Here is a 72,089-nt window from a genome sequence, read left to right as displayed (position 1 = left end):
AGGAAGTACATTGACACCAACCTAGCCAGAGGGTTCATCGAGGCTGTGAAATCCAGGGTGGCCGCCCCTGTATTGTTTAAAGAAAAGAAAGATGGGGGGCTGAGATTGTGTGTCGACTTTAGGGGGTAAACTGAATTTGCATACAAAATTCCTACCCCCTACCACTAATGAAAGACTTGCTGAACCACTTGTCAAAAGGCAAGATTTTCACCAAGTTAGATCTAAGGGAAGCCTACTACCGGGTTGGCATAAAGGAGGGAGACAAATGGAAGACTGCTTTTAACTGCCCCCTGGGCAGCTTCCAATTCCGGGTCATGCCTTTTGGACTCCAAGGGGCCCCCGCAGTCTTCATGCAACTGATCAATGAAGTTCTGCATGAGCACCTGTATAAGGGGGTACTTGTTTACCTGGTGACATTCTTATATTCAGCAAAAATATGGAACAACATGTCAAATTAGTTAGGCAAGTGCTGAAAAAACTCCTAGCGGCCAAACTTTATGCAAAGCTGTCAAAATGTGAGTTCCATAAGGAGTCCTTGGACTACCTGGGATACAGGGTGTCTAATCAAGGAATCGAAATGGACTCGGGGAAGGTGAAGGCGGTGCTGGACTGGCAACCCCTACAAACCCGTAAGCAACTTCAAAGCTTCCTGCAGTTTGCAAATTTTTACAGACAATTCATCCCTTCCTTTGCTGAGGTTTCTCTCCCCTTGACAGAATTACTAAAAAACAGTCCGTCTCCCACCAAGACAAAACCTAGCCAACCCCTAGCTTGGACAATGGACTGTCAAAAATCCTTTGAACAATTAAAACACCTATTCACAGTGGAGCCGATCCTCCAGCACCCTGACCCAAATAAACCATTTGTGGTCTAGGCTGATGCGAGTGATGTGGCGGTGGCTGCTATTCTACTGCAAAGTAACACCCAAAACGAACTAATGCCGTGTGCTTACGTATCGAGAAAGTTAACGGACACTGAGCGCAGATGGGTGGTATGGTAGAAAGAGGCTTTTGTGGTGTGATGGACTCTCCTATCCTGGAGACACTTCCTTGAGGGGGTTAAGGAGCCTTTTGAAGTGTGGACTGACCACAAAAACCTCGAGACGCTGAAGACCCTGCAGAAGCTTTCCCCCAAGCAGGTTCACTGGGCTTAGTATTTCAAACGCTTTGACTTCAACCTTAAATACATTTGGGGGGGGGACCTATTAGCTGATGGTCTCTCCTGTAAACCCCAGTTTGACAGCTGATGAGAAGAGATAGTTCATGCCATGATCTCTGAAACTCAGCCAGCAGCCCAAGCCCACACTAGAGCGCAAACACGCCATGGTTCCAACCTCCCTGAAGACAAGTTGACAGCAGAGCAAAAGCGGCGCTCTCAACCGATTCCTGGTTCAAGGAAAACAAGACGGACCTAACCCTAAGAGAGGGATAGCCTTGGAAGGGGAGTAAGATTTATGTGCCCAGCAGCATGCGACTCCTGGTGCTAAGGAGGGGTCATGATTCTCGACTAGGGGGCCACTTTGGATTTTTAAAAACCCTCCATTTGACTAGGAGACAATTCTGGTGGCCAAGAATGAAAGCTGATGTAGAAAACTATGTGAAAAGCTGCGCCACCTGCGCCACCATGAAGTCCAGACCAGGGAAGCCCCACCAAACCCTGGGAGGAGATTGAAATGGACTTCATAGTTGAACTCCCTGACAGCGGAGGGAACAAGGTGATTTGGACTGTCATTGATTTATTCTCCAAACAAGCACACTTCACTGCCTGCAACGGACTACCCTCGGCCAAGAAGCTTCAGAGTCTTTACTTGGAGTTGGGTTTTTTTCTGGAATGCTGACAGTTTCAAGATATCAAGGAAACTATGATAAGGAATCATAGGGAGAGGATGGAACTGATGCATGATATGGATTGGAGATCGAGAAATCACCAACAAATGATAATGGATGATGAACAAAAAATTCAAACAATAGAGGAAAATTCAGAAGGAGCAGAAGAAAGAAGAGAGGAGAGAAACCAACAAATGACACAAGTCAATAAAGACACAGAAGAGACAGTAAAAATAGAACAGATAAATGATTTGTTAAGAAGCCAAAATGTAGAAGAGAGCAAAAAGAAAGATTCCTTAGCAGAGACCAAAGAGGTTCTGAAGGAAAAGGAGGATTAGGATTACCGGATTGGGAAACATATTATAAAGCCGCACCACTGATTTGGATAAAAGACTGGATAGAACTCAAAAATAAAAGAATATTAACAATAGAAGGTTTTGATTTACAAAGAGGTTGGCACACATTTTTGTGGGAGGGAAGAGACAAACAACATGGATATTTTCAACAGCATATTATTAGAGAAGCACTTTTAAAACTTGGCAAGAGGTTAAAAAAGTACACTATGATAAAATTCCAGAATGGTTATCGACCATGGAGGCGCAGATATACCCCAATGCCATGGATATGGATAAAATGAAAACTTATGAAGACTTGTTAAACATCAGAGGGGAACTAAAGTCAAGACAAGAACTGAAAGAACAGGGTACAGACATTGACTGGTGGCCATATTTACAGATAAAATCCAGGTGCAAAACAGACCTGGTAAAATTTGGATTCCAAAAAGAGCCATATGAATTAGATAAAATTTTACAAGAGACAGATGATAAATTGATAACCAAAATTTATAATTATTCACTAAGATACAAATTAGAGGAAGAAGTGGTCAAAGAAAATGTGATAATTTGGGCAAAAAATTTCGGATATAACATTGAACTGGAAAAATGGGAAAAACTATGGAACGTAAATTATAAGTTAACAATGTCTGTACAATACAAAGAGAACATGTACAAAATGTTCTATAGGTGGCACCTCCCCCCTGCTCGTTTAGCAAGAATGTTTCCGAATACCTCCCCAATGTGCTGGAAATGCAAATTGCAGAAAGGAACCTACTACCACATGTGGTGGTCCTGTCAGAAAGCAAAACAGTTTTGGCAGGCAATCAGGATACAAATAGAGGAAATCACACACCAGAAAATAGAATTGAGACCAGAAACCTTCCTATTAGGAATAATCACAGGACATTATGAAAAAGAAATAAAATACCTAATTATTCATATAATAACGGCAGCATGGATAGTTTTTGCTCAGAGCTGGAAGCATGAATATATACCAACAGAAGATAAAATAATTAGCAAAATCATGGAATGTGCAGAAATGGACAAACTTACAAAAGAAATACAGGAAAAGGAAGAAACGGACTACTATTTAGTATGGCAGAAATGGTATAATTGGCTGGAGAAAAAGAAAGGAAATTAAATAAATAGGGATACAAAAGAGAGGACATAACCCATGGATAACAATTGAGTACTAACTAAGGAATATAGTAAATTAAATACATAGATTAAGAAAATCCGAGGAGATGATGTATTAGGAATATATATATATATATATATATATATATATATATATATATATATATATATATATTGTTTTATACATAAATATATTGATATATAGATACGAACACAAATATAGTCTACCGATGTGACAAGTTTGAAAAAGAAGTCACAAAGACTTGATTCATGTTTATTTGTTGTCTATGTTTTATTGTTGTATGTATGTTCATTTGTATTTTTTGTATTTTAATCAATAAAATTTTTTTAAAATTGGAAAAAAAACCAAAAAAAACCAAAGAGGTTCTGAAGGGTATCTTAGAGAGCAGACAGCAAGAGGCCGATGTGGAGGCAGAGAAGACATTTAGATTAAATATGAGTGATGTAGAGGGATACAAGATTCCAAGGGAGGAGCAAGGGAGACTGATAAAAAAAGTCAATAAGAATTGAAATACTAAAAAGGGCAAGAGATGATGGATAGATATAGAATACATCTTAATATGGGATTTGTTTTAGTAAAGACTAAAAATAGAGCTAGAAATTAAAAATGTTATTATGCATACTGTTATATGATAGAAGATATTATATTTAATATTTAATTTAATTTAATAAATGAAATGAAATGAAATAAAATAATATGTATAAGTAAATGTTAGAAGTCAAGATTACTATTATGGAGGCTTAAAAAGTAAAAAATAAGGGATGATGGATAGATACATAATACTACTTAAAATGGGAATTGTTGTATCAGAGGCTAGTAATAATAAGTAGAAATTGGAAAAATACTATTTTATATACTGCCACAAAATAGAATACTGTTTAGGTGGGGGCTTGGTTGTGCTCGGGTTAGTCTGAGTTGCAGTTGGATTTGAGCTGTTGAGCTGCGTTGCTGTTGTTTGGCTTCGCGTTCGTGGTCGTGCCACATCTTCATGGTGGGTGTCAGTTTGCTTCATGTTTGGATTGGAGCAGTGGTGGGTTCCTCCCGGTTCGGTCCAGTTCGGCCGAGCCAGTAGCGGTGATGATATGACATCACCGAACCGGTTCTCCCCCCCCGCCCTCCCGCCCTCCCACCCCCCCCACCCCCCCACATTATTCTTACCTTTTATTTGGTCCCACCCCCAATCTATTGCTGCCTCCTGAGTCCCAGCTGATGACTAGAGGGAAAAAAACTGTTTAAACTCTTGCCGTGGGGCTTCAAAGGGCCGTCCTACAGCTGATCAGTGTTAAAAGCAAACAAATGAGTGCGAGGACTGGTCGTAAGTGCGAGGACCTTCCAGAAATGATTCTGACCAGCTAGCCATGCCCACCTAGTCACATGACCTCCAAGCCACACCCACAAAATAAGCCACGCCCACAGAACCGGTAGTAAAAAATTTAGAACCCACCCCTGGATTGGAGGGGTTTAAAGTGGCTAATGATGCAGCTGTGGTCTGGCTTCTGGTTTGTGGTCGTGCCTCATCGGTGTGGGTTTGGGTTTGCTTTTTGCGTGGATGTGTGGTGGTGACATCCTGTGTGGTTTTCGTGAGTGTGGGTCTGGTGTCATTCTTTGTGTTAGGGACTCGTTTGTCAATAAGGGTGGGTTTCCAAATGGCTGGTAGGCGGGAGGTATCATCTTGTTTATTCATGCTGTGTGGGCGTTTTTCTATCTCAATGGCTTCTCTGATTATTCTGTTGTTAAAGTGTTCAGTTTTGGCAATAGTTTTGGTCTTTTTAAAGTCAATTTTATGTCCTGTGGCTTTAAGGTGTTGGACCAGGGAAGAAGTTGGTTCCTCTTTTCTGACTGAGTTCTTGTGTTCTTCAATGTGTGCACTTATTCTTCTGTTGGTTTGTCTGATGTATGTGGTGGGGCAGGCAGTGCATGGGATTTCATATACTCCTTGATTTTCTAACTCAATTTTGTCTTTGGGGTTTCTTAGGATGGTGGATATTTTTCAGTTTGTGCAGAATGCTGTCTTGATGTTGTGTTTGTGGAGGATCTTGCTGATTCTGTCTGTGGTGCCTTTTATGTATGGGAGGAGTCCCTAACACAAAGAATGACACCAGACCCACACTCACGAAAACCACACAAGTTGTCACCACCACACATCCATGCAAAAAGCAAACCCAAACCCACACCGATGAGGCACAACCACAAACCAGAAGCCAGACCATAGCTGCATCATTAGCCACTTTAAACCCCTCCAATCCAAACATGAAGCAAACTGACACCCACCATGAAGATGTGGCACGATCATGAACATGAAGCCAAACAACAGAAATGCAGCTCACCAGCTCAAATCCCCCTGCAACTCAGACTAACCCGAGCACAACCAAGCCCCCACCTAAACAGAACACACCCCCAGCCAATCAGAGCACAGCCAAGCCCCCATCCAATCAGAGCATAGACAAGCCCCCAACCAATCAGAACACACCTCCACCCAATCAGAACACAGCCAAGCTCCCACCCAATCAGTTCACACCCCCACTGGCAGTTAAAAGGAAGAAACAGCTGTGATCACACATTGCTCCTAGAAGCACGAAGCCGAAAACACCAGCCTGAAGATGACGAATGAGACTTTGTCGAAACGTCACCAAGACACTTCCAATTTTACGTGGGAGAAGACCCGAATAACCAAAGACCTATATACAAACACCTGCGAAAACCTCAGAAAACATATATATATATATATATTCATAGATTTTCATGGGTAGAGGTATGCAAGTTTTGGTGTATTCGGGTCTTTTCCCGTGTAAGATTGAGAGTATCTTGGCAACATTTCGACGAGGTCCCACTCATCATCTTCAGGCTGGTGTCTTCGGCTTCGTGCTTGTGCGAGGAAAGCATGATCGGAGCTGCCGTCTCTCTATAAATACTGGTGGGGAGGTGTGGGGTGCTGGCTTTGTTGCTCTGAGCGGGTTGGTTGCCTGTGTTGTTACATCTTGATTAGTTGATGGAGTTGATGTTTGCAGCCGACTAATCTGCAAAGCGGGTGCAGTGGAGCGACTGGGGGAGTGCTCCTGGCTGGCAAGGGGGTGGATGTCCTGGGGCACGCAGCCAACCCCTAGCTTGGACAATGGACTGTCAAAAATCCTTTGAACAATTAAAACGCCTATTTGCAGTGGAGCCGATCCTCCAGCACCCTGACCCAAATAAACCAGTACGCCCAGGGGTGAAATGCTCCCGGTTCGGACCGGCTCAGGCGAGTAGGTAGCAATGGCGGCGGGCAGTTTGGAGAACCTGTAGCAAAAATCCCTTCCCCCTCCCCCCAGCCTCCAGCTTGCTTACCTTTGCTCTTCGGACTGAATCCTGAGCCGCTGGTTGCAACGCCTGCCTTGCTTCACTTGCTGTAATCCCTGCAATCCATTGCATCAGCAAGCAACTGAATCTCCCTGCCTGCAATCAAGCTTATCGGTGAGCAGCTGTATCTGCCTGCCTGCCTGCCTGCCTTGTCCCTTCAATTGGGTAAGTTTTTTTCCCCTTTGGGAGCTTTAAAAAAATAGTTAATTGGGGTTTTTTTTAGTTGTTCTTTTTTTAGACCTAGCCATTTAAAGTTTAGGAAGTTTTAAATTTAGCTGCTTTTATATAAAAATAAAAATAAAATAAAATAAAATAATATTTGTGCAGCTTTCTGAGATTTTATGTTTCTGTAGTGTTTCACTCTAACTACACAAACACACAAACTCTCACAAAGCTGTATTTGGAATTTTGTGTGTATAAAGTGTGAAAGTTGGTTTTTTGGACTTTTTGTGGCTGTGTGAGGTTCCTGCTTGTTGCAGGGGCCATTTTGGGTCTAGCACAGCAGCTTTTACATTGTGGGTGAGCCAGTTGTGTTGTGTTGTGTTGTGTTGTGTTGTGTTGTGTTGTGTTGTGTTGTGTTGTGTTGTGTTGTGTTGTGTTGTGTTGTGTTGTGTTGTGTTGTTTTTTTTTAATTGAAAAAGTTTTAAAACAAACACAATTTCCCCACAACCCTCCCACCCCACCCCCTCCCCGACTTCCCAGAGCAGATCACAAGGTATTTCTATTGACTTTTAACAATAAACTAAATTGCTTAACCAATCATTAAACTAACACCCCCTAAAAAAAAAATTCTTAACCCCCCATATATAAAATCCTACTTCTTAGACATAAAACTTCTAATATCACTTATATAGCGCTTATACAGATAAAAGAAATCATTCATAAGCTATTTGATATTTTTTGGTCTGATACTTATTTTGTATATAATCAATCCATCTTCTCCAGTCCTGTATATACCTTTCTTGTGTTTGATCCTTCAAATATGCTGAAATTTTAGCCATTTCAGCTAAGTTAGTTACTTTCAATATCCAGTCATCAATAGTAGACAAAAAGTCCTTCTTCCAATGTTGTGCTACCAACAATCTTGCTGCTGTTATCAAGTTCAAAATCAGTTTAGTCTCTGCAACTGTACAGTCCGTGGTTATACCCAATAAGAACAACTGTGGAGTAAATTTCAGTCTCTTTTTAAGAATATTCTGCATCACCCACCAAATCTTTATCCAAAATGCTTTGATTTTTCTACAAGTCCACCATATATGATAATAAGTTGCATCATCACAGTCACATCTCCAACATTTAGCTTGCACATTGGGATACATACATGATAATTTTTTGGGATCTAAGTGCCATCTATAAAACATTTTATAAAAGTTTTCTCTTAAATTTTGTGCTTGTGTAAATTTCACATTTCTAATCCAAATCTTTTCCCAAGTCTCCATCATTACTGGTTCTTGAAAGTTTTGTGCCCATTTAATCATACAGTCTTTAACCAGTTCCGTCTCAGAGTCTATTTCCAATAAAGCATTATACAACCTTTTAATATGCATTTGTTTTTGATCTCTAATTTGTTTTACCAAATTCTCCTCATTTTGCACAAAGCCAGTTTTTTGATCTTCCTTCCATCTAGCTTGAAGTTGACCGTACTGAAACCATGTATAAATTATACCTTCTTCTCTCAATGTATCTAAAGATTTCAAATACATTACCCCCCTTTCCATAATAAGAAGCTCTTTATAAGTAATCACCTCCTGTTTTTGTTCTATACTTATATTTTCTATTGCATGTCTAGGATTTGCCCATACAGGTATCTTATAATTTAACTTATATTGATATTTTTTCCAAACCCTCAACAAAGCATTTCTAAGTATATGAGCCTTAAATACTTTATCCACTTTTTTGTCATATAACAGATAGGCATGCCATCCATATAACAAATCATAACCTTCTAGATTCAAAATTCTCCCCTCAGTTAAATTAAACCAATCACTAATTTGTGATAAGACCGCTGCTTCATAATATAGTCTTAAATTAGGCATTTTAAGACCCCCTCTTTCACGTGTATCTTGTATAATTTTCATTTTAATTCTGGGTTTTTTCCCCAGCCCAAATGAAAGTATTAACACCTTTCTGCCATTCTCTCAGATTTTCATCTTTCTTAAGCACAGGTATCATTTGGAACAAAAATAAAAATCTAGGTAACACATTCATTTTAATTGCTGCAATTCTTCCCAATAAAGACAACTGTAATTTTTTCCAATTTTCCATATCCTTCTGTACCTTCTGCCAGAGAACCTCATAGTTATTTTTGTATAATTTTGTATTTGAAGCTGCTATGTATACTCCTAGATATTTAACCTTTTTAACTATTTCAAAATCTGTTAATCTTGCTAGTTTATCTCTTTCAGGTATAGTCATATTTTTAACTATCATCTTTGTCTTATGTGAGTTAACTTTAAATCCTGATACTTTCCCGTATTGATCAATTATATCCAATATATATGGAGCCGACTCTATAGGATGGGATAAGGTAACAACCAAGTCATCTGCAAATGCTCTTAGTCTATAATCTTGTTGTCTAATTACAATACCCTTCAATTTTTCTGAGTCACGTATCTTATTCAATAGTACTTCCAAAGTCAAAATAAACAATAATGGGGACAGAGGACACCCCTGCCTTGTTCCTTTCTCAATTCTAAAAACCTCTGTTAAACCTCCATTGACTATAATTTGTGCTGTTTGCTGCTGGTATATCGCTCTAATTGATTGTATAAAATATTCCCCAAAGTGCATTTTCTCTATTATTTTAAACAAAAATTGCCAGTTCAAGCGATCAAATGCCTTCTCTGCATCCAAAAATATAAACGCTGCAGGGACTTGATTATTTTTTTCCAAATATTCCAGTAAGTTTACAATTTGTCTAACATTATATCTCATTTGTCTCCCTTTTATAAACCCTGATTGGTCATTATGAATTATTTGTTGCATAACTGGCATTAATCTATTAGCTAGTATCTTAGCAAAAATCTTATAATCAGTATTCAGAAGTGAAATTGGCCTAAAATTCTCAGGTTTGATGGAATTTTGATCCTCCTTTGGAATTAGTGAAACAAAGGCTGTTTTCCAGGAAGGTGGTACTCCTCCTCCTACTTGTATTTTATTAAATAAGATTTTGAGCGGTTCTAACATTTCAGATTGTAAATGTTTATAATAGACAGCTGTTAGTCCATCTGTTCCCGGAGCTTTACCTATTTTTAATTGTTTAATTGCCCCAACAATTTCCTCGGATGTTATTGGCTGATTCAATCTCTCTCTCTGTTCCAGAGTTAATTCAGGGATCTCCATCTTTAAATATCTATCAATATCAACATCTTGAATTACATCTTTAGCATATAACTTTGTATAGAACTCCAAAAAAGCCTTTTTTATTAAATTCTGTTGATGAATCTCCTTACCTCTAAATTCTATCTTGTCTATAACACGAGAGCTGATTTCAGAAAGGCCAGAAGATGTGGCAATTCAAATGGACAAAATTTACAGGGTTAATTCCTGGCTGGCAAAACAAAAGCAGCTACCAAGAGATGTGGTGATTTATTTCACAAAAGGAGAATTAGAAATGATATTCTGCAAGCTTCTTATAGAAACAAGATTAAAGTGGATGGACAAGAGCTGGTGGTCCTGAAAGAGCTTCCTCCTAAAATGTTAAGAGACAGAAAGCAGTTTGGTTTTTTGGTGAATGAACTAAGAAACCAGCAGCTCCAGTACAGATGGGATGTCCCATTTGGGATAATAGTGACATACGCTGGGCAAAGACATCACTTAAACACAGTTGGAAAGGCAAAAGAATTTTACGTCAATGTTTTAAAGGATGGAAGGCCACCCTCACCAGGGGGTGCTAGAAAGCAATTGGAAATGATACAACAAGAGAAAGATGGAGGGCAACCACAAACTTATGCTCAAGCATTAGCTGGAGGAGCTAATTTGGAAGAAGATTTACTGTTGAGTGGGGGTCCACCACCAACCCTTGAGCCATTAAAGATGATAGAGCTGCCAAAAGATCAACGATTGACAAGAGCTACTTACAAACAACATCTGGCACGACAGCCTCAAGATTCAACCCAACAAGTCCAAAAAACACAAGCAGTGGGAGGAGCTAGGCCGAAGTCTAAAATGGCGGAGGAGGTTCAGCTGATGCTCTCAAAGCTTGGAGGGCCCAGAGATGGCAAATAAATTCTTATCTTGGAATGTCAACGGTTTAAATTCTCCACAAAAAAGAAAGAAAATATTTCACTACTTGAAGCAATTTCAGAATGATGTCATTTGTTTGCAAGAAACGCATATTAAATCCTCAGATCAAAAATATTTGATAAATTCAAAATTAGGTACACATTTTGTTGCATCAGCACCAGAGAAGAAAAATGGCCTAGTTATATATGTTAAAAGAGGCTTATTGGCCAATTTAATTGAGGCTGACATTCAAGGTAGATATATTGCAATCGAATTAACAACACAGAATGGGAAGCTGCTTGTAATTGGAGTATATGCACCTAATCAACAACAAGACAAATTTTATAAACTTTTACATACTAAAATATTACAGTGGGATTACAGATCTTTACTTCTAATGGGTGATTGGAATGGGGTAATAAATACCCAGAAAGATAAAAAAAGTCTTTCCAAGATATCCGTGCGTGCTAAGTTGCCTAAATCTTTTTTTGATATTTTGGAGGATATGGAGCTCAGAGATATTTGGAGAGAAAGGAACGTATTGGAAAGTGATTTTGCTTTTTTTTCAGATAGGCATCAATCTTTTTCTAGGATTGATTTTATATTAACCACAAATGATCTTTTTTCTAGGGTGAAGAAGACGAAGATATGTCCAAGAACTTTAACCGATCATAGCCCAGTTTGGGTGGAACTAGAGCAGGAAAGAGGGGAAAGGAGGTCTTGGAGGTTAAATGAGAATTTATTTAGATATGAAGATAACTTGAGTGAACTTAAAAAACAATTGAAAGAATTTTTTGTTAACAATATGAATAAAGGAACCTCGATGGAGATGGTATGGGATGCGAGTAAGGCATATATGAGAGGAACATTAATTTTCTTGAATAATAAATATAGACTAAAACAACAAAACAGACGGAAAGAGATAGAGGAGGAAATTAAAAAGAAAGAGCAATTGCTTATAATTAACCCGGGAGATAAAAAGGCAAAAGATATGATTAATATCTTAAGAGAGCAATTTAATATGTTAATGGCTGGGCAAGTAGCAACCAGCATACAATATGCCAGACATAATACATTTTGTAACGCTAATAAACCTGGGAGATGGTTGGCTTACACAATGAGAAAAAAACAAAAATCACGTGTTGTGTTGTGTTGTGTTGTGTTGTGTTGTGTTGTGTGTGTGTAAAGTGTGAAAGTTGGTTTTTTGGGTTTTTTGTGGCTTTGTGAGGTTCCTGCTTGTTGCAGGGGCCATTTTGGGTCTAGCGCAGCTGCTTTTACATTGTGGGTGAGCCAGTTGTGTTGTGTTGTGTTTTGTAGGTTAAAAAAGGGCAAAGAAGTGACATTGACTTGGCCACGCCCACCCAGCCACCTGACCACCAAGCTCCACCCACTAATTAAGCCACGCCCACAGAACCGGTAGAACCCTGCTGACACAGGGATTTTTGCTTCTAACAAGGCCTCGTTATACAGTTCTAAAAGAATGGGTTCTAATAGCTCCCCCATGTTTTTGTAAAATCCTCCTGGTAAACCATCTGGTTCCGGGGTTTTATTATTTTTTTTTGTTTTTGAATCGCTTCTTTTAGCTCTGTCGATGTTATTTCCCTATTTAGCAGCGTTCTCTTATCTTCCTCTATGATGGGCATCTTTTTCTCTTTTAAATAGTCATTTATTTTTTCTATCTCAGTTTCTTCCTGTATATATAAGTTCTCAAAATATTTTAATGCAATCCTTTTAATTTCTTCTTCCTTATTTTGTAAATCCCCTACCTTGTCCTGCAGTTGCTGTATTATTCTACTTTCCCTTTCTTTTCTTAATTTGTATGATAACCACCTCCCTGGTTTATTTGCATTCTCAAATTGGTATTGTTTCACTTATTTAATGTTTTTAACGTGTTCTGCTTGTTCTATTAGGTTTAATTTATGTTTTACTAATGTTGTTTATTATTTACCTCTAGAAATAAGGTCAATTCCTGATTAATCTTTTGTATGTATTCCTTCTCTTGTAGTATCTGTGGGTTTAATGTCCGTCTTCTGGTTTTCTTTTTTTGACCTTTCCATATTATTTTCAGGGGGTTATGATCTGCCCAAATGTTTGGGAGAATCTCTACATTTTCTACTTCTTTACTTAGTTCTTTATTTGCCCATATCATATCTATTCTTGAGAAGGACTTATGTGGGTTGGAATAAAAAGTAATTTTTTTCTCTTTGTGGTTTAATTTTTGCCATATATCATTCAAGTTTAATTCTTCCGCCATATTGAAAAAAGGTTTTTGGTAATACATTCCTTTTTCCCCCCTTTTTCTTCTCACTAATATAATCCTTTTTTCTATCTATTATCCCATTGTAGTCCCCCACAATACATATATTTTTATAACCTGTCTCAATGATTTTTCCATGCATTTTTTTGTAAAATTCCCTCTGGTTTTTATTGGGAGCATATATATTAACTAATAACATTTTAACTTCCCCTATTATTAATCCCAATAATAATATTCTTCCTTTCGGATCTTCATATATTACACTTGTTTTTATTTCTTTTCTGACATATGTCACAACCTCTCTCTTTTTTTTCTCTGCCAGTGCTGCATATAGATTCCTCAATTTATTATATTCCAAGTATTTCTGATCCCAGTTTTTTGATATGTGCCTCTTGGAGGCACATAATATCTACATTCTGTTTTGTTAATTTTGTAAGTATTTTTTTCCTTTTCACCTGGTCATTCAATCCATTTATGTTTATTGACAGTAATTTAGTTTCTCTATTTTCTTAATTGTCTACTGGTCTCTGGGTTTTTTTGGGGGGGGATGAAATTTTTTTATTTTTTTTAAAAGAAAACAAAAAATAAAACACATCTTTTCAAAATGAAGCTTTTGCTCCGGTCACAAATTAAAACAAATCATTAACAAATCTTATTTTCAATTAACACAACTCAATATTTTAAACAAATATTTCCCTCAAATCTATCTATATAACTATACCATTATTCCCCAAAACCCATTACTTAAATCTTAAATCCTATCCAGTTAACAATTCATTTTTCACTTTCATTTGCTTAGATGGATATTTGACAATATAAATCATATAATTATATTAAACAGATTAAACATTCATTAATTATTTAATTATTATTAAACCTAACTTATGCACTTTATCTTAACTATCACTCTCAACATACACCTCCTCGTTTTAATTATTCCACCTCTTTTTATTATCTTTGATGTTAAACCAATCATTTCTATTTCTTGACTATTAATCACAGCATAGCCCTTTGTTTTAGCTATTAAATATAGCATATTTTTATTTTTTGGCCATTACCCGGCATGCCCTTTATTTGGCTGTTGAGCACAGCATATTAGTTTTATTTTTTGGCTGTTACACGGCATCTTCAGGTTTGTTTGGTTGTTGAACACAGCATCTCTATTTTGGTTTTTTGGCGGTTACACGGCATATTAAGTTTCGTTTTGGCTGATACCCAGCATGACCATTTGTTTGGCTGTTCTATACAGCATATTGTAACTTTTTGGCTGTTAAATACAGCATGTTCATAGTTGGTTTAACAATCTCTACTTAAATCTTTCTTTGTTGTTTCCCTCCATCTATGCATTGCTTTTCATTTAATCATATTTTTCTTTATCTTTTTTCATAGCATTCATAACATTTTAACCTTGAGACATGGTTCTTGCTTAAAACATATTTTTAAGTATATTTTTAAATTCCTTTTAACATTTTCAATTAATCATATTCACCCTTATTCTTTATCTTGACATTTTACCATTAAAACATAGTTCTTGCATTAAACATATCTTTACATGTATTAATTAGTTTCATTTAACATTCTTAATTTCTATAAAACCCTCCCTTTAATTTATTACAATAATCTTTACTTTATTTTATTTTTAATCACATTATCTTCATTTCCTTGTCTGCAAACATAAATTTCTTTCCATTTTCCAAGTTTTTAATTTTATTCTCCATAAATCCAATTAGCTCTCTTTTCATAGTTTTATTCCAGATATAATGTATCAAATCTCTTTCTTTTAGGGCTGCGCTAAGTCCTTCTTCTATTCCTGCACCAACATTCAAGTTATTATTTGTTCAACTGTAGGAGTTCCATTGTAAATTCCTTTTCTTTTCACCCAAGTCCAGCTGCTTGCAGTCAGGAAAGAAAAATCCTCTTCCACAGTTCAGCAATTTTTTTTTCTGTAGAGCTCAAAGTTCTCATAACAAAGGGAGGTTACAAAGTTTCTCTTTATGCCAGATGGTGTCACTCTATAATCCACATTCATTAGTCATGCAAGACTCCATTTTATTTCTTATTATATAACCATCAACTTTATTTTCTTCTTTTGGTTAAAAAAGTATCAAATCTTCTTCTTTTTCCCCTTAGTCCAATTCAGATTTTTAAAGTGTTTAGTCCTTTTACCAAATCTCTAAATTAAGTCTCTTAGTTCTTGTTCCAAAATTAGTTGTTTCTCGGGTCTTTGTTCTTTAAAGTTGCAGTTTCAAAAAAATTTTCCAAAGCCCCTTTGTTACTTAGCCGCTGTTTTAGGCTAGGGGTCTTCTAGTTACTGATATAGCTCCAAACGTTGTTACAAGCCTGGGTTGTTGTCACTCGCCCAGCTTCAAAAGGCTCCATTTTACTTCGCTTTCCTCCAGCACTTTTCTTGTCCAGTTGTCACAGCTTCGTGGCAGCCGCCATGGCTGCCGTCCCCCACCACCGACTCACAGAGGGTTCCCTCTGACCTCCGAGGAACTTGCCTGTTCCTCTCGGTCTTCCAAGGCTCCCCTCTTCTTCCCATGGCCCTACAGAACAGGTTTGGTCCGCAGACCCATCGGTGGCGGTTCGACAGCCGGGGTTTTTGCGGGACTCATCAGAGCCCGCTATTTCCCCGACTGTCTTGCCGTGACGTCAACCGGAAGTCTCTCTCTGGTTTTTGTTTGTTCTTGTAATTCTTTGTGGTCTGGTACTCGTACTCCTTTCTTCATTTCGATTCCCCTTCTTTGTTTTGGCTCTTTCTTCCACATGTTCGTCCCCGGATTCTTTTCTTTGTTCTTCTAACATGGGTGTTTCCAATCTCTCTTTACTGCTCGAATCTTCCTCCATCCCCATCAGTTGATCATATAGTTCTTGGGCTTTATTTAGATCATCAATTTTAATTTGTTTGCCCTGCCAAGTTACTGACATTCCCTCTGGAATGATCCACCGAAATAATATTTTTCTTCTGTTTAGTAGAGATGCTAAGATTTTATAGATAATATCTCGCACATTCTTGCGTGCAAATCTGATATGTACTTCCCTTGGTAAATGGTGGTGCTTTGCATAATTGGTTTAAACTCTGTACCCTTTGTCCATCTCGTTTATAATCTCTTTTTTATCTCTCTGGAGGGCTTCCGCAATCAGTCCCGCCATTATCTCTCCTAGGTCATCTTCTTTTGTTTCCGCCACATTTTGAAACCTCAGGTAAAAAGAGGCTCGATCAATTTCCAAATGCATTAATGAGCTTTTCAAGTCTTTGTTTACCGCCATCATTTTTTTGGTCTATCTGCTCTAATTTTTTTTCAGTTTGTTCAGTTTTTATTTCCACGGACCTAATTTTTTGCTCATTCCTTTGTATCGCCTCTTGAATTGAATCATCCTTAGGGCGCTTTTGTCGTGGCTGGGGACTTCAATCAAGCGTGTCTAAAGACAGTTCTCTCTAAATTTGTGCAGTATGTGCAGTTCTCCACCAGAGGGAAGAACACTTTAGACCGTGTGTACCAGGGGTGAAATGTTCCCGGATCGGTCCAGATCGCCCAATCTGGTAGCAATCTTGGCCGGTGGTTCAGTGATCTGGTAGCGATGGCAGAGCATAGCTCCACCCACCCAGCCAGGTGTCATTACTTCCTGGTTTTAACCAGGAAGTAATGTGTTTTTTACCTTCTGTGAATGTGCAGAAGGTTTTGCGCATGCGCAGGTCTGCACGCGCCTGTGATGTGTGCGTGCATGTGAGTGAAGCGAGCGTGCGTGGCGCATGTGCTTCCGAACCAGTAAAGAAGGTAACTAGATTTCACCCCTGGTGTGTACTCTAACCTGAAACAGGCATACAGAGCAATCCCCCCCCACCTGGGTACATCTGACCATATTTCACTCCTGTTATGCCTGAACTCAGCCAGCCATAAAAATGGTTAAAACCTGGCCAGAGGGCTCTCTCAGTCAGCTGCAGGACTGTTTTGAAACTACTGAGTGGAGTGTATTTGAACATCATGATCTGCATGAATACACCGACACCATACTCTCTTACATCAAAGCATGCACGGACAGTGTAACAACGGATAAGTGTGTTAAAGTCTATGGGAATTGTAAACCCTGGATGACTGCGGACACCTGAAAGAGCCCGAGATTCTGCCTTTAAGGCAGGGGATAATGATATATACAGAGGCCAGGGCAAACCTTAGAAGAGGCATTAAGATGGCTAAACAACAATACAAACATAAGGTGGAGAACCATCTGGCAGATAACAACACGAAGCACGTGTGGCAGGGACTGCAGCATCTAACTAACTATAAGGGCAACACGAGGAGCACAGTCAATGCTGACGCCTCGTTGGTGGAGGAGTTGAACACCTTCTTCGCCCGCTACGAGGTGAAAAGACCAGATCCCGTAGCTGCTGCCCTCCGGCCTTCTGATTCCCAGCCACTCACTCTCTATGAACACCAAGTGAGAGCTGTATTGAAGGCTGTGAATCTGTGTAAAGCTGCAGGCCCAGATGGGGTGCTGGGGATAGTGGTAAAGAATTGTGCCGATCAATTAGCAGGGGTCCTAACAAGGATCTTTAACATCTCCCTGCAAATGGCCTGTGTTCCATCATGCTTGAAAGCAGCCACTATTGTCCCAGTCCTGAAGAAAACAGCAATTAACTGCCTAAATGACTACAGACCTATCGCATTAACATCTGAAGTGATGAAATGCTTCGAGAGATTGGTTCGCCAACACCTTGGGACATGCCTCCCACCAGACTTTGACAAATATCAGTTTGCCTACAGGGGGAATAAGTCGACAGACGACGCCATAGCTACTGCTTTACATTCTGTAGTGAGCCATCTGGAGAAACCTGGGAACTATGTCAGGATGCTTTTCATAGACTATAGCTCGGCCTTCAACACCATTCTGCCGAGCATCCTTATCGAAAAGCTGACTGACTTTCCCTCTTCCATCTGTGACTGGATCAAAGACTTTCTGAGGGACCGGCCACAAACAGTGAGGGTTGGGTCCGTTGTATCCACCCCCTGAAGCTTAGCACTGGCTCCCCACAGGGCTGTGTGATCAGTCCCTACCTGTATTCATTGTACACACATGATTGTGTATCATCAGACCCATCCACTGTGATCATTAAGTTTGCAGATGACACCACTATACTGGGTCTTATTACAGGTGGAAATGAAACAGCATACAGGGGGGAGGTTCAAAAACTATCCATATGGTGCTTAAAAAACAATCTGCACCTGAACATCAGCAAGACCAAGGAGATGGTGTTGGACTTCCGGAGGAAGAGAAAGGAACCTGCCCCACTTTACATCAAGGGGGGCTGTGTAGAGAGAGTTTTCTCCTTTAAATTCCTGGGAGTCCATCTCAGTGAAGACCTCGCCTGGAAAAACAACATGATCCAGGTGGCCAGGAAGGCCCAACAGAGACTCCATTTTCTTAGGGTCTTGTGTAAAAACAGGGTGGAGCAACAACTGATGGCCTCCTTTTACCAGTCCATAATAGAAAGCGTCCTCACTTATTGCATCACGGTATGGCATGGCAGTCTGACAGCCACGGATAGAAAAACATTACAGAGGGTGGTGAGCACAGCACAAAACATCGTGGGCTGTCCCCTGATACTACTAGATGAGATCGCTAGGACTCGCTGCCTTAGAAGAGTGAGGAAAATTTTCAGGGACAACTCTCACCCTGGTCATCACTTCTTTACCCTCCTATCATCAGGAAGGAGATATAGAAGTATAGCCAGCCACACAAACAGGCTGAAAAACAGTTTTTATCCATGGGCTGTCAGACTCCTGAATGAGAAATAACATCATAACTATGTAGTATGATGGACTGCAGGGCCGGCGCAATGTGTAACATGTTCACACTGGTACAATAGGACTGGGCGTTTTGTTAATATGATTTATTGGGTTAGGGATTTTCTGCCTTCACTGTGAGTTGCACTGTGTTGGGGGGTGGGGTGCACTGAGGGAGCTCAACCAATCTCATTGTACATATGTTGTGCACTGACAATAAAAATTTGAATTGAATTGAACCTGGCAGCTTAGGAGGATAGAGATGGGAGAAACATTCAGACTGAATGGTGAAGACACAGATGCTGATAGAGACAAAGATCCAAGAGAGGAGTATGGGAGGCAAGCTAAAAAACGAATAAGAATTGAAGTATTAAAATGGGCAAGAGATGATGAATAGAAAGGAATTTTCTTTCTTTTTTCTCTTCTAATATAATGCTGTCTTCCCAGGTATTGATGTCAGGCTGATGGGTCTGTAGTTTCATGCATACATTTCCCCCCTTTTTTGAAGATGGGAACCGTGACATCTCTTTTCCAGTCAATCAATCAGAATAGAGCTTGAAGGGACCTTGGAGGTCTTCTAGTCCAACCCCCTGACCAAGCAGGAGACCCTATACCCATGACGGCGAACCTATGGCATGCGTGCCACCTGTGGCACACGTAGCCATATCAGTGGGCACACCAGGTCAGCTCTGGCGGGCATGTGTGCGCTGGCCAGCTGATTTTTGGGCCTTCTGGGCCCACCAGAAGTAGGGAAACAGGCTGTTTCCTGCCTCCAGAGGGCCTGGGGGGGGGTGGGGAAGGCCCTTCTCACCTGGCTCCAGTTCCTCTCTGTGCATCTGGGAAGGGTGAAAGCAGCCTTTCCTACTCCCTCGGAGGCCCTCCAGAGGCCTGAAACGGCCCATTTCCCAACTCCTGGTGGGACAGGAAGTGACGTTTTTTGCTGTCCCCAGCCTCCAGAGCCTCTTTAGGAGTCTAGTGAAAGAAAAACGGGCCTACCGGGCCATCGCATGCCAGGACCGGGGGGGGGGGTTTGCGCACGCATGTGCAGGGCAGGGCGCATAGAATTATGGGTGTGGGCACGCGAGTGCGCGAACCTCCCCCCCTTCCTGGCACACGATGGCAAAAAGGTTAGCCATCACTGCCCTATACCATTTCAGACAAGTGGCTGGTTAATTGTCCTCACTGTTAGGAAGTTTCTCCTTAACTGCAGGTTGCTTCTTTTCTTGATTAGTTTCCATCCATTGTTTCTTGTCTTGCCTTCTGGTGCTTTGAAAAATAAGTTGACTCCCTCTTCTTTGTGGTAGCCTCAAATATTGGAATACTGCTATCATGTCACCCCTAGTCCTTCTTTTCTCTAGACTAGTCATACCTAATTCCTGCAACCATTCTTCATATGTTTTTGTCTCCAGACCCTTAATTATCTTAGTTGCTCTTCTTTGCACTTTTTCCAAAGTCTCAACATCTTCTTTGTAATGTGATGACCAAAACTGGAGGCAGTATTCCAGGTGTTGTCTTACTAAGGCTTTATAAAGCAGTATTACTATTTAATGTGATTTTGATTCTATGCCTCTGTTTATACAACTGTGCTGGTTAGAGTAAGCAGTTAGTTTAGGAATTAAGAACCATCCCCTTAAGAGATTGCTTTTAGAAAATGTAGTTTTATGTCACATGGTCACATCTGTGTTTCTGATTGGCCACTGGGTCAGACTTCTGATTGTCTGCGGGGCTAACTTGCTATGTGTAGATTAGCGGGGTTTTTAAATTTCAGCCCTACCGGGAGCTGTTTGCTCCTTCAACATGGGGACAAACTACCTCGTTTCACCTACGTGAATTGGGAAGAGATTATGTGTACCTCAGAAGAATCTCTTCAGTGACTATGAGTTATTGTTTAGAGCCGTGTTGGTGAACCTATGGCATGCGTGCCGGAAGTGGCACACAGAGCCATTTCACCTGGCACGTGAGGCGTCGCCCACTCCTCTTCCGGGTTTCTGGCACATGCATGCGCATCAGCCAGCTAGTCTTCTGGTTACTGGTGCGCATGCATCAGTGACCTTCACGTGTGCGGCAGTGCCAGAAACCAAAAGATCCGCCAGCCAGCTGATTGTCGCGCACACATGCGTGCCAGTAAACAGAAGACTAGCTGGCCGGTGCACATGCGTGCCCCAGGACATCCACCCCCTTGCCAGCCAGGAGCACTCCCCCAGTCGCTCCACTGCACCCGCTCACCTGCCTGCCTACCTTGTCATCGACACCGAGAGGAAAGGCCCCGAAGCTGCACTGCCTGGGATCCACATGGGCTGCCGCAGGGAGGAAGGGAAGCCCCGGCCAGCCAGTCCTTGCTGCCCCCACCCCCTCACCCCTGGCAACGGGGGTTCCCTCACTGCTGCTTCCCCAAGAGCAGCAGGAATAGTGGCCTGGGGCTTCCCTCCCTCCCTGCCGGAGGTTTGGGCCGCTCGGGTGGGGAGACAGGGAAACCTTGGCCTAGCCGGCAACTCTGCTCCTTTTCCTCTTCTGGGTTCTGGCGTGCCCCCTCACCCCTCGCAGCCAGGAGAAGGAGAAGCAAGCTGCCCCCACGAGAACCGAAGGAGAGTGTGGTAAACGGTAAGAGGCCCGCCGGCTGGGAAGCGGTCATGCTCCCTTGGAATAAGTGGCTGGAGAGGGTTGTACCAACCTTTGCCGGTGTGAATGGCTATGCTGGATGCTGCCCGGAGCTCGAGGCTGGCAGGAGGAGGAGGAGCAGTGTTGGCAGACTGTTCGTGGCTAGCAGGGTGGCAGAGTCCGCACATTTGGAGGCTGAAGTGGCCCAGTCAAGATGCTGCTGCCACCACCCGCACATACGCCCCCCCCCCCCCCGTGTCCTGTTTTGGGCCTGGAAAGGCTCCTGCACCAAACTTTGCTGGCATGAACAGTCTGCCAACACTGCTCCTCCTCCTGCTGCCAGCCTCGAGCTCCAGGCAGCATCCAGCATGGCCATTCACACCGGCAAAGGTTGGTACAACCCTCTCCAGCCACTTCTTCAAAGGGAGCATGACTGCTTCCCAGCTGGCGGGCCTCTTACCATTTACCGCACTCTCCTTCAGTTCTCGTGATGATACGGAGGGGCTTTTCATACAATGAACAGGTTGTGAACGTCACCTCATCTACATCCTGTCGCAGCTAGGAGACCCAAGGCTCAAAGAGAACATACAACGCCTCGAGATGATAAACAAAGAGCATGAGAAGCTCTATCAAAACAGTAAAGACTCTCTCCAAGCTGATCTTCATGCGGAGGACACACTGAGCGAGTCCAAAGTGACCTAGCGTTTGTATGCGCCATCCCAGCGGTCACATGTGGCTTCCTCTCACCCTTCTAGGAAAGCCTCCTCCTTTCGTCTCAAGCAACCCCGGTCTCAGGCGTATACCAGCGTTTCACAGCAATCTTCTGCCGCAGGCTCCTCCGATCCTTCCAAAGCATCTGTCAGTTTTGGAAGACAATTTTCTTTTTTGCTTCTTAACTGCCACATATTTTAGCTGGGGAAATTGGGACGGGGTTGTTGTTGGAGTAGTAGAAAGTTAGTCATAACAACATTCTGTATTCAAGGACTTTTGCCTGCGACTGATGGAGACTGCCGGAAGATTGTATCCAGTTGAGTGTGAAGAGTTGATTGGACAATGTGATGAACTTGTGGGTGTGGGGCAGGGCTGTGAACTGTCAGCTGGGTGTGGAAAACCTGGAAGCTTTCAGATTAGGGTTTTCCCAGATGTGCCTGAGCCAGGCTAGGATTCGATATTGGGATAAAACTTAAATATTAGAAATCCAAATCTTTGGTCAAGGCAGAAGTGCCCCTTCCGTGCCAAGGTGCTGAATTGATACAAGGTATTTGACGTAGGTATAGCATTGTAAAAGGGCAAACTGACCCTAAACAGATACATCCTGTTGTTTACTGTTTATTACACCTCAAATGTCATGTATATCCTAGAGAAGAAAAACTGCTTCCCTTACTGTCCTTTTTACTGCTCTTGAGGCGCCTTTGAGCCCCTTATCTCCTCTTTTATTATGTCTTGAGCTCCGGAGCTGAGAACCTGAGCCTGTGGGAATCAGGCTGTTATGTCTTTCCTAGAGATAGATTAAAGGGTAACTTCTACGTGCGAAATGTTGCACTCTTCGTAATAACTTTGTCTTTATACTGTATAAATATCTGGTTGAAATCAGTCACCACTGTTCAGACTTTTCGCGGTCTTTCGGACTGTTTGAACCTTGCGCAAATAAACTTTTTCCTGCACTGAAGAGCTTGTTCTAGTCCGTCATTTTTCCTGTAACAGCTGGCACCCCAGATGGGACTAGGTGCAAGGCGATATTTCGCTGAGGACCGTTTCAACCCCTCGGGACCATCGGGAGGTCGCTCCTGAACATTCTCCAGGCGCCACGGAGATACGTCTCCGGGAGACAGCCGCGATAACCCCATGGCCCCAACGGTGCTCTGATCGAGTCCAAGAACCCTGCGGTGCAGGAAAGGTGGTCTGAACAAATTCCTGGCCAGGAATCTACGGAGTGGGAGCGTTTTTAAGTGAGTATATTGTAAAAGAATTGTACCTGTCTCATTTGAAGGCAGAAGAAGGGATTTGATCACTCCCTTGGACTCGGGGTAGGCTACCCTAACGAAGTCCGTGTCAGGTTGTGTGGGTGGTTAAGTCGTCGTATTTCTCGCTAGTGGCCGTGAGTTTCCGGGGCTACGAGTCGACGGCAGTGTGATAGGATGGGGGGGGCTCAGAGCGTGCCAAATACTCCTTTGGCATGCATGCTAAAAGGTTTTGACAAGTATTTCAGTAACCCTTCCTATCCGAAAGGATCAAAGGAGCGATTAAAATTTTTATGTAAGCATGTGTGGCCATTATTGGGGACAGGGTGGCCCCCGCAGGGATCATTAAGGGAGGAAACGGTGGATAAGTTGTGGGGGGTGATTGTAGTGAATCAGGATAAATATCCTGATCAATTTCAATACATTGATCAATGGGCAAGAGCCCTAACAGAAAAAGCTGAGGATTTGCTGCAATGTCAGGCTGAAATGGTCAGGCTGTGTGTATCCAGATCTGGCGGAAAGAGTAAAGGGGGGAGAGAAGGGGGGAGAAGTGAGCAAGAAAAAACCCAGGCAAAAAGAGGAGAGGAATATTCAAGGAGGAGAAAAGTATTGGCAGAAGATGAGGAGGAGTTAGTTAGACCCCCACCGTATGCTCCATTGTGGCAGCAGCAGCCCCCAGCGCAGCAGCAGCCCCCAGTGCAGCAGCAGCCCCCAGCGCAGCCCCTAGACCAACAGCAGCAGTTGCCGGGAGCTGTAGGAGGAGAGGGAGGTGGAAATCAGAGACGCATGAGCGATCCTGGGGCGAGACCCAAAATAAGGAAAAGTCCCCCGGTGGAAGAAGGTAGTCGGAGTGAAGGAGAAGATCGGGATGATAAGGGGTTGAAGGAAGCAACAGGAGGAGAGCAGGTGGGGGTGCAAACTCGCGCGGTAACAGCGAAGCTGAAGGCTAGCAAGCAAGAAGTTACAGCGCCTTTGCGCCAGGTGGATCAGATAATAGTAAACCAGCAGGGGCAGGTGGAACGTCAGCCCCTTTTTCAATACGTGCCGTTTACTACTACTGATCTTTTAAATTGGAAGCAACATTATGGGCCGCTGACTACTAAGCCCACTGAGATGGCGGACCTGTTTCAAACTATTATGTTAACACATAACCCAACGTGGCAGGATGTACAACAGTTGTTACGCACTCTGTTAACTCCGGAAGAACGAGAGAAGTGGAAAGCGGCAGTTAGGCAGTGTGTGAAAGAGATGTTGCCAAATGATGCGGATGTGCAGCCGGAGGTGTTGGTCCGGGCGCCCGAAATAGATCCGGGCTGGGACCCTAAGGAGGAACAGGACCGGACACGTTTGAGGGAATATCAGAATTTGGTGGTGCAAAGTCTTAGAAGAGCAGGGAAGCCCCCAGTAAATATGTCCAAGCCATCTCTAGTGATGCAGGGTGCGGATGAAAGCCCGGAGAGTTTCCTGCAAAGATTGATTGAAGCATATGAGTTATATACACAGGTGGATCCAAGGCAGGGGGATAATGTGCGGATGTTGAATGAAAGGTTTATAGCTCAAAGTTATGAGGATATAAGGCGAAAATTGCAGCGGGTAGAAGGAGCGCTAGGGAAGAACACGACGGAATTGTTGGAATTGGCACGGAAGGTGTATGTCAATAGGGATAAGGTGGAAAAGAAGGAGAGAGACGCTAGAATGCAAAAGAAGGCTGAGTTATTGGCAGTAGCACTACAGGGAGGAATGAGCTTCGACCCCAACCCAGGGACACCCCTGGGTCCTAACCAATGTGCCTATTGTAAAGGAGAAGGCCATTGGCAAAGAGAATGCCCCAGACGGATGATGAGAGGTAGAGGGATGATGAGAAGACCTGAATTTGGAGCAGGAATGAGGGGGCAGTTTGCAGGAAGAAGGGGAGAACGAGGAATGAGAGGGGGCTTGAATAGAGGATTTGGACAAAGAGGCTTGGGACGAGGCTTTGGTAGAGGAGCGAGAGGGGGCGCCGGACCAAGAGAAGCAGAAAGTATTGGATTGGCAGATATGGTGTGGTCAGATTGACGGGGACCAGGCTTGGAAGAACCCCCGCCTGAGCCGTTGGTTACAATGAGGATAGGGGGCCAGCAGACAACATTTTTAGTGGATACAGGAGCAGGTAGATCAGTTGTAAATAAGCAAATTGCAGCCCCTGGATCACGTAAAATCCAGGTTCAGGGGGTATCAGGACAGATTATGGGACGGCAGGTCCTAAAGCCTGTGATGTGTGATTTTAAAGGAGCTGAAATCCAACATGAATTTTTGTATATCCCTGAGTGCCCTATTCCATTGCTAGGCAGGGATCTGCTGAGCAAATTAGGGGCAACAATTTCTTTTGATGAAGGCAGTCAGAAAATGACCATAAGACATTCTCCGGAGGAAATTTGGAGGTTGATGATAGAGAGACAGGTCGGTGAGAAGGAAAAGGAGGAAAAGTGGAGGATGTTTGATGTGCCGGGTTTGTGGGCAGAGGATAATCCACCAGGTTTTGCAGCACACCACCCTCCAGTGGTGGTTGAGCTAAAACCGGGAGCAATGCCAGTCAGAATAAGGCAACGTCCCGTTTCATGGGAAGCGATCTATGCTATTTATGAGAGTATACAGAAATATTTGGAAGCGGGTGTTTTGGTGCCTACTCAATCCCCATGGAATACCCCAATTATCCCGATTAAAAAGGCAGATGGGTCTTTTCGCCCGGCCCAGGATTTGAGATTTGTGAATAGCCGAACAGTTACCTTACACCCGGCCGTGTCTAATCCATATACTTTGTTAAGTTTAATCCCACCCCAGGCGGGGTGGTTTTCTGTAGTTGATTTGAAGGATGCCTTCTTCACAATTCCTATTCATCCATCAAGCCAGCCGCTGTTCGCCTTTGAGTGGGAGAACCCTCATACGGGCACAAAAATGCAATACACATGGACTAGGTTGCCACAGGGGTTTAAAAATTCCCCGACATTGTTTGGAACAGCGCTGGCTAGGGACTTGCAGTACTACATGCCTCAGCAACCGGGGGATACAATTTTACAATATGTTGATGATGTTTTAGTGACAGGACAGACAGAGGATTTATGCTGGAATAATACTAAAATGTTATTAGACTTGTTGCTCGAGTGTGGGTATCGGGTATCAAGGAAGAAAGCTCAACTGGTGAGAGAGAGGGTGAGGTACTTGGGTTATGATATTGAGAAAGGACACAGGGCTTTAGGACCGGAGCGGAAACAGGCAGTTTTGATGCTGGCCGAACCTAGAACAAAGAGACAACTGAGAAGCTTTTTAGGGTTGGCTGGCTTTTGTCGTATTTGGATCCCCAACTTTGCTTTGATGGCAGCACCCTTGTATGCAGCCACCAGGGGCGCCAATACAGAACCCCTTGAGTGGGGGGGAGAACAGAAAAAAGCCTTTAAAGATATAAAACTTGCGCTGACTCAGGCGCCGGCGTTAGCCTTACCGAATTTGCAGAAGCCTTTTAATTTGTATGTAGATACAAGCAGAAATATTGCAGTGGGGGTGCTTACTCAACCGTTGGGAAGTTGGCAACAACCAGTAGCATACTTATCAAAACAGTTGGATGGAGTGGCGCGAGGCTGGCCGCATTGTTTAAAAGTGTTGGCTGCAATTGCAGAATTAATTCAGGATTGTAATAAACTTACTTTTTCCTGTCCAATAAATGTGCACTCTCCCCATGCGGTACAGTCCGTCTTGGATGCTAAAGGACACTTATGGATTAGTGGACAGAGATTGGCAAAGTATCAGGCAATCATGATTGAGAACCCCCAGGTGCGTTTGGTAATGTCCAATAGGTTGAATCCGGCTACGTTATTACCAACGGAAGTAGATACCCAACACAATTGTTTACAGGTATTAGACAAAGTTTATTCCACCCGCCCTGATTTAACGGATATCCCGTTACCCAATGCACAGTTCAATTGGTATACGGACGGATCCAGTTATATTGTAGATGGATATCGGGTGTCTGGATATGCCATTGTAGATGATGAAGGAGTGGTGGAAAGCGGACCTTTAGGAAGTGGACATAGTGCACAGGTGGCTGAGTTGTGGGCATTGATACGTGCCTTAGAAAGGGCCAAGGGAGAAACATTGAATGTGTGGACCGATAGTAAATATGCATTCCTTACTTTACATGCACATGGGGCTGTTTATAAGGAACGAGGGTTTAGAGATTCAGCAGGGAAAAGTATTTTGCATGGACATCTTATTAGCCGCCTGATTGAAGCTGTAAATAAACCAAAGAAAGTAGCAGTGATGCATTGTAAAGGACATCAAAGAGGAGATGATAAGGTAGCTATAGGGAATAGAGCAGCGGATGTGGAGGCAAGGGAAGCGGCGAAGCAAGAGGGGCCTTTGCCCGACTTATCTGTCTGTGTAGCAATGGATTTAGGGGTTATTCCCCCTGAAATTAAACCAACATATACGCAACAGGAAAGTGTGAAAGCAGTGACAGACTTAAAAGCTCAGGTTGAAGATGGGTGGTATGTATTACCAGACAGGAGGATTTTCGTACCAGCCTCAATGGCATGGACACTAGTACGCCTAGCCCATGAAACAACACACATGGGAAAAACGGCTTTAGAATTGGCATTAGGAAGAGATTATTACATCAATGGGCTGGCCGGAGTCGCTGCTGGAACTGTTGCAAAGTGTGTTACATGTGCTAAGGTTAACCCAAGGCAAGGGCCCCTACTGCCCCCTGGTGCCATACCCCGGTCATACATTCCCATGGATTATATTATGATAGACTTTACTGATATGCCTAGATGTGGATTGTTTAGAGCTCTGTTAGTCATGGTGGATATGTATACAGGGTGGCCTGAGGCTTTTCCAACAAAGACCAAACAGGCACGGGAAGTGGCAAGACTATTATTGAAAGAGATAATTCCCAGATTTGGAATTCCTAGTCATATCTCATCGGACAATGGTCCCGAGTTTGTCCATCATATTAACCAGGCCGTTGCAAAGGCGGTAGGAATCAAGTGGCGGTTTCACAGTTCTTTTCGGCCAGAAGCAGGTGGATGTGTGGAACGCATGAATAGGACTCTGAAGGAAAGGATTACTAAGATTTGTACAGATAGTCATTTAAAATGGCCAGATGCTTTACCACTAGCCTTGTATGCCATTCGAAGCTCACCAAGGGGCCAGCACAAGTTATCGCCATACGAGTTAATGTATGGACGACCGCCAGGGTTGTTAAGAAGAAACTTGGCAGGGTGGCCAGATCTGGGGCATAAAGGGGGGGTCTGGAATATGGAAATGGTACAAGAACTTAATAAGCAAGTCGAGAGGCTTCAGCGATACGTGATGGAACAAGTGCCCCCCCGATTAATAACCCATTGTCATCCGTTTAAACCAGGGGATCAAGTGTGGGTCAAACATTGGAAGAAAGAGCCACTGGAAGGACGGTGGAAGGGACCTTTTACTGTTATTATGACTTCTCCCCTTGCTATTAAGATTGCAGAATCAAAGTCATGGATCCATTGGACACGAGTCAAGGCGGCAGCAGAAACTGGCTGGAAAGTGATCGTGGATAAACAAAACCCTACTAAGCTAACATTCAAGCGTGCTCAAAAATAGTTTTTTTTCTATTTTATATAGGATACTTGGAGGTGTGATCGATTGTGGGGATCCTCAACGGATCATAAGAGTGAACTACATACCCGGGTTGTCGTATTCTTTTGGAAACTGATTAACGACAAGTGACTGAAGAACAAAGGATCCATGTGGGAGGAGAATTGGATGTGGGTGTGTTGGGGATTGGGGGTATTGGTTCTGTCGATTATTGTGTTTTACAGGTATAAACAGTGGTTTTGTGGACGACCGAGGAGCATCACGACACCAGTTACTCCAATTCCTAACTGCCCGGATTTGCTCCTGAACACCCACTCAGTATAAATTGTTTGGTTATTAAAGAAATCTTGATTGTAATAAGCAAAGGGGCGATTTCTGAATGTATTAAGATTTTTATTTCCAATGTGTTGGTTCTGTAATTGTGGATGTGAGTGCTGTTGTTGCGCTCATTGTATAGACTGTGTTTTATGTACAGGGTGCTTGATTGAGTGTGACATAAAGATCATAGAAGAAGCATTAGCACACTATTTGGTGATAGGGTTAAAGACATCTCATTATACACTTAAGGTTACCCCCACCGTTGAGAGAGCATTGAGGGATCGGAACAAAAAGGACCGGGAGGATGCAGAATATGGTAATCATTGGACTGGGATTATGGATGAGCGGATGGGTAATGGGACTACGAAGTGAGCTAGACATTCCCATGACAGAAGCGGTGAGTGAGGAGAACTGTGACCCATGCATACGCACAACATTGCAGGGAACACGGGTTTCTAAAACTTTGATCTATCACACTCAAAAGCCTGACGGGTGTAGGGAGTATAAACCCCAAACCTGTCAGGTAAACAATACCATGTATCACATGTGTATGCTGAAAGATAAGGTACAATGTTACAACCCTGCAGAAGCTAAGCAAATCACTACTTATGAGATGTCAATATACACAACAGAATGTGGGAGAGAAGAACTTTTAAATAAGACGGAGTTTAGAAAATTAGGAGAGCCAGTAGAGATAACATTTGATGCCTGTTTAGCTATCAATCGTAACTGTGATGTATGGAAATCAACATGTGGGACATTAGAATGGGAAAGAAGTTATATGTTGGACAAAAAGTATATGTGCCGAAAGCAGGGAGAATGCAGTGATCGGGACACATATAGTTATTGTCCATACTGGGCCTGTGCAGTTATGTGGACGGGAGATCAGCCAGGGGGCTCCCAAAGATGTAAGCTGGAAAACGGGGTAGCTAGTAGTAACTGTCAACGAAACCAATGTAACCCTATAAAGATTACATGTACCCCGACAAAATTATGGAAGGAGGACTATGGATTAGGAATCTATGCGAAGGGAAAGGATCCTCTTGTAACCCTTCGATGGTATGTCACTAAAGTTGCCAGACCGACACAGGATACGAAAGGATTGTTCTGGTCATATTATTTGGAAATGGAGAAGTTAAAGGTACCTGAGATTCCTAGTCATGTAACAAATACCTTTGTCAAATTAGCCGAAGACATAGCCCATACCCTGAATGTATCGAATTGTTTTGTTTGTGGAGGAACTAACATGGGAGAAAAATGGCCATGGGAAGCCCAGGAATTAAATTATTCCAAAGTCTTAGAAATGGATTATAAGGGTAATCTGTCATATAATAAGGGTAAGGATGGAGACTGGACCTTAACTACTAGTTTGGTAGGGAATGTTTGTTTCCAGAGGAAAATTGTGCCAGGCTGTTATCAGGTAGGAAACCTCATATGTACCGGAAAATGGGAAAGTAAGGTATGGTGGTCAGGAGCTAATGCCACAGAGGGAACTGATGAAATGGCCTTGTTTAAAGTAAACGGGTTATCCTTTTTAAAGGATCCAGATAATCAGACCCTTGAATGGCTGGCTCCAGATGGGCTATACTGGATATGTGGTAAGATGGCATATGGGGTCCTACCTAAATCCTGGTGTGGAGCCTGTGTCTTGGGATTAATTAGGCCTGGATTCTTTTTGCTTCCCCTTAAAACCCGACAGGTGTTAGGTGTCCCGGTATATGATGAAGTGGGAAACTTCAGACAAAGAAGGCATGTAGATACATCAGCAATAGGAAAAGTTAGGGTTGGAGGTAACCAGCGTAGTTGGGGGAGTGAAGAATGGCCGGCAGAGCGAATTATTGAGGTTTATGGACCGGCTACATGGGCGGAAGATGGCATGTATGGCTATCGGACCCCTATATACATTCTGAACCGTTTAATTCGTCTGCAAGCGGTGGTTGAAATCATTACCAACGAAACTGTAAAAGGTCTTACTCAATTAGCTAGGGAAAGTGTCAAATCACGGACATATATTATGCAAAATAGATTAGCCTTAGATTATTTGTTAGCTAAGGAAGGAGGGGTATGTGGAAAGTTTAATTTGACTAACTGCTGTATAGAAGTTGATGAAAGCGGAAAAGTTATTAAGGAAATAACAGACAAAATGGTTAAAATAGCTCATGTGCCAGTCCAGACTTGGAAAGGCCTTAATTTACAGGATATGTTTTCAGGATGGTGGCCAAAGTTACCTGGCCTGCAGGCCATTTTTGGCCTGGTAGGATTAATAGCTGCAGGGTGTATTTTTCTCCCATGTATTTTACCTCTGTTTGTTAAAACTATCTCTAAAAGTCTATCCTTGCTGGTGGAACGTAAGACTACTGCTCAGGTGATGGCTATGTGGGATTATAAAAGGCTCCAGCAGGAAGAGGATTTAGAGGTGTGACTCGTCTGGTTATCTCAGATGAGTCACAAAGGGGGGGTATGAGCCAGGCTAGGATTCGATATTGGGATAAAACTTAAATATCAGAAATCCAAATCTTTGGTCAAGGCAGAAGTGCCCCTTCCGTGCCAAGGTGCTGAATTGATACAAGGTATTTGACGTAGGTATAGCATTGTAAAAGGGCAAACTGACCCTAAACAGATACATCCTGTTGTTTACTGTTTATTACACCTCAAATGTCATGTATATCCTAGAGAAGAAAAACTGCTTCCCTTACTGTCCTTTTTACTGCTCTTGAGGCGCCTTTGAGCCCCTTATCTCCTCTTTTATTATGTCTTGAGCTCCGGAGCTGAGAACCTGAGCCTGTGGGAATCAGGCTGTTATGTCTTTCCTAGAGATAGATTAAAGGGTAACTTCTACGTGCGAAATGTTGCACTCTTCGTAATAACTTTGTCTTTATACTGTATAAATATCTGGTTGAAATCAGTCACCACTGTTCAGACTTTTCGCGGTCTTTCGGACTGTTTGAACCTTGCGCAAATAAACTTTTTCCTGCACTGAAGAGCTTGTTCTAGTCCGTCATTTTTCCTGTAACATGCCAACATGACATCTCTAATAAATTGGAACTTTGAGGAACCTCAGGCCTCAGAGCTTTATTTCATTGGGGGTGTTCCTTGGAACCCTGACATTAACCCGAATCCCCTAAATAACTAAGCAGCACCCCGAAAGGGGGCTGAATGGCGTGCTGAGCCCCAGCACCAACCTAAAGCTTGGGTGGTGCGAAGACTCAGCGAAGATGGAAGAGAGAGAGGAGATTGGAGAGGGAGCCATGGGAGCACATACCGGAAGGTTTATCGAGACCCGGTATTCTCCTTCTGAAGGCGTGGTAAGAGCCCTTGAATCTGCAGAGACGATGCAAAGCCTAGGTGCTCGGTCCAGGGAGATGGATTCCAGGAAAAGTTGCCAGCTTGATCCAACTCCAGAGATGGGACCAAAAAAATGATTGCCTGGATGTCATACTGTATCCAGCCCTTGTCAACCTGCCTTCATGCTACCCCCTGCAGAATTTATCCCCCCAGGCTGGGGATTCTATCCCGGCCAGGGGTGGGTCCAGTGCCAGTGGATGCCAGCGCTGTCTGCTCCCTCTCTTATGGGATCACCATGGGCCCAATTTGCCCAGCAGCCAGCAGTGCCACCGCCGCAGGTTCCAGTTCAGCTGCCGGCATTCACCCTGCCACCCGCAGCAGCACCCCAACAGGTCCCTGCCCTGCCTCCAGTTGCTGTGGCAATTCCGCCAGCAAGGGCCCCGCCACCACAGTTTAGAGTGATGTTTGACGGTAAGCCTACCAAACTGGCCTATTTCCTCAGCCGAGTATGGGCTCATATAGATCAGTATGGAAAGCAATACAAAACAGATCGTGACTTAGTATCTGCAATCTCAGAGGGGATGAATGAGGGAGATGCTGCTGACTGGATAGTCCAGCTGCATAATGAGGAGGTTGCTGAATTAAATGATGCTGAAGGTTTCGTTGAGCTGCTCCGGGCCAGATTCGAAGACCGAGACTGAATCAACAAGAGTGAAGCCAAGATAAAGGTGATGAGTCAAGGAAATTGACCCATAAAGGACTTTGTATGGGACTTTAGATGGGTCACAGAGAACCTTGGACATTAGCCGGACAGAATACTTCTGCATTATTTTAAAGAAGCCATTGATCAAGAAGTCAGAACAGCCTGTGGAATCCGGGGTGTGCCAGAGCGACTGCAAGACTGGTATACCATGTCAATAGCTCTTGATAGAGAAATTCACTCACGCCACAACCCCTCAGCTGAGCGGTCCCCAGGGAGAACTTTGGCTAGACATCCTCCAACAAACCCTACTGAAACCCCTTCTGCTCAATCTACAGGGGTAATCAAATGCTACCGTTGCAGACAAGTGGGTCATCGAGCTGCGGAGTGTCTGGCACCTGTGCCAGTTCCACAACCGCTCCCCCCAAGTCAGCCTGAGGCAGAAGGGACCCACGAAAGCCCCCAGATGCCAGCAGAATTGCCCGGCAGGCAGTCAAAACTTCCCCTTCCCCTGGAGAGAGTGAAGAGACCTCAACCAAAGACCTGCCGCCCGGGCCGGCCTGCAGTAGCAGCAGCGAAGATAACCCAATGGTAAGTGGGACCATCCTCCCCTTTGCGGTCAAAGTCAAGCTGACAGCGCCAGAGACAGGGGTGCATGGAGAGGTAGCAGCAATAATAGACAATGGCTGCACCCGTTGCTTAATTAGCTTCCCCATTGTTGAGCAGCTAGGCATAAAGACACACCTCTTAAGCAGCCCCATACGCTTTCAGCAAGTAGATGGGACCTTAATAGGTGTCACCCCTGCTACATGGGTCACTGAGCTTGTCAGATTGGAACTAGGGATCCACACAGAACTCATTTGATTCGTAGTAGCCCCAAAAATGACAGTCAATCATCCTGGGACTCACCTGGCTAGACAAATGGGCCCCTACAATCAAATGGGAGGACGGCTACTGAAAAGTCATGATAGGGGTGGGGCCCTTGCCACCCATCCCTCCTGAACCCGAACCCACTGAGATGAGCCCTCAGCCCTCACCAAAAGAGGCAGCCACGACGGCCATCAAAGTCCTACCTGGGACTCCCCAGGTCCCCAAGGAATACAGGGACCTGGCTGAAGCATTCAGTGAGGAGGAATGCAACATCCTTCCTCCCCATCACCACACTGACTGTGTGCTCTAGATTGAGCCCGGGGCCAAACTCCCTAAACCAAAGATGTACTCAATGACCCCAAAAGAGATGGCTGAGCTAAGGAAGTACATCGATACTAACCTAGCCCGAGGATTCACCCAACCTGCAAAATCCAGAGTAGCCGCCCTGGTGCTGTTTAAGGAAAAGAAAGATGGGGGGATGAGGCTCTGCGTGGAGTTTTTGTGGAATAAATGTGGTATGCGTGGAAAACACCTACCCCCTTCCCCTCATGAAAGACCTACTGAACTACCTTTCAAAAGGCAAAGTGTTTACTAAACTTGACTTGAGAGAAGCCTACTACAGGGTGCACATAAAGGAAGGGGATGAATGAAAGACTGCTTTCAACTGCCCATTAGGTAGCTTCCAATTCAAAGTCATGCCCTTCGGTCTCCAAGGAGCCCCTGCAGTATTCATGCAATTGATTAACAAATTGCTGCATGAACATTTATACAAGGGGGTTCTAGTCTACTTGGATGACATTCTCATATTCAGTGAGACATTAGAAGAACATGTGAAACTAGTCCGACAAGTACTAAAGAAACTGTTAGCCACAAAACTTTATGCAAAGCTGTTCAAATGTGAGTTTCACAAAACTTCTCTGGACTACCTGGGCTACTGAGTGTCGAATGAAGGCATAGATATTATCCCGGGAAAGTGTGAGCCGTACTTGACTGGCAGCCCCCTCACACCAGGAAGCAGCTGCAAAGTTTCCTGGGGTTTGCTAACTTCTACCGGCAATTCATCCCAGCCTTCGTGGAAGTGGCTCTGCTGCTTACTGAACTGCTAAAGACAGGACCCTCCCCCGCAAAGCCGCGGCCGACGCGGCCGTTAGCCTGGACGCTAAGCTGTCAAAAAGTGTTTGAAAGCTTGAAACGGCTGTTTGCAGAGGAGCCCATCCTTCAGCACCCGGACCCAGATAGGCAGTTCATTGTCCAGGCTGATGCCAGTGACGTTACAGTGGCAGCAGTGCTCCTCCAGGAAGACCCCCAAGGATGGCTGCTTCCTTGCGCATATGTGTCCAAAAAACTCACAGACACTGAGCAGAGATGGGCAGTATGGGAGAAGGAAGCCTTTGCTGTTTGTTGGGCTTTCTATTGTGGCAGCGCTTCCTAGAGGGAGCCAAGATCCCCTTTGAGGTATGGTCAGACCATAAAAACCTTGAAGCCTTAAAGACCCCACGAAGGCTCTCCCCCAAACAGGTCCGCTGGGTGCAATACTTCAAGCGGTTTGATTTCAAGCTGAAATACATCCCAGGGGGGAAGAACCTGCTTGCAGACGCCCTTTCAAGGAAACCCCAATATGACAGCCAGAGGGAGGATGTCATCCATGCCATCATTCCGGACATGCAGAATGCGGCGCAAGTCACTACCTGGAGTCAGGCCAGCAGGCAGACTGATCCCATCGATGGGAAGCTAACTGCCAACTTGAAGGCAGCACTATCTACTGATCCGTGGCTAGCCAACAATCGAGACACTTTGACGACCCATGATGGACTAGCTTGGAAAGGTTCAAAAATTTATGTTCCCAACGGCATGAGACTCCTGGTGCTTCAGCGTAGCCATGATTCTCGATTGGCTGGTCACTTTGGATTTCTAAAGACCTTTTATCTGATTAGACGGCAGTTTTGGTGGCCAAAGATGAAAGCTGATGTGGAGGATTATGTAAAAAGTTGTGCCACATGTGCCAGCAATAAGACAAGACCGGGGAAGCCTTCCGGTTTGCTTCAACAGGTAGCTGAGCCCAACTGCCCATGGGAAGAAATAGCTATGGACTTTAAAGTAGTGGAAATACTGTAATATGGACTGTGATAGACCTGTTCTCCAAACAGGCCCATTTTATTCCTTGTTCTGGACTTCCCTCGGCTAAGAGATTAGCCAAGATGTTTGTCAAACAGATCTACTGGCTGCATGGAGTTCTGCGACGGGTGATCTCCAATCAAGGAGTTCAGTTCACTGCTAAATTCTGGAGGGAGTTCCTGAGGTCCATTGGGTCATCTCAGGGGCTTAGCTCAGCTTTCCATCTGAGTACAAATGGAGCTGTAGAACGCGCTAATGCCATGGTGGAACAATACATCAGATGTTATGTGGATTACCAGCAAGATAATTGGGCTGACTTGCTTCCTTTCACAGAAGTGGTGTACAATAATGCAGTGCATAGTAGTACGGGACTGACGTCTTTTCAGATTACGAGCGGCATGGAATTTGTCCCTATTCCAGAACTGCCGAGAGAACAGCCTTCTTCCATGACTCTGAATGAATGGATGGAGTCATTAAAGAAAGGCTGGGAGAATACCAAAAAAGCCCTGAATGAAGCGGCCGAAGCATACAAAAAGCAAGCAGACAAACACCGATCTCTCCAACCCCCCTTTCAGGTGGGAGATGGCGTGTATCTTTCCACCAAATACATACGTTTGAGTTTGAAGAGTAAGAAGTTAGGACTGAAATATTTAGGTCCCTTCCCCATAGTGAAAGTGATTAACCCAGTGACTGTACAGTTAAATCTCCCCCGCATACTAGGAAAAATTCATCCTGTTTTCCATTGCAGCCTGTTAAAGCCTGCTGTGGGATCTAAATTGGGACCTCAACCTGCTGCTCCCCCAAAGCCGATTGTGGTGCAGGTTGAGTCTCATTATGAGGTGAAGAAGATTTTGGACTCTAGATTGCAGAGGGGACGTTTGCAATATTTGGTTCATTGGAAGGGGTACCCCTTGGTTGAAGCCACGTGGGTGAAGAGTTGGGATGTTTAGGCAGATACCTTAGTTAGGCAATTTCATGAAAAATTCCCTGATAAGCCTAAGGGTCCTCCGGGGGGGGGGGGAGAGGTGGTTAATGTGCTAATTGTGTTAACCCCTGACTTCAGTCTTGTTCCAGGATGTGTTCCTTTCCTGAGGGGGGGGGGAGGCTGCCAGTTTTGGAAGACAATTTTCTTTTTTTGCTTCTTAACTGCCACATATTTTAGCTGGGGAAGTTGGGACGGGGTTGTTGTTGGAGTAGTAGAAAGTTAGTCATAACAACATTCCGTATTCAAGGACTTTTGCCTGCGTCTGATGGAGACTGCCGGAAGATTGTATCCAGTTGAGTGTGAAGAGTTGATTGGACAATGTGATGAACTGGTGGGTGTGGGGCAGGGCTGTGAACTGTCAGCTGGGTGTGGAAAACCTGGAAGCTTTCAAATTCGGATTTTCCCAGATGTGCCAACATGACATCTCTAATAAATTGGAACTTTGAGGAACCTCAGGCCTCAGAGCTTTATTTTGTTGGGGGTGTTCCTTGGAACCCTGACAGCATCTTCTCGTCATAGTCAGTCGTTCCAGGCCTCAAGGGCAGAGAGTTTTGTCGTGCAAGCTGCACAAGCACGAATTGAAGCTGCGGTGGCCACTGCAGCTCTACGTGTGGCAAAGGCAGAGCAAGTCCAAAGGGAAGAAATGGGCAAAGCTCAGGCCAGCCTTGAGTTTCTTCAGCACGAATGGGAGGTAGTAGAAAGGGCAGCATGGGCTGCAGCTTTACAGATGGAGGCTGAAGGCATCTGTGATCGACAGGAAAACCCCATTACCATTTTAAAGAGACAGAGACTAAAATAATCCTGGGACAGAGTTTATTCTTTGCAAAGGGCCTTTCTCTCTGGAGGAGAGGAAAGACGGAAATAAAACAATTTACATGAGTTTTATAGTCTTCAGGAACATCAGAATACACGTCAATAAAGTCCCTTGGGAATCAGTTTCAGATCTTACATAACATCTTATATAACATATGTAGTACATAATCCACCCTGGAAATTCCCCAATTCCCAACAGAAATACCCCTCAAAAACATCAATTGCGTACTTCCTTTAATTAATGAGGGCAAGTTGACCCAAGAGCATATTTCCTGCAAGATAAACATATTCTCAAGAACACAGGAATTACACAGTTCCTTTCTCATGTTCTTAAATGTCAGCTAAATTATATAATCAGGTTATACAAAGTAAAATAAAGCCTTAACATGATTTTAAAATGGCGTAACTCAGGTTATGCTTTTACAGGAATAATTCTTATATTTCTCACAATCCCCAATTCTCCTCTTTATCAGTTTATTCCTGTAAATTATGAATATCCTGTAATAGTATATAAACTCCTCTCCATACAATAGGTAATTTGGCCAATGCCATGTTACCACATAAAAACATTAACTTGGAGGGAGCTTGTATCCTTAGACATGGAAAATGTAACCCTTCCTCCAAAATCCGAAACTTCTTGTATGAAGGTATATAATTACCAAATAGCTCAGTGCATTGCTTATATAAAAATTCCATTCTATTTGTAAGGTCAATGTATTGAGGAACTATCTCATATGTACGGTTGCACTTGGCACACACCATCTCCAAAAGATGACTTAATACATATCTCAGCTTCCTCAGTGGTGTCTATTAGGGTTAGTGGTGTTTCTATAAGAGAATAACGGTGCTCGAGTTCAGTATGGAAACATAGCTGCTACCATGTTATAGGGTAACTAGGCAACACAGCCAAAATCCCCATTCCTATCCGCACCTGTAGAATAACAAACACTACCACAAAAAAACCCATTATTCCTAGTGAACTAGCCCCCCCAACGTATTGTCCAAAGAGATAAAAGATTATTATCTTACCTCCAATTCGTCAATCAATCAAGGAGAACTTACATCCACTGGATACCAAAACATAGATTTACACCAATCAATAATATCTTTCCTCAATACAATCAAAAACACAACAAAAATTATTACCACTCCTAGCCAAATACAAATCCCTTCTTCCATCCATTGGTCCCCAATTGTCTAAGGTTTGTCATCAAAAAGTCAGTTTAAGAGGGTTTGCAGGTTCCGTAGCAACTGTCCTTCCATAAGGCAAAGCCACCAGTCTCTCGACTCTGGAATAGCATACCCAGCCTTGTTTCTTAGTCCTTACAACCGACTCTGTAGTTAGCAGAACTTGGAACGGTCCTTCCCACACCGGCTGCAACTTCTTTTCAGTAATGGCTTTTATCGGACCCAGTCTCCGCTTTTGTATTCATGTGCTTGGAAATCAAGAGGTGGATTCTGTCCTTTTTACCTTAAATGAGAAAAACACTGGGACAGTCCCTGTATATATTTTCTCAGAAAACATCTTTCAATTCTATCCTAGGCATCTCAACTTTCCCCATATATGGCAATCCAAACATCATTTCATATGTAGATATCCCCAGATCTTTCCTAGGACTAGTTCTTATTCTTAATAGAGCTAAAGAAAAACACTTCATCCAAGGTAGTTGAAGCTCTAACATTAATTTTTATAACATAGATTTACTTATCTGATTAGCACATTCACAACGCCCTGTAGAACTTGGCGTGAACAATAAATGTAGTTGCCAATCAATTCCTAATTGTTCCATAACCTTCATCACCTGGACAATGAAATGTGTACCCCTATCACTATCAATAAGATCAACCAATGCATATTTGGGTATTATTCGCTCCAATATGATTTAACAATCTTCTGAGCACCTGTCTTTACACAAAGAAAGGCTTCAAACCATCCAGTAAAATAATCCACTATTATTATTATTCCAACCAGGATCAACTAATGGAGACTTAACATCGGCAGCAACGGGCTGAGCAGCCCCCACTTGGATTTTATCCCAAAAAAGCCATAGCTGCCTTTCGAATTTGTGACCTCTCCTCAGGGGAGAACAAATAACCCAATATATGCTGTAACTCTGCAAAAATATACAGATTGGGTCCCAGGAATAATAATGACTCAGACAACTTGATCAAATCCGCCTGTAAAGATGGCATGTTTCTTTTATAATCTTCCAGAACAGAAGATGTCAAAGACACATTCACAAAAGTCGCAATACCATTCGGCATTCCTCTTAAAGGAAACATACCTTTAGTTTGTGAACATGTAACACGAGGAGAAGTGGATGGATTCTGTTTCACAGTTACTGACAATTCACCCAACTCCTTCTCCAGCTGCCTATATTACTGCCCTGCCAAAGTCTCTTCCTTTCTGCTCCCAGCAGCAACATCAATTCCACCCACAACTTGGATTATACGAAGGAGGGGGAGGTGAGCATGTAGCATAAACTAAAGGATTCCAGCCTTCCTCTTCTTCTTCCTTCCCATACAAAACTCTAGAACTTCTCGGGGAAGAGGGTCAAACTACTGAACATGGAACTGAGGTTCAACATATAACAATTGAGCTTTCAACTTCTTTTTTCACCAAAACGTTCTTCAAAGCATTGATCCAATATGGGTCTGACTCCCCAAACTTACTCCACCTATAATTAGGCTGTATCAACACAAACGTCAGCCAAACCTCCTTACAATAATTAATCATAGTCACCTTATCTAATACCTTTGTACAAGCTTTCAACCAATCCTCTGACCACTGTGTTAACAATTTCCCTAATGGAGATATGGGGGATGGAGGGTATGTCAGTCTCAGCAGCACTTTTCCCTAGTAAAGGCCCCATACTTTCCCCAGCCTGTATTACACTAATTATACACACAAATCATACAGGCCATACACACACAAACATACACAAATCCAAACCACCAAAAAGAAAACATATACTCACTCCTGGTGCACCGAAGTCTTCAGGAACGTTCCTCTCTGTCCAGGCATCCAGGTCTCCGCCTCAGGGTACATAGAAAAGCAATTCCGGCTGGAAAGGAAATAACCCCATCTCACTGAAATCAGTGTATGTGCGCATGTATCAGGGAGTTCCCTTCCAGACAGAATGTTTTCAGTCCCTTCGGGCGCCAATTGTGATCGACAGGAAAACCCCATTACCATTTTAAAGAGACAGAGACTAAAATAATCCTGGGACAGAGTTTATTCTTTGCAAAGGGCCTTTCTCTCTCTGGAGGAGAGGAAAGACGGAAATAAAACAATTTACACGAGTTTTATAGTCTTCAGGAACATCAGAATACACGTCAATAAAGTCCCTTGGGAATCAGTTTCAGATCTTACATAACATCTTATATAACATATGTAGTACATGATCCACCCTGGAAATTCCCCAATTCCCAACAGAAATACCCCTCAAAAACATCAATTGCGTACTTCCTTTAATTAATGAGGGCAAGTTGACCCAAGAGCATATTTCCTGCAAGATAAACATATTCTCAAGAACACAGGAATTACACAGTTCCTTTCTCATGTTCTTAAATGTCAGCTAAATTATATAATCAGGTTATACAAGGTAAAATAAAGCCTTAACATGATTTTAAAATGGCGTAACTCAGGTTATGCTTTTACAGGAATAATTCTTATATTTCTCACAGCATCACCCCCAGCTACGATCCTGGAAAGCCAGAAAGAGAAAGCTTGTACAGCCATATCAAGGCCTATGTGGATGACCAGAACATCCTGCACGAGCAGGAAGAAGTGGCACAGTTGACCACAAAACTCCCAAAACCAAGTGAATGAGGAGGAGAATCTCAACCACCAGATCTGCAAACTAGTCAGAAAGCTGACATTGTATGATCCAGACCACAAGACCCCCTCTTCAGATTTAGAGAACTTACCCCAACAAACCAAGATATACGGGGTAATCGGATTAGTCTATCAGCAACAGCGAAGACTCCTCAGCGGGTAGGCATACAAGAAGCCGCGATTTCCAAGCTCAATGCAAAGGCAAGGGAATTCTTGCCAGGCCTTCAAGGCAACTCGAACACGGACTTCTGGCCTAATGAACGCAGTTGACCTGCCTGGCAGCGAGGAAAACAACCCTTGTCTGTGTCATGGGAAGATGCTCTCATTAGGAAGTACTCTGCAGAAAACTACCAGCTGTCTTTGGCACCCCCCCTGCTCCTGGGGGCTATGCCTAAGAGGATCCATGGGAAGTCCCTAATCGTGCTCCTATTGAATCCATAAGGTACACTGTACCATCTCACCCTGATTACAACTCCTATGCAGCCTCAATGTACCCTTCAACATCCTGGAGAAGAAAGAGAGAATGGTCACCCCGGTGGAGAAGGCTCGATTTGGCATCTAGTGGTGTGCAGAAGTTCTCTGACAAGCCGGGCAGAGAATATCTACTATGGAAGCATATCTTCACAAATACCATTCATGATGAAGGGTTGCGGCCAGCCAAAGAGCTCAGACATATGATAGCATGGCTGGGACCAGAATCTGCAGAAGTAGTAAAAGACATCTACTCATTCCAACTAGGTAACCCAGTCATCACCCTTAGGCAAGCTTGGGATATGCTCAATCAGCAGTATGGCGCATCTACATTGACAGAGTCCTCTTGGATCGTATCAACAATTTCCCTGACATCAGTCTCAGTGAACCTTGCAAGCTGTGGAAATTCTCTGCCATCCTTACACAGCTGCAGACAGCACAAGAAGATCCCACCTTGCCAGGACTTATCTGTCTTGACCAGTTCAGGACGCAAAAGCCTATCATTCAAAAACTACCATGGCAGCTAAGTGAAGAATAGATCAAGTTATCTGCTGCTTACAAGGCAAAGAACCTAGGCAGAGACACACACCTCTTTGCTGTTCTTGAAGAATTTGTTGCCCACCAAACGAAGCTATGCAATGACCCTCAAAGCCTCAGCATCAGAGAAAAATGGTTCCCAGCTGCCAAAAAGGCCAGCCAGAACTCTGGCTTGACCAAGAGTCCATCACAAACTGCAAAGGGAAAAACCTTTGTGTCTGTGCATAAAACAGAGGTTGCTACTTTGCCCACGAAGAATTCAGATGATCAACCATCGAAGAAAGCTCAACATAAACCTCTGAAAACGAAGAAAGATCTGATCTGTCCATTCCACAAGTCCTCACTTGCTCTGAACAAGTGCAGAGAATTCGGAAAGAAGTCCCTGGATGAAAGAAAAGCTTTGATCAGGGAGTACAAAGTCTGCTACAAGTGCTGTGTGAAGTGGTTCGGGAATAATGAGAGGCACAAGCAGGCTAGTGACAACAGCTCTTTAATATACAGTGAGACTTCAGCAAAAACTCAGAGGCTGCAGCCCTCCTTATATACAATCCTGGAGGGACTGTCAGCCAATCAGAAACTCAGGCAGGTTTGAAACTCCCGCTGAAAAGTATCAATACATAACACCCCTCCCTTCCCAGAAGGCACTAACACTCAAATATTTACATAAGTACACACAAAATCTCGCAGGTGCCCTGGCCGAGTTCTCGTCCTAGTTGACCTGCGCAGTTCAGTGTTTAGTGGGGCGTCGAGCTGGTCAGAGGGACTTTCTGTCTCTCCCGGCTCCGCCAATGGAACCTCCTGGATTTTGTCTGGGGCGTGGTTATCCCCGGTTGGGAGTGGTGACTCACTGGGGCAGCGCTGGAACCAGGGCTTGTCAGCTAAGTATTCTCTCGAACCCGGGCGTGAGTTAGCTGTTTTGGGAAAGTTATTGTAGTTAGGTTCGGAGATGTCTAAGTTGATGTTTGCTTCGCCGACCATTCTTTTTCTAAGTTGGTCTATGTGGCATTTCCAGAGTCTGTCCACCCCTACGTCTACCGTGTATGATTTTGGGCCCGTTATGCCCACTATGGTTCCTGCAACCCATAGAGGTCCGCTAGCATAATTGCGAGCGAACACCGGGGACCCCACCTGGAACTGTCTTAGTCCGGTGGTCTCTCCCTTGAAATTCTCGTGTGTGTAATTGGGGTGAAGCCTGTCTAACATGCACCGAAGCTTCCTACCCATGGGGAGTTCGGCTGGGCTTCTCCCTGTGGCAGTGCATGGTGTGGCATGCTGGACGGCTAGAAATTGGTCTATCCTGGCCTGCCAGTCCCCGTTATCTAGCCTGGACAATGCTTCTTTGGCCGTTCTTACGAAACATTCAGCCAAGCCATTAGAAGCTGGATGGAACGGCGCTGATAGGGCATGGCGGATGCCCAGCCCGGCCAGGTAGCCCTCAAACAGGGTCGCTGTGAATTGTCAGATACCAGAGTATCCGGTAGGCCATGTGTGGCAAATAGCTTGCGAAGGACTTTGATGACTGCCTCGGCTGTGGTAGAGGGCATTAGTATTATTTCGAGCCATTTCGAGAAGGCATCAACTACGATTAAAAATGTTTGCCCATGGAAGGGGCCGGCAAAATCAATATGGATCCTCCCCCATGGTCCTTTTGGTTTCTCCCACTCTCGGATGGGCACTATCGGGGGATCGGGCCGAGACTCCTGACAGGGTCTGCACTTCCCCACCCACTCGGATATGACTTGGTCCATGTTGGGCCACCAGACATAACTGCGGGCTAAACTTTTCATTCGGACAATCCCTGGATGCCCCTCGTGCAGTAACTCCAGGACCCTCGTTCTCAGTTTCGTTGGTATTACCACCCTATCACCCCACAACAAACAACCCCCTTGCATAAATAATTCGTTACGTTTGTTAACATAGCCCTGGTACTCCCCACCGACCGCCTTGACTGGCCACCCCTTAAGGACCCAACCCATTACAGTACGAATTACAGGGTCCCTAGCAGAGGCTTTCGCCACCTCGCAAGAGGAGATAGGTCCCAAAGTCATGGTGTCGATCAGTAGAACGGGGGTCTCCGGCGTGGGGTTGACCAGTAAGTCGGGGAGGGGGCAGCGGCTGAGGGCATCCGTGTGGCCCAAGGTCCGTCCGGGTCGATGGACAAGCTGGTATGAATAGGCCAACAGGAAAATGGCCCACCTGGTCAACTGTGGGGACAGGGCGGCGGGGGTGGGCTTGTCACCGGCCAAGAGTCCAAGCAGGGGCCGGTGGTCAGTCACAAGTTCGAATTGGCGGCCATAGAGATATTCATGGAATTTTTTAACCCCCGCAATTGCAGCCAGAGCCTCTCTGTCCAACTGACTATAGTTCCGCTCTGCGCTTGACAGGGTGCGAGAGTAAAATGCAATAGGCGCCTCTAGGCCGTTTGGTAGTCTATGGCCTAGGACGGCACCAACTCCTACGGGGGAGGCATCACAAACCAATACAAGTGGTAGCGCGGCGTTGTATTGTATTAAGAAGCTATCTTCGGATAGAAGTCTCTTTACAGCCTCGAAAGTGGCTGCTTGGGCTTTTCCCCAAACCCAAGGTACATTTTTACCCAAAAGTTTGTGTAAGGGATCTGCAACTGTGGCCTTGTCCTTCAAAAACATTGAATAAAAATTAAGCAGTCCAAGGAAGGCTTGGAGCTCCGCTTTGGTTTTGGGGGCTGGTGCATTTTTGATTGCTCTCACTTTACTTTCGGTGGGGTGGATGCCTGTGCCATCCACCCTGTACCCCAAAAATTCGACGGAGGGGACAGCGATCATGCATTTATTTTCCTTTAATTTAAGTCCCGCTTCCCTAAATCTGGATAGGACATTCCTCACTCTGTCCCCTAGTTGACGTTCATCCTGAGCGCTGATTAAAACGTCGTCAAAATAGGGCACCACCCCCGGGAGCCCTTGCAAGAGGCGCTCCATGGTGCTTTGAAAAAGGCCGGGTGCGACGCTCACCCCAAACTGGAGCCTGGTGCATTTGAATGCACCCCTATGAGTTACAATTGTCTGTGCCTCTGCCGTGGCGTCGTCAACTGGTAATTGTTGGTAGGCCTGAGCTAGGTCTAATTTCGCAAAAATTTTGCCGGGCCCCAGGGAGTGTAGTAGATAATGCACGATTGGCACCGGATAGGCGCTCGGCTGCAAAGCCTTGTTGATCGTGCACTTGTAGTCGGCGCAAATTCTGATTGAGCCGTCAGATTTAACTGGGGTCACTATGGGGGTCTCCCATTTCGCGTGGTCAACGGGGACCAACACCCCTTGTTTAATTAATTTGTCCAGTTCCGCATCGACCTTTGGTTTTAATGCTAAAGGCACCCGTCTGGCTTTAAGTCTTATTTGGGCTACGTTGGGGTCTAGGTTTAGGGAGATAGGGGTCCCCACATATTTGCCCAACGTGTCCCTGAAGACGTCTTGGAACTCGTTCAGGAGGCTGTCCTTCAGTGACGGCTCGGACATTCGGTGGACGCCCATGCCAAGGGCTCGGAACCACCCCATGCCTAGAAGACTGGGTAGGTGCTTTGACACGATGGTCAGCGGCAGGTCTTTTTCGTAGTCTCCGTAGGTGACTCGGAACGTGCCCACGCCTTTGAGGGGGACCCGGTTCCCCTGGTAGTCTAGGATGCGTAGTCTTTGCTTGGATAGCTGGTCCTTCCGGAACGACGGCAGGAGGGTCTTCAGGGTTGCCCACGACATTATGGAGAGAGCTGATCCGGTGTCGATCTCCATCGAGCATGGCTTGCCGTTGATTTCGACCACCGTGCTGACTTTGTCCTCGATCGCCGTGCTGGCCTGGTCTATGTGTATGCTGCGGCCATCTCGCGGTTCAAATTCGCGTCGTTTCTTCGCGCCGCCTTCTCTCATTAGATGCTTCTGACGCGTTGATTCTGGTTGGCTACGGCGCTCACGTGGTTGGTGTTTTCTGGGCAGAATGGCTCTACAGACTCGCGCCAAGTGCCCTTTTTTCTCGCAACGCCTGCAAATAGCCTCTCTGTATTTGCAGGACAGTCTATCATGGTGCCCGCCACAGCTGGGGCAGTTTCGCCGAGGGCTGCCTGCGTCTTTTCTGTGGTGCTCTGTTCAGAAGACGTCCTCATCAGACTCAGACTCCGAGCTGGATCCGGCATCTTCCCTGTGCACTGGTGTGGACTTGGGGCTGTCTTTGCTGGTCAGCGGACGCTGCAGCGTTTCTGCGGCTTTTGTTGAAGCTTCATGAGCCCTGGCCTCGTCTAGGGCTCCAGCAAGCGTTAAATCAGGCTTGGCGAGTAGACGCCTTTGTAGCCTTATGTCTCGAACCCCACAGATCAGTTGCTCAAGCAACGCATCGTCCAAGTCCCTATAGTCGCAGTGTGTTGCGGCTTTTCGCAGGCTCGCCATGTACGCGCTGACCGGTTCTCCCTCTCATTGTACGCACTGTCTGAGTTGGTATCGTTGCACGAACTTGGAGGGCACGGGAGCGTAGTGAGCCCGGAGAGTTGCCATCAGGGTGTCCCAGGAAACGGTCTGGACCGGCGTTGGCTCACAAAGTGACTCTGCCATCTCAAACACGTCCGGTCCGCAGTGGCTTAGGAAGAGGGCTCTCTTCCGATTAGCGGAGAGCCTTTGCATGTCGCTGGCTTCGAGCGAGCATTCAAACCTCGTTAGGTACGAGACCCATTTTTCGCGGGTCGGATCAAAAGGCTTGGGCGGAACGTAGGCAGACATGTTCGGTATGCCTCCTGTAGTTCGCCTTGTCGCCTAGCTGAAGCTCGTGGTCTCACTGGTTCACCTCTTGTGGCCTCAATCCCACCTTCGTCGCCAATGAAGTGGTTCGGGAATAACGAGAGGCACAAGCAGGCTAGTGACAACAGCTCTTTAATATACAGTGAGACTTCAGCAAAAACTCAGAGGCTGCAGCCCTCCTTATATACAATCCTGGAGGGACTGTCAGCCAATCAGAAACTCAGGCAGGTTTGAAACTCCCGCTGAAAAGTATCAATACATAACACTGTGGGTCTACAGAACACATGGCCAAAGCTTGCACAGTTAAGGTGCAATGCCACCTATGCAAAAGTGACAAGCACCTGGGTGTCCTGCATCCAGACTCTGAGTCACCACAATGGGCAACTTCTACCCCTCCTCTGACCAAGGAGCCTCATCATGGCACCAAAGCGCACCCAGAGGTGGCTGTGAGTGTCAACTGCATGTCAGTATGTGGTGACTCACCATTCCCTTGCTCATGCCACCAGATCTGCTTAGCTAAAGTCTACCCTGCTGGACGCCCAGAAGAAGCCGTGAAGATGTATGTAATAGTGCCGTGATGGCGAACCTATGGCATGTGTGCCACAGGTGGCACACGTAGCCATATCAGTGGGCACGCCAGCTCAGCTCTGGCGCGCATGCGCATGCCGGTCAGCTGATTTTTGGGCCTTCTGGGCCCACCAGAAGTAGGGAAACAGGCTGTTTCCTGCCTCTGGAGGGCCTGGGGTGGTGGGGAAGGCTCGTTTTTCTTTCTCACTTGGCTCCAGATCCTCTCTGTGCATCTGGGGAGGGTGAAAACAGCCTTTCCCACTCCCTCTCCAGAGGCCTGAAATGGCCCATTTCCCAACTCCTGGTGGGACAGGAAGTGACTTTTTTGCTATCCCCAGCCTCCAGAGACTCCTAGAGAGGCAGGTGCAGATGCCAGATGCTTCGTGGAATGGGATTTCTACGTTGATGATGGCCTAAAATCTGTATCCACTCCAGCAGAAACCATAGATTTATTAAAAAGAACACGCAAGATGCTAGTGGTAGCAAACCTCAGGCTGCACAAAATCTCAACAGTGAAGAAGTGCTAGAAGCCTTCAATCCTGAAGACCACACTAAGGGATTACAGGACCTCGATTTTGGCACTGATACCCCTCTTATCCAACGCAGTCTCGGACTGTGTTGGGACTTGAAGAGGGACTTGAAGAGGGACATCTTCACCTTTAGAGCCCCAGCCCAGAAGACCATTTTCACAAGGAGAGGAGTTCTGTCAACAGTGAACAGCCTGTTTGACCCTCTAGGGTTTGCTGCGCCTCTAATGATCCAAGGGAGGCTCCTTCTGTGCACACTCTCCCAAAGCACCAAAGATTGGGATGAGCCGCTTCCGCCAGAACAGAAGCAAGACTGGGAGACGTGGCATACCTCCCTGCGTTGTCTCCAAAGCATCTGTGTGCAGCATACATATGTTCCCATCTCACCCGCCACCGCACTGAAAAAAGGATTGCATTGTTGTTGTGATGAAGAAAAATGCACAGGCAGGAAGAAGGTTAATGGGAAGGCACCCCGAACAGCTTCTGGGAGCTCCCTTTTATTGATATACACAGGCTCCGTGGCAGAAGCTGATTCATTGATCAAAGTTCACTTGTAGCTGATTGGCTAAACAAAGCTCATGGAATGGCTATGCTATCCATGTGGACAGCTCATGGACAACTCATGCTCTCCTGCTGCAAACAATGTGATCTGCCTACGTGACAAACCTCATGTCTCACACTTCCTGAGGAAGGGTCTTTAAGGATCATTGTGCTGACGTTGCATTCCTCAGCGTGGTTTGCCAGCCACTGAGAAAGCAAACATCCCCACATTGCATGTCTTCTCAGATGCGTCAACAAAGGCAATAGCAGCTGTGGGATACATCGAACGAGCTCCCCCCGGAGATACGGAGTATCACTGATCTGCGCGCTTTCCGCCGTGCCCTTAAAACATTCCTATTCCAGCAGGCTGGCCTGGCCTAACCTCTTTTTAAAATTGTTTTTAAATTTTAAATTTGTCTTATAAAATTGGGGTTTTTAAATTTTGTTTTCTGGGCCAAATTATTTAATTGTATTTTAATGATTTTTTAACATTTGTATTGTATGTATTTTATCTTTTGGCTGTTCACCGCCCTGAGTCCTTCGGGAGTAGGGCGGTATATAAATTCAATTAATAATAATAATAATAATAATAATAATAATAATAATAATAATAATAATAATAATAATAATACATCAGGGTCTACGGTGGGGAGAGCGACATTCATGTCAGCTTCATCATTGGAAAGGCGAAACTAGCACCACAACAAGGTCACACTGTACCAAGGTTGGAACTCTGAGGTGCCGTTCTGGCTGTAGAACTCGCAGACCTGATAATGAAAACGATAGACCTTGAGCTACAACCCACCACCTTCTATACGGACAGCAAGATGGTGCTGGGTTACATTCACAACCAAAGTAGATGCTTCTACGTCTATGTAAGCAATAGAGTGGAAAGGATCAAAAAATCTTCAGCAATTGACGACTACCTAAAGGCCCATAACTGTGTATGGACATTTAATCCTCCCCATGCATCCCATATGGGAGGAGCATGGGAACGTATGATCGGCATAGCCCACAAAATCCTGGATTCCATGTTGACAAAGACACCCATGCTGACGGATGAGATCCTCACCACCCTCATGGCAGAAGTGGCAGCTATCTTCAACGCTCAACCTTTGGTTCCAGTTTCCTCAGATCCTGAAAATCCAACTATCCTCACACCGGCCACCTTGCTAACCCAGAAGACAGGTGACTGGCCAGCACCATTAGGGAACTTCGTTCCCAAAGACATGTATAAATAACAATGGAGACAAGTTTAACTGCTTGCCAACACCTTCTGGAAGCGCTGGAAGCAAGAATACTTGTCTACCCTACAGGATCGCCGCAAATGGAAGATCAAAGAGCCTAACCACAAAGAAGGAGACCTTGTCTTGTTAAGAAACAAGGACACGCATTGGAATTCGTGGCCCATGAGGCTTGTGCACCAATTTCTACCCAGCTCTGATGGACTAGTTTGCCAATCTGAAGTTCAAATCGTGAAGCCACAAGAGTCATGCCATGACCCACAGACTTTTGCCAAGAAGCTCTACATTGCCAGGCCAATCACCGACCTGCTGCTGCTGCTAAGGAAGACCAAACTTGAAGATTGAACCTCAAGCTATGCATGTCTTGTGTTTACCTCATTGTCGCACTGTTTGATGCTATGCCTCTGTTTATTTTAGTTAGTAGTTACTTAATAGTGGAAATTTTATAATTCCAGGCGGTGAGTGTGCTGGTTAGAGTAAGCAGTTAGTTTAGGAATTAAGAACCATCCCCTTAAGCAATTGCTTTTAGGAAATGTAGTTTTATGTCACGTGGTCACATCTGTGTTTCTGATTGGCCACTGGGTCCAACTTCTGATTGGCTGCGGGGCTAACTTGCTACGTGTAGATTAGCGGGGTTTTTAAATTTCAGCCCTACCGGGAGCTGTTTGCTCCTTCAACACGGGGACAAACTACCTCGTTTCACCAACGTGAATTGGGAACAGATTATGTGTACCTCAGAAGAATCTCTTCAGTGACTGTGAGCTATTGTTTAGACAATGCCTGATGAATAAAAGTAATCTGCATGATACCCTTTCCATGGAGTTTATCTGTCTGTGCCAAGCAGTCTGCCGCTTGAAACAGAACAACAACCAAGGATTGCATTAACTTTTTTGGATGCTGCCGCATACTGCTGGCTCATGTTTAAGTGATCATCCACTAGGACTCCAAGGTCCCTCTCACAGTTACTGTTTTTGAGCCAGGTTTCACCTAATCTGTACTTGTACCTTTGGTTTTTCCTGTCCAGGTGTAGTTTTTCCTGGTTTTTTGGTTTTTCCTGCCCCTTGCTTTTCTCCACATAAAATTTCATTTTGTTGAATAGGGCCCATTGTTCAAGTCTGTCAAGATATTTTTGGATCCTGAGTTTGTCTTCTGGAGTTTTGGCTATTCTTGCCAGCTTAGTGTCATCTGCAAATTTGATGAGTTCCCCTTCTATTCCCTCATCTAAGTCATTTATGAAGATGTGGAAGAGTACTGGGCCTAAGATGGAACCTTGTGGTACCCCACTGCTTACTTCTCTCCATGTGGATGTAGTACCATTAAGGACTACATGTTGTGTATATTCTGTCAGCCAATTACAAATCCATCTGGTGCTGCTTCTGTCTATTCCACATTTTTCTGCCTTACCAAGAAATAGGTTGTGGTCTACTTTGTTGAATGCCTTACTGAAATCTAAGTATACTATGTCCACATCATTTCACTGGTCTACTAATTTAGTCACTTTGTCAAAGAATGAAATAAGATCGGTTTGGCATGTGAAGCAAAGAGGGGTGCCCTGTGAGGTCGTGGAGAGTTGCAACTCTCCTGTCTGACCTGGGGTTCTTTTTCCCTCTTAGCCATGGCGAGGAGAAGAGGCAGCCGAAAGATGGCTGCCACGAAGCTGGGACAACCAAGGAACAACTAAGACTGCTGCTGGAGCAAAGTAGGTGAACAGTGACTGGAACTGGGGGAGAGGATTCCTTTTTACTTAAAACCTAACCCCAAGGAACAATTTAGAACTATCTGCTCAGAATTGCTTGTTAAAGTGGCAATTAAGCATTCTGAGAAAAATACCAGACCGGAAGAAAAAGACCTAAAGAAAGAAAACAATAAACTTCTAAAAATACAGAAGATTGGACTCTTAAACTGGGAAGACGTGGTAATGGGAAGGCATTTTAAAACACTGGAAATTTTTACTTTAAAAACTTATCCTGCTTCTATAATTGAATTACAATTAAAATTGCGATCAAAATAACTAAAATTAGACTGACTAGTGGCAACTTTGAAATTTAAGTTGAGAGCGCCACCTCCTGACGAAAGGAAAATATACAAGTCTGGGAACTTTGAAGGAGATGGCGTTGATTTTCCAAAGCACAAAGGACATCATGGAGAAAGGATTTAAGGAGATTATGGAAAAAAATGGAAAATACTATACAAGGGATGATGAGTAAAGATCTAGACGCTCAGAAAAGGGAGGAGCTAATAGAAGGAATGGAGGAAAAGATAGAACCAAAGAACCAGCGAACCAAAGAAGAAGACGAGGAGATAATAATAAAAATAACAGTGATTGATGAATTAAACCAAGGGGAAAATATTTTAAGAGAGTTGAAAAGAGAATTGGAAATACAGGAAGATACTTTTGAATGGGAGATAGGGGTTTGGGCAGATACTTTGGAAGCTAGGCAGTGGAAGAGGGTAGAGATGGGAAAAATACTTAGATTGTATAGTCAAGAAGTAGATGCAGGCAGAGATAAAGATCCAAGAGAGGAATATGGGAGGCAAGTCAAAAAAACCATAGCAACTAAGGTACTGAAGCGGGCAAGTTTCTCTTTTTTCTTTGATGTTTTGATTTGCTTTTCTTTTTCTCTTTCTTTCCCTTCTTTTTTAGAATGGTGGCATGGTTAGAAGTTAGAAATAAGAGAGCAACGAGCAACGAGGATCTACCTGAGGACTGGAAAAGAGCTGATGTGGTTCCCATTTTCAAAAAAGTGAAAACCAATCCAGGAAACTACAGACCAATTAGCCTGACATCAATACCTGGGAAGAGACTGGAAAAAATAATCAAGTAACAGATTTGCAAGCACCTAGAAACAAAGTTATACACAAAACCCAACATGGATTTGTCAAAAACAGATCATGACAAACAATTTTTTTAAAAAAAAAAATTATTAACCATTTTTTAATACAAACAAACAAACAACAAAACACACAAACAAATAAACAAAGATCCATCTTTACATCTTCTTTTCAACATTTCGCATCAGTAATCTATATTTATATTTATACATTTTCTCTTTCTTATTTTAATATATCCCTTATACATATATTCCTAGTATATCATCTATACGTATTCTCTTAATCAAAATATTTAATTTACAATTAACATAAACTGGTACCTAATTTTCTTTCCACAATTTATATCTTCTCATTTATTTCCATATCTTTTTTCCCTTTTCTCCTCCAACCATTTATACAATGTCTCCCAAACTAAGTAGTAATTTGTTTCATCTTTTTCTTGTATCTCCTTTGTGAGCTTGTCCATTTCCGCACATTCCATAATTTTACTAATCACCTTGTCCTCTGATGGTATATCATTGTTTTTCCAGTTTTGAGTGAAAACTATTTGTGCTGCTGTCAATATGTGAATGCTGAGCACATTGTAAGCCGCCCTGAGTCTTCGGAGAAGGGCGGCATATAAATCAAATTTAAATAAATAAATAAATAAATAAATATCTTATTTCTTTTTCATATGGCCCGGTAATTATTCCCAGTAAGAAGATTTCTGGCCTCGTTTCTATTTGTTGGTTTATAATTTCTTCTATTTGTATTTTAATTGTTTGCCAAAATTGTTTTGCTTTCTGACAGGACCACCACATGTGGTAATAAGTTCCTTTTTGATGTTTGCATTTCCAACATAGCGGGGAAGTATTCGGGAGATGCCACCTATAAAACATTTTATACATGTTTTCTTTATAGGGTACAGACATTGTTAGTTTATAATTTATATTCCATAATTTCTCCCATTTTTCTAATTCAATATTGTATCTGAAATTTTTCGCCCAAATTATCATATTTTCTTTAACTACTTCTTCCAATTTGTATCTTAATAAATAATTATAAGGTTTTTTTTTATCAATTTATCGTCTGTTCCCTGAAGAATTTTATCTAATTCATATGTTCCCTTCTGAAATCCAAATTGTGCCAAATCTGTCTTATATCTAGATTTTATTTGCATATAAGGCCACCAATCAATGTCTGTACCCAGTTCTTTCAATTCTTGTCTTGTTCTTAATTCCCCTTGATTATTCAGCAGGTCTTTGTAAGTTTTCATTTTGGCAATATCCATGGCATTAGGGTAGATTTGCCATAGATCATGACAAACAAATCTTATTTCATTCTTTGACAAAGTGACTAAACTAGTGGACCAGAGAAATGCTGTGGACATAGTACACCTAGACTTCAGTAAGGCATTTGACAAAGTAGACAACAACCCACTTCTTAGTAAAGTAGAAAAATGTGAGATAGACAGCTTCACCACCAGATGGATTTGTAACTGGCTGACAAATCGCCCTCAAAGTGCAGTCCTTAATGGAACTACATCTACATGGAAGGAAGGAAGCAGTGGGGTGCCACAAGGTTCTGTTTTAGGCCCAGTACTCTTTAATATCTTCATAAACAATTTAGATGAGGGAATAGAAGGAAAACTCATCAAATTTGCAAATGACACCAAACTAGCCAGAATAGCCAACACCACAGAAGATAGGCTCAAAATCCATAAGGATTTCGACAGACTTGAACACTGGGCCTTATTTAACAAAATGAAATTCAATGTAGAAAAAAGTAAGGTTTTACACTTAGGCAAGAAAAACCAAATGTACAGGTACAGATTAGGTGAAACCTGGCTCAATAGCAGTAACTGTGAGAGGGCTCTTGGAGTCCTAGTGGACAATCACTTAAATGTGATCCAGCAGTGTGTGGCAGCAGCCCCAAAAGCCAATGCAATCCTAGGTTGCATTAAGAGAGGGATAGAATCAAGATTATGAGAAGTGATACTACCGCTTTATAATGCCTTGGTAAGACCACACTTGGAATACTGCATCCAATTTTGATCACCACAATATAAAAAAGATGTTGAGACCAGGGGTGAAATCCAGCAGGTTCTGACAGGTTCTGGAGAACTGGTAGCAGAAATTTTGAGTAGTTTGGAGAACCGGTAGTGGAAATTTTGAGTAGTTCGGAGAACTGGCAAATGCCACCTCTGGCTGGCCCCAGAGTGGGGTGGGAATGGAGATTTTGCAGTATCCTTCCCCCAGGAGTGGGGAGGGAATGGGGATTTTGCAGTATCCTTCCCCTGGAGTGGGAAGGGAATGGGGATTTTGCAGTATTCTTTCCCTGCCATGCCCACCAAGCCATGCCCACCAAGCCACACCACGCCCACCAAGCCACGCCCACAGAACTGGTAGTAAAAAAGTTGGATTTTACCACTGGTTGAGACACTGAAAATAGTGCAGAAAAGAGCAACAAAGATGATTGGGGGCCTGAAGGCTAAAGCATATGAAGAACATTTGCAGGAATTGGGTATGTCTAGTCTAGTGAAAAGAACTAGACATGATAGCAGTGTTCCAATATTTGAAGGGCTCCTACAAAGAAGAGGGAGTCAACAGTTTTCAAAGCACCAGAAGGCATGACAAGAAGCAATGGATGGAAACTGAAGAAAGAGAGAAGCAACCTAGAGCTAAGCAGAAACTTCCTGACAGTAAGAATAATCAGCCAGTGGAACAACTTGCCTTCAGAAGTTGTAGGTGCTCCAACACTGGAGGCTTTTAAGAAGGGACTGGACAACCATTTGTCAAAAATGGTATAGGGTCTCCTGCTTGAGCATGGGGTTGGATTAGAAGACCTCCAAGGTCCCTTCCAATTCTGTTATTTGGTTATTCATGCTAAGCATATTATGGGATGGCACTTTCTACATGGAGGCCAGTATGCAAATACAAAAATGAAATGTCTTTGAATATTAGTAGCTCCAGTTGGTAGTTATGTTGTTGGTTTGAGCTCTGAGCTTGGACATTTGGTTGCAAACGTTTTGGCCCCATTCAAGGAGACATCTTCAGTGCACTTTGGATTGTGCTTGTCTGGGGAGCACTGGCCTTTAAATACCTTTCTGAGTCCTGTTCTGATTTCAAGTTGTGTGATTGGCTGGCTGTAGTTGCTGAGTCATAGACCTTGGTTTTAAGTACTGTCTGTGTGATGTAAGTTAGTGCTGGTGTTGTTCGGATGTCTTCTGATGATGTCATGGTCTGGTTTTGGGTTGATTTGATTGGCTGCATGTGATGTGGTCCAATTTCTTGTGGTCAAGTTATAACTTTGTTTGCAACATGGCTGTTCGTTGGTCTTTAAATGCTGCCTTCGGAATCGTGGTTGCTGTTGTTCTTTTGTTCTAAGTGGTTGGTAGATTGGGTCGATGTCAATGTGTCTGTTTATTGATTTATTGGTGGAAAACCAGGCTTCCAGGAACTCCCTTTCTCTCCTTGACTTCGCCTGGGTTACAACTGTGGTCCCGGTTAGATTGAATTTGTGTCCTTTTGAGTCTTCGTGGATAGACATGAGGGATAGAGGCTCATGTCTCTCTTTTTTTTAACAGTTTATTTATATATTTTCATATTACATACATAAGTAATGAACAGCTTAATGAACAGCGTATTGTCTGGATCAATTTATTTTTATACAATAATACTTTTCCCACTCCTAATTTCTACCTCTGCTATACAACCATTTATAAAACAAGTCCCATGTTCGAAAATATTCTTCTTTTTCTTTTATTTTTAGTGTCAATTTATCCATTTCTGCACAATCTAAAATTTTTTAAATTACATCATCCTCTTGTTGTGGAAATAGGGAATTAAAGAAACATCCCTTTTAAGGCAGACAGAATCAGTTTATTTATTTATTGCAATAAAGGATCAAACCTTGGTATCGTTGCCATAAAAAATGGAGGTCTGAACGAAAGCATGAAATGAACATCTCAGTTTTATATATGGTCAAACAAAGGATTCTGTGAAGTCAGCAATTCATATGGTCATATACATTTGTCATTTTTAATTGACATTTCCTAATTACTGAGTTTGCAAAACAGTTATAATAATTCTTCTAAAAAGTTACTGAAGCATAATTTCAAATTATCTCTTGTTGAAACAACAATATGGACATCTCCGTTACTCTGACCTTCAAAGTGTAAATCACCTAGACTGTCCTTATCTGTGACAACCGAGAGGCCTTGAAGTAAAAATCCTACTTGAAAGGAATGTGCCTGCTTATGTGCTGGATATAATTGCAAGCATTTTCTCTTTTACAATATTAAGAACAAAGAGGGCCCTTCAGTGATCATCTAGTTGGATTCGCTTTTACTTTATTTATTACTTTATTTGTTACATTCCACCTTACTCCCACATTACTCTGTAGGTGTTTCCTCATTTTCCAATACTGTGCAAATACAATTCTTGCTGCTGTCAAAACATATAATATTAAGTATAGGTTCCCTTTATCATACTTTTCAGGTATTATGCCTAGCAGAAATATTTCTGGCTTAAAATCTATGTGTTGTTTTATCATTTTCTCCAACCATGTATGTATTTTTGTCCAATATTGCTTTGCTAATACACATATCCACCACATATGATAATACATCCCCAGTGTCTGGTTACATTTCCAACACCTGGTGGAAATGCTTTTAAACATCTTTGCTAATCTTGCCGGTGGTAAATACAACCTATAAAACAATTTATATAAATTTTCCTTATATGTAGTTGCCATTGTCAGTTTACAATTTCTTTCCTGAAGCTTTTGTCATTTGTCTAAATCTATAGTATGTCCAGTTTTTTGCCCATACTATCATTGTCTCTTTTACCCGTTCATCTTCCATTTTTAAGCTTAACAAGAAATTGTATATTTTCTTTATCAATTTTTCATCTACTCCTAACATTATTTGGTCAAATATTGTAGGCTCTTTATAAAAACCATAGTCCTTAATATCTTTCTCATATCTCAATTTCATTTGCATATGTGGCCACCATGATAAGTCCACATCTTGAGGCTGTAACTCTTGTTTGGTTTTAAGTTCCCCTTCCACATTTAAAATATCTTTATATGTTAAAAATTTTTCCAGATTTACTACATTTAGATGTATAAATGCTTCCATTGTTGAGAGCCAAACTGGAATTCTAATGTAAATTTTTGCTTTCACCTTTTCCCATACTGAAAGTAGAGCATTTCTTATATAGTGTCTTTGAAAATATCTAGTTTTGCTTTTGTTATACCGTAAAAAGCATGCCATCCTAATTGGAGATCGTGGCCTTCTAAAAGCAGTAATCTTTTGTGTATAAGAGTTATCCATTCCCTCACCCATGTTAATACAGCTGCTTGATAATAGAACTCCCAATCTGGTAGTCCAAAACCCCCATTGTTTTTGGACTCTTGCAACATTTTCAATCTTATTCTTGCTTTTTTCCCTTGCAAAACATATTTCAAAATTATAGTATTTAATTCATCAAAGTATTTTTTTTTCTAATTTTATTGGGACCATTTGGAACAGGGAAAGTAACTTTGGCAAGATGTTGTGGCCCCGCCCTCTGAGCCTGTCCCATCGGAGGAAGAAAGCTCCGAGCATGAGGAAGAGGAGTCAGCCAGGCCTCCCTCTCCAGGCCCCTCCCCTCTGGCATTGTCTCAAGTGCCGGCCGAGGGAGAGGAGACAGCTGATTCGAATCAGAGTGATGAAGAAACATCATTCCTGGACGCACGCCTCCGAAGGCGTGATAAACGTTTGCAGCAGCTTAGGAGGCGTGCTAGGGATTAGAACTGAGTCACTGGACCACACCCCAGAGACTATATAATAGAGGGTAGTGGTCAAGGATCCTTGTGACGAACAAAGCAAACCTTGGATAGTCACTAAAGCCTCGTCCGGAACTGCTGAGAGAAAGATTTAAAGTGTCGGACATTTGGACTCTTGAGTATTTATCTTTCTGTTTTACTTTGAAAATAAAGTCACTTGGCAGACGGTGTGTCTATCGCTGCCAAGTGGGAGATAAGACCTGGGTGCGTTCCAAAGTGTTTTCTTAACCCTCGACTGGCTGTGTTGGTGTGTGTGTGGGTACGGGGACAGATCATCTTGTTCGTCACCCCATACTCCATCATTAACCCACGATGGACCAACAGCTGCAGCAGCAGATACAGCAGATGCTGGAGGCCAATCAGCTTCTGCAACAGCAAGAAGCACAGCTAACTGCCCAACTTGCTTTGGGAAATGCTCCTGCAGCTCCACCTCCTCCCCCTCCCCGTCCAAGATGCCCAGTGAACATGCCAGATAGGTTTTCTGGGCAGCAGGAGATGTTTCCGGCCTTCTTGGGACAATGCCAACTGTTTATGGCGATGAGGCCGGAGGATTTTCCGGATGACCGGGCTCGGGTGGCATTTGTTATCAGCTCCCTCTCTGGCACTGCCGCCCGATGGGCCACGCCCCTGTTGTTGCAAGATAGCCCCTTGCTCCTGGACTTTCAGGGCTTTTTACAACACCTGCGCACCATGTTTGAGGACCCCCTCCGGGTGCAGACGGCAGCGAGGCGCATCAAGGACCTCCGCCAAGGCAAGCGCCCCCTGCAGGACTATATTGCAGAGTTCTGACTGCTAGGCCAGGATTCGGCTTGGAATGAGGTGGCGCTGATGGACGTCTTCCAGGACGGCCTTTCCGACGAGATGCAGGACGAGCTGGTTCGTGTGGAGGCGCCACTGACCCTCGACGCGCTGGTGACCCAATGCCTGCGCATCGACGCCCGCCTGCAACGGCGACTGCCCCGTCGGGCTCTTCCGGAACCATCGACAGCGTCGGCACCCCCGCGTTTCGCACCGACAGCGCTCCGGACCGCACAGAGTTTTGTGGCGATGGCTGAGGAGCCCATGGAGCTCGGAGCAGCCAGACCTCAACTGATGGCCCAGGAGCGGATGCGGAGACGTCAAGGGGGGTTGTGCCTCTATTGCGGCGAGGCGGGACATTTTGCCGCCTCGTGTCCCCGGAAGCGGAGTGGACCGCTCAAGCCTGTTCCAGAGTCTCGGCATGACCAGCCGGGAAATGGGCCAGGCCTGGCCTAGGGGAAACTCTGGGTCAGGCACATGACCATGCCCCGCCGGAGTCGGCGGCTGTGGACTGTGAGCCCCCTCGGCACCTGATTTTGAACACCCGGGTGTTGTTGGCTAACCGGTCGGAGGGGCTCCAGGCGCACGCGCTGGTGGACACGGGGGCCACCACAAACTTTATGGACCAGGCCTTTGTGGCCCATTACAAAGTCCCCTTGGTTCCAGTGGACCCTCCGTTGAGGGTCGAAACTATAGATGGGCGGGAACTAGTGGCGGGGCCCATCAAAACCGCTACCCAGCCCTTGCGCCTCGCCATTGGGAACCACGAGGAGGCGATCCAGTTTTACGTAACGGCGGATCTGCACTTTCCCTTGGTCCTGGGGATGGCCTGGCTTCGGGCGCACGACCCTCAGGTGGTGTGGTCGAGAAACGCCATCTCGTTCCCGAGCCTGCAGTGTGTCGACCACCTTCGCCACACCTGCGCCGGCCAAGACGTCTCTGCCCCAAACGTCTCCTTGCCTCTGGAGCTGACGCCCTTCGCCGACGTGTTCAGCGAGAAGGAGGCGGACCGCTTGCCCCCGCACTGACCCTACGACTGTGCGGTGGACCTAATGCCCAACGCGCCCCTGCCCTCGGGACGCCTGTACTCCATGTCGGAGCCCGAGCTGGCCGCCTTACGGGACTTTCTGGAAAAGAACCTGGCCCGTGGGTTCATCCGGCCTTCGACCTCCCCGCTCTTGGCCCCGGTCCTCTTCGTTAAAAAGAAGACGGGGGACTTGCGCCTGTGTTGCGACTACCGGCGCTTGAATGCCATCACAGTGCGAAATCGCTACCCCCTGCCGCTGATCCCGGAGCTGATGGAGAGGTTGCGGGAGGCCTCGATCTTCACTAAGCTCGATCTCCGAGGGGCCTACAACCTGGTGCGCGTGAGAGAGGGGGACGAGTGGAAGACGGCGTTCGGCACTCGGTACGGACACTTCGAGTATACCGTCATGCCGTTCGGATTGACCAACGCCCCCGCGGTCTTCCAGCACTTGATGAACGATATGTTCCGGGACATGCTGGATCGGTTCGTGGTGATCTACTTGGATGACATTTTGATCTATTCCCGGACCCCGGAAAGTCACCTCCAGCATGTCCGCCAGGTCCTGCAGCACCTGCGGGAGCACCAGCTCTATGCGAAGTTGGAGAAATGCTACTTCTTCCAGACTTCCATAGAGTTCCTCGGGCACATCATCACCCCCGAGGGCATCGCGATGGACCCGCGCAAGGTGGAGGCCTTGCACAATTGGGAACCCCCGCGTCGGGTGAAGGACGTCCAGCGTCTGTTGGGATTCGCCAACTACTATCGGACCTTCATCCCGGGCTTCGCCACCCTGACCTTGCCGTTGACCCAGCTCCTTCGGAAGAAGGTCCCGTTCCAGTGGGGGCCCCCGCAGCAGCAGGCCTTCGAGGTCCTCAAGCAGGCCTTCTGTCAGCGTTCCAAATTAGGCTCTCTTCCAGCGCTGACATAACAAGATGAACTTTTACCTAGTTTTGTATGTACAGATAGTGTTTCCTGGGAGACGAGGGTGGGGTCTACATTCCTGTGAAAAGAACGTGCCGGGAGGTAGAGATGGATCTGCATGATGGCCAATGCGACATTGGGGTTGGAGAGCGGAAGAGGAGGGGGTTGGAAGGAGGGGCCAGTTTGGCTGCAAAAATGAAATCAGTAATGTCGGCTTTTTATGTTCTTAAATAAAAATGATTCACTAGAGAGATTGCGCTTGAAAATGAAACTTATTTAAGATAGCACCGAAACCTGACAGACAGCCAAACTCTCCTCCAAATCCAGGCTGGCTGAGTTTAAATCATCCCGTTCCCTCCCAGACATCTGGTCGGACGGACTATGGCTGAAGCCAAGCTCTCGGAGGAAAGCCTGCTTCAAGAAACGGGAGGAGCAGAAGCGGTCGTGATTCCAGCCAACTTGGAAAATACAAAGGTAAAAGATAAAGAAAAACCCCTAAGTGAATTGGGAAGGGCGAGCTGGGGATGGGAATGGCAGCGAAGCCCAGACAAGGCAGCACCTCCCCACCCCAGGATGAGAGACGAGGCAGAGGATTACCAACACCAAGGCTGGCCCTCCAGAGCTCAGCACAGAGAGGAGAGGGCAGAGAGGGAGGAACCACCCCAGTTCAGAGGGAAGTTCGATGGTGACCCAGACAACCTCGCCCAATTCCTCGATTCAACTGAGATATACATAGAGCGGTTCGGACACCTCTACCCTTTCCCCAGAGCCCTAGTGAATGCTATCTTGGAAGGGCTGGAGGAAGAAGCAAAGAGGTGGTCAGCATCACTCTACAAATACAGGGCCCCCCAGCTACAAAATGCAGATGGGTTCTTGCAACTATTGAGAGCCTGTTATGAGGAGGAGGAGGAGGACCCCTATGTGGAAGACGAGCTCAGAAACCTAATGCAGAGGGGGAAGCCTATCAGAGAGCATATCCGTGAATTCAGGAGAGTCATTGGGACACTGCCTCCCCTACCAGAGCGATTGCTGGTGTATTTTTTTAGAACAAGCCTAGATAAAAGAATTTCCCAAGTGACTGCCTATCGTGACATCCCAAACCGACTCGCTGAATGGTTCCGGGTAGCGATAAAAGTCGACAGAGGGCTGCGGGCGAGTGACACGTCAAAACCACCAGAGGAAAAGGAGAGAGGCCGACCAGACCAGGGGCCACTCAACAGACAAGAAACCCCAACATCACAGCCCTCCTACAGACCAACTGCCCCACGGAGCCCACTGAAATGCTACAGATGTGGAGGAAGCGGCCACATAGCAGCAAGATGTGGAACGCCTAGACCGGGACCAGCTCCACCGCCCAAAGCACGACCGGAACGAGGGCCCAAGCGCGTCACCCACGTACCGCGGGAAGCTCCCCAAATCCCTGAGTTTTTCGCTCATCTGACCGAAACCAGAGGAATCCCAGTGGAGGGAGATCAGTCCCCCGAACCCTATGACACGGAAGACGAAGGCGAGGATGACCCGATGGTGAGTGGACCCGTCCATCCTTTTCTTTTCCCCATACGCCTAACAGCCCCCAAAACAGGGGCCCAAGAGACTTTCCAAGCCCTAATAGACTCGGGTAGCACACGGTGCCTAATCAACCTACCCACAGTTCTAAAATTGGGAATCCGAGCTAAACAGCTCAAACAACCAATTCGCTTCGAGCAAGTTGATGGGTCCCTAGTGGGAGGAACGTACGCCACACACTTGACTGAACCCGTGAGACTAGAACTCGCAGATCACTGGGAGACGATCCGCTTCATAATAGCCCCCAAGATGACAGAACCAGTCATATTGGGACTCTCATGGCTCGACAAATGGGGCCCAATCATTTGGTGGCAAGAGGGAACCCGCAGGCTGAGAATAGCAAAGGGGCCCCAACCCTTGCCGCCCCGACCAGAAGAATTCCCTCCCACGCTGAAACCCCAAAGCAGCCCTCCACTACAGAAGAAAACACCACCAACACAAGGGTCCCTCCCAGAAGGTGCAGCAAAGCAATTGGCAGCCGCACCCACCACCGCTTGTAACGCAAACCAGATCCCAAGGGAGTACCAAGACCTTGCGGGGGTATTCAGTGAGGCCGAGTGTGACATACTGCCCCCCCACCGCGAGACCGATTGTGCCATCGAGATTATCCCAGGAGCGAAACTACCCAAACCTAAAATGTATGCCATGACGCCCCGAGAAATGCAGGAAATGCGGGACTACATAGACAAAAACTTACAAAGGGGATTTATTGAGCCAGTGAAACCAAGGGTAGCGGCGCCGGTCATGTTTAAAGAGAAAAAGGACGGCTCCATGAGACTGGTAGTCGACTTTCGAAGTATCAACACTGTTTGCGTACACAACTTGTACCCCCTCCCCCTCATGAAAGACATGTTAGCCCACCTAGCTAAAGGGAAGGTTTTCACCAAACTAGACCTTCGAGAAGCTTATTACCGAGTACGCATAAAGGCAGGAGATGAATGGAAAACAGCATTCAACTGCCCCCTGGGTAGTTTCCAGTTTAAAGTAATGCCTTTTGGATTGCAAGGAGCCCCGGCAGTATTCATGCAGTTAATAAACGAAGTCTTACATGAACACCTTTACAAAGGGGTCCTTGTCTACCTGGATGATATTCTTATCTACACGGAGACCATAGACGAACACATACCCCTCGTCCGCCAAGTACTGAAAAAACTGCTACGGGCAAACCTATATGTCAAACTGCCAAAATGCGATTTCCACCAATCACGGCTAGACTACCTGGGCTACCGAGTATCAAATGAGGGGATAGAGATGGACCCAGCCAAGGTCCAATCAGTTCTACAATGGCAGCCCCCTCGCACCCGCAGACAACTGCAAAGTTTTCTAGGCTTTGCGAACTTCTACAGACAATTCATCCCCTCGTTCGCGAAGATTGCCAAACCTTTGACGGACCTCCTAAAGACAGGAAGCCCAGCGATGAAACCTCGCCCGGGACAACCCCTACAGTGGGACCTGACCTGCCAACAGGCATTTGAGATGCTAAAAGGACTGTTCGCGAAAGAACCTGTCTTAAAACACCCGGATCCGGAACAGCCTTTTGTCATCCAAGCAGACGCAAGTGATGTGGCAGTAGGAGCCGTGTTACTCCAAAAGAACAACCAAGGTGATCTACAACCCTGCGCCTACACCTCCCACAAACTCACCGATACGGAGAGGCGATGGGCGGCGTGGGAGAAGGAAGCGTTTGCAGTAAGGTGGGCCTTGTTGACCTGGCGGCACCTTCTAGAGGGAGGCCAGAAACCATTTGAAGTCTGGACTGATCATAAAAACCTAGAGGCTCTAAAAACCCCACGAAAACTGTCGCCCAGGCAAGTGCGGTAGGCACAATACTTCAATCGTTTCAATTTCGAGCTTAAGCACATCCCAGGAGGGAGAAATTTCCTGGCTGATGCCCTCTCCCGGATGCCCCAATACAACAGTGAGCGGGAGCAGGTAGTGAATGCCATCATCCCCTCCACCCAAGCTGCGGCCCAAGTGATCACCAGACGGCAACGATGTGACCAGCAAGGCCAACTTGCAAGTGACTTAACTGCAAAATTAAAAAATGAAACGCTGACCGACCCCTGGTATCGGGACAATCAACATCTCTTGACAAAAAGAGACGAACTAGCATGGAGGGGGACAAAACTCTATGTCCCACAGAGTTTACGCATCCTGATTCTCAAGAGGAGCCACGACGTTAAACCAGCAGGACACTTCGGGTTCCTAAAGACTCTGCACCTAGTACGAAGGCAGTTCTGGTGGCCACACATGAGAAAGGACGTAGACAGTTATGTAAAAAGCTGCACCATTTGTACCACGATGAAGACAAGGCCAGGGTGCCCGCCTGGATTGTTGCAACCAGTAGCTGAGCCAACAAGACCATGGGAGGAGATTGCAATGGACTTTATAGTAGACCTACCGAGGAGCAGTGGAAATACAGTGATCTGGACTGTAATAGACTTATTCTCCAAACAGGCACACTTCATACCTTGTAGTGGACTGCCTTCAGCCCGTCAGTTATCCAAACTGTTCCTGAAACACATTTACCGCCTACATGGAGTCCCCAGGAGAATCATTTCCGACAGAGGGGTCCAGTTCACAGCAAAGTTCTGGAGGGAGTTTCTACGATCCATAGGTTCATCCCAAGGGCTCAGCTCAGCATTTCACCCGAGCACCAATGGGGGGGCAGAAAGACTGAACGCTATGATAGAACAGTATTTAAGATGCTACGTCGACTACCAGCAGTCCAATTGGGCAGACCTCCTATCTTTTGCGGAGGTTGCATATAATAATGCTGTCCACAGCAGCACGGGGCTAACCCCGTTCAAAATAGTGAGTGGCATGGATTTTGTTCCCATGCCAGAATACCCGAGGGAGCCCCCTTCCTCAGTTAGTTTGACCGACTGGATGGCAATGTTGAGACAAACTTGGGAAAATGTTAAGAGGGCGCTGGCAAAGGCGGCTCAATCTTATAAGGACCAAGCAGACAAGCACCGAACTCCCCAAAGACCATTTCAGCTGGGAGAGAAAGTTTACCTCTCCACCAAGTACTTGAGACTTAGACTCCCGAGCAGGAAATTGGGCCCAAAATTTATAGGACCATTTCCTATAATAAAAATAATCAACCCCGTTACAGTGCAATTGCAGTTGCCACGGCTTTTGGGGAAAATTCACCCCGTTTTTCAGAGTAGCCTTCTAAAACCTGTAGTGGGGTCTACTTTAAGGCCAACTCCACGTGAACCCCCTGGGCCCCTGGTTGTTGGGGGCCAAACGCACTACGAGGTGCAGCGGATTCTTGATTCAAGATGGCACAGGGGGCGCCTTCAGTAGTTAATTAAATGGAAGGGTTACCCATTGTCAGAGGCTTCTTGGGTGAAGAGCGCAAACATCCAAGCTGATCGCCTTATAGCAAAATTCCATGCAGACCACCCGGGAAAGCCGGGAGGGGGGGTGCACAGCCGGGGAGGGGCTGATGAGACTAATCTTGTTGTGTTTTCCCTATGGGATAGGTGATGTCGCAGAAGTGAAGGGAGAGGGGCCGGATGTCAGCGTTCCAAATTAGGCTCTCTTCCAGCGCTGACATAACAAGATGAACTTTTACCTAGTTTTGTATGTACAGATAGTGTTTCCTGGGAGACGAGGGTGGGGGCTACATTCCTGTGAAAAGAACGTGCCGGGAGGTAGAGATGGATCTGCATGATGGCCAATGGGACATTGGGGTTGGAGAGCGGAAGAGGAGGGGGTTGGAAGGAGGGGCCAGTTTGGCTGCAAAAATGAAATCAGGAATGTCGGCTTTTTATGTTCTTAAATAAAAATGATTCACTAGAGAGATTGCGCTTGAAAATGAAACTTATTTAAGATAGCACCGAAACCTGACACCTTCCTCACGGAGCCAGTCCTGAGGCACCCCAATCCACACCGTCCGTTCGTGGTGGAGACGGACGCGTCCAACGTGGCGATTGGGGCGGTGCTGCTACAGGCTCCGGTGGATGGCGGCACTCTTTTTCCCTGCGCATACTACTCCCGGAAACTCAACCCTTCCGAGCGCAACTACACCATCTGGGAAAAGGAGTTGCTGGCCATCAAGGTCGCGTTCGAGGTTTGGCGACATCACCTCGAGGGGGCCCGACACCAGGTGGAGGTGCGGACGGACCATCGGAACCTGGAGCACCTCACCACGGCCCGGAAGTTGAACCAGTGGCAGATCCGGTGGTCGTTGTTTTTCGCCCGGTTCAACTTCCACGTCACATACATTCCGAGCAACCTCAACCAGAGGGCGGACGCGCTATCCCGTAAGCCGGAATACTTTTGCCCCAAGGACTCCCTTCCCCCCCGGACGGTGCTGCCAGCGGACTCCTTGGCCGCGGTCCAGGAACCGGTGGACCTGCGGGCTCAGGTGCTGGAAGCGCAGCGACGGGACGATTGGTCGCAGCAGCGGAGAGCGGACGTTGGCCCCGCGTCCCCATGGACCATGGAGGAGGGCTTGCTCAGACACCGGGGTCGGCTGTACGTGCCCACGAGTCCGCTCCGAGCCCTCGTCATGAACCAGTGCCATGACAACCCCGCGGCGGGGCACTTCGGCTTCTTTAAGACTTTGAACTTGGTGACGCGGACTTTTTGGTGGCCTCGGGTACGGCACGACGTGCACGCCTACGTGATGTCCTGTGTGATGTGCCGACAGGCCAAAGCCACGTCCGGCCCCCCTCCTGGACTCCTCCAGCCGCTGCCGACACCGGAGAGACCGTGGGGAGCCATCTCCATGGACTTCCTGACAGACCTGCCCCTGTCCGCTACGTACACGACCATCCTCGTGGTGGTGGATGCGCTCACGAAGATGGCACATTTCATCCCGTGCCGCGGCCTGCCCTCGGCCCGCACCACGGCTCGCCTGTTCCTGCAACATATCTTCCGCCTCCACGGCCTGCCAGACCGGGTGCTTTCGGACCGCGGGGCCCAGTTCACGGCCCGCTTCTGGAAAAGCCTGATGGCCGCGCTGGAGGTGCAGGTGTGCCTGTCGTCGTCGCACCATCCGGAGACTGACGGGGGCACGGAGAAGGTCATCGGCATACTGGAACAGTACCTCCGCTGTTTTGTCAACCAGCAGCAGGACAACTGGGCCGAGTACCTTCCCCTGGCGGAGTTCGCTTTTAATAACTCCCAACACACCTCCACCCAGATGACCCCGTTCCATGCCAATGTCGGATACCATCCACGGCTTTTCCCGTTGATCATCATGGACTCCCCTGTTCCCGAGACCCGGGACTTCCTCTCAGAGCTGCAGGCGGTGCAGCAACTGGTGCGGCGGCAGCTGATCCGGGCGAAAGAGGATTATAAACGGTTCGCCGATCGCGCCCGCCGGGCGACGCCACCGCTGGAAGTAGGAGATCGGGTGTGGTTGTCCACGAAACACCTCCCCACGGACCGGCCGGTGAGGAAACTGGCCCACCGTTTTATCGGTCCCTTCCCTATCGAGGCGGTCATCAATCCGGTGGCCTACCGATTGACTCTACCCCGCTCCATGCGGCTCCACCCTGTTTTTCATCGGTCCCTCCTGGTCCCTGAGGCCCCCGCGAGCCATCTCTGCCGCCCGCCGACGCCTGCCCCCCCCAGCCGCAGCCGACGAGGACGACGCCTCAACGTACGAGGTGGACAGTATCCGGGACTCCCGTTGGCTGAAGGGGCTCTTCCAATACCTCATCGCCTGGAAGGGGTACGGGCCCGAGGATTTCACCTGGGTGGACGCGTCTGCCGTTCAGGCCCCTGACCTGGTGCGGGCTTTCCACGAACAGTTCCCGTCCCGACCCCATCCCGACCGTCAGACCCGGGGGAAGGGCCCTGCGGTGGGGGATAGTGTTGTGGCCCCGCCCTCTGAGCCTGTCCCATCGGAGGAAGAAAGCTCCGAGCATGAGGAAGAGGAGTCAGCCAGGCCTCCCTCTCCAGGCCCCTCCCCTCTGGCATTGTCTCAAGTGCCGGCCGAGGGAGAGGAGACAGCTGATTCGAATCAGAGTGATGAAGAAACATCATTCCTGGACGCACGCCTCCGAAGGCGTGATAAACGTTTGCAGCAGCTTAGGAGGCGTGCTAGGGATTAGAACTGAGTCACTGGACCACACCCCAGAGACTATATAATAGAGGGTAGTGGTCAAGGATCCTTGTGACGAACAAAGCAAACCTTGGATAGTCACTAAAGCCTCGTCCGGAACTGCTGAGAGAAAGATTTAAAGTGTCGGACATTTGGACTCTTGAGTATTTATCTTTCTGTTTTACTTTGAAAATAAAGTCACTTGGCAGACGGTGTGTCTATCGCTGCCAAGTGGGAGATAAGACCTGGGTTCGTTCCAAAGTGTTTCCTTAACCCTCGACTGGCTGTGTTGGTGTGTGTGTGGGTACGGGGACAGATCACAAGATGTTCATTTTTATAGTTGCTATTCTCCCTACCATTGATAGCTGCAAATTTTTCCATTTATCTAAGCCTGTTTTAATTTGTTGTAACAGTTTTATATAATTATTTTCCTTAATTGTAACACGTCTTGCTGTTAAGTATATTCCCAAATATTTAACTTTCTTAACTATCTGTAAATCTAATTTCTCTGTCAATTCTCTCTTCCATTTTTCTGTGAGATTTTTAACTAAAATTTTAGTTTTATCTTTATTTTCAATCCTGCAACTTTCCCATATTCTTCTATTATTCCCATTAACTTTGGGCCCATTTCCAATGGTTCTTCTAAAATGAATACTAAGTCATCTGTGAATGCTTGTAATTTATATTTTTCCCTTTTTATTTCCATACCTTTTATTTCTGAGTCTTGTCTGATATTTGTATTTAACACTTCCAATGTTAGTATAAATAGTAATGAGGACAATGGACATCCTTGTCTTGTGCCTTTTTTAATATTAAAATTAGGTCCCCATTGACTATTACTTTTGCCATTTGCTTACAATATATTGCCTTAATAATTTTTATAAACTTCTCGCCAAAATCCATATATTCTAACTGTTGTATCATAAATTGCCAATTTACATTGTCAAAGGCTTTCTGTGCATCTAAAAAGATCAGTGCCATTTGTTTTTCCAAGTGTACTTCACAATATTCCAATGTATCTAGTATAAATCTTACTGTCGAGTCCTGCCGGAGCTCGCCATCGATGGGGGGTGTGGGAGACGAAGGAGTGGAGATAAGCAGCCGCAGCGAACACACAAACAGTTCCTGGATAGCAGCATTCAGGGCGATGATTGATGACGTTGCCGGGCCTCTCCGATTCTGCTGTCCTCGCTGCTCGCAGCTGTTACTGTTAAGGGAGTGGGGGGTGCTTGATTGATAATCACCGGATGTATGTTTAAGGGGCTGAGTTTTTGTTAAATAGCGCTGTGGTGTGATTACACCCAGCGCTGACTTTGAACCAAAACACCGACTTGTACTTTACTTTTGACTGCAAGCTTATCATTGCCAAAGTAAACCCTGATTCTCTGTGTGTTACTGGTGATTATTTCCTATCGCAGTTCTGAACGAACGACAAGCCGAGACTTACATTGTTTTTAATTTGTCTTTTTGGAAGGAACCCATTTTGATCTGGGTGAATAAATTAATTCAGAAATCTTTTTAGTCTCTCTGCCATTATTGATGCAAAGATTTTGTAATCTACATTTAATAATGATATAGGCCTATAGTTCTTTATCTGTGTCAAGTCTGAGTCTTTTTTGGAATTAAAGTGATATTATCGTCTATCCAGGTGTTTGGTATTTTAGCTTCTAACAAAACCTCAATATAAACCTCTAACATTGACAAACTCAATGTATCCTGTAAATGTTTATATACTTCAGCTGGTAATCCATCTGGTCCTGGGGTTTTATTATTTTTTTGTCTTTATCACCTCTGTCAGTTCCACCATAGTTATTTTTTCATTTAACATATTTTTAATATTTTCAGTCACTTTCAGTAATTTAGCTTTTTCCAGGTATTGTGTTATCCTTTCCTCCAGGATTTTTTCTTTGTCATATAATTTTTCGTAGTATTCCTGAATTATTTTCTTTTTAATCTCATTTTGAAACTGTAAATTTCCTTTTCCATCTTGTAATTTGCTTATTGATTTCTTCTCTCTCTTTTTTCAATTTGAAGGCTAACCATCTTCCTGGTTTGTTCGCATTTTCAAAAAAGTTTTGTCTTGCTCTTTTAATTCGCTGCACCAATTCTTCTTTTTCTATTAAATTTAATTTGTGTTTTGTTATTTCCATTTGTTTTTTTAAGGTTTCCTTTTTTGGATCTTTTTGCAGTTCCAATTCCAATTTTTATATTCTCCTTCTAATGTCTTTTGGTGTTGTTGTTGTTTTCTATATTTTCTCATTATATAAGTTATCGCTATACCTCTTGTAAGGTCCGGCTATACGCTTAAGCTCTCAGTGAACCAAAAAGAAAGACTTAAACAGAGGCTTGAATAAGAATCAACATTTAATCTTTGATCAAAGACAAAAGGCTGGGTAAAACCATTCCAAACACAT

The sequence above is a fragment of the Pituophis catenifer genome, unplaced genomic scaffold (genome assembly GCF_029215685.1).
Source record: "Pituophis catenifer annectens isolate HBS135680 unplaced genomic scaffold, rPitCat1.0.hap2 SCAF_5, whole genome shotgun sequence".
Lineage (NCBI taxonomy): Eukaryota > Metazoa > Chordata > Lepidosauria > Squamata > Colubridae > Pituophis > Pituophis catenifer.
This window is presented reverse-complemented; position numbering follows the sequence as displayed.